Source organism: Tachypleus tridentatus, chromosome 7 (genome assembly GCF_004210375.1).
Source record: "Tachypleus tridentatus isolate NWPU-2018 chromosome 7, ASM421037v1, whole genome shotgun sequence".
Classification (NCBI taxonomy): Eukaryota; Metazoa; Arthropoda; class Merostomata; order Xiphosura; family Limulidae; genus Tachypleus; species Tachypleus tridentatus.
The window spans coordinates 139,422,193-139,487,587 of record NC_134831.1 but is presented as its reverse complement, the minus strand read 5'-3'; the positions used below and the strand labels follow the sequence as shown (position 1 = coordinate 139,487,587).

General features: G+C 33.8%; 1 long non-coding RNA gene across 1 annotated transcript; it reads right to left on the bottom strand.

Annotated features, from left to right (window-relative positions):
* Positions 1–25,234: 25,234 nt before the first annotated feature.
* On the bottom strand, positions 25,235–42,313 carry LOC143256723 (uncharacterized). The gene is made up of 3 exons (XR_013031456.1): positions 42,252–42,313; positions 38,001–38,069; positions 25,235–25,634 (listed from the first exon to the last, which is right to left on the bottom strand). It is a non-coding gene; the product is annotated as an uncharacterized LOC143256723 (long non-coding RNA).
* Between the last annotated feature and the right edge of the window lie 23,082 nt (positions 42,314–65,395).

The following is a 65,395-nucleotide window of genomic DNA, read 5'->3' as shown; positions in this document are numbered from 1 at the left end:
AAGCTCTACAAGTTCACTAAGCTATAGGCCTAATTCACAAATAAAACTACATAGTTGCTTACTTAATTGATTTACTCATAAATCTTGTGGTACTTAATTAATAGAAGTAATATATAATGTAAGTCACACCTGTTTATTATTTGGAAAACAAAATATTGTTTTTGGATGTTTCGGTCACATTTGTTTTACTATTATCAAACAGAATAAAAACAGACGAATATGTTATATGCTAGCAATAAAAATTATTTTAAAATTGTTGGGACGTAGAAACTATAAAGCATTTGCGATGGAAGAAAAAATCTACATTTCTTTTCTCTGTTAAAACACTCAGAGTCAGGTGGATGTCAGATATAAAAGACTGTTTGGTGTAGGAAGTATTATTAATTTATTTTATGTTTGTAATTCATTGATGCCAAGGCTATGTAAATTTCTAGAAAGTCTAAGTGATAGACGTATAAATAACAGCGACCAAACAAGTGGTAACAGACAAAAATAAAGTTACACGAAAGAGAAGATCAGTCAAAGAAAAGAAAATGTAAAGTTAATCGTCGTAGGCGTTTAGTAATTGATATTTTAGAGTACGATTAACGATTTTGAAAGAGATAAAGATAATAAGTTGTTTCAACAATGTGTGTTCTAAAGTAACTGAGCCTGTCTCAGTAGATTATGACAAAAGGCAAGTGACTATTGAAAATACGAAAACAGACAATTATTGGAAGTATGGGATACAACCACTCTAACTCGACTTCAACGTGCGTGAACCATACACGAAAGCTACTGCGATAAAAATAGAAAGAAAAACAGACTTGTCAAGTGAATTCTAAAGCAATTGAATTGGCCTAAGTGGAATTTTGCCAATAAGAAGAGAACTGTATAGTGTTTAAGATACGCATATGATCTCCACAGTGTAAATAATTTTGTATATACGTTTAACTTGTTTTGGATATATAAATATATATATATATATATAATTTTAAAAACAAGTGGAGTGTGTGCTGTTCGTTTATTGTCGAGTTTATCTCAATCAAGTCACAGGCACCTAGTGCAGAAGAACCTTTAACCCAACACACCCATATAATATATTTGTTATTAAAAAGTAAGTTTCTGACGAATGAAATCCAGGAAAGAGTAGTACAGATCCCAAATGTTCTTTAGTTTTTAATCTGTTTCCGTCCCAACATTCCAGCAATTTTAGAATAAACTTGTTTGCTGCTAGTTTCTGGACTTTTTTTTTGTTTTTTTTACCATTAACATCATGGTTGGTCCTTTTTGTTAACTGATATGCATACTGAGCATTATCAAACAATCTGTATCATTGCGTATATTTTGGGCTGTAACTAACCTATCGTGGATCACCTGGGGCTCTAGGTTGAAAAGACACATCCTAGAGAACAGTAAAGTATTTTAGTGTACAAGTTGGATGTAGGCACATTGTGGTTTATGAGTTACAGCTGACAAAATGGAAGAAAAAAAAACGAGAACATGGGCATCGTTACTGCGCTGTCTGATATCACATTACAAAGATTTTCGAACAACATCTCAGTTCTGGTTTAATGTTTGATTTTAATGAAACAACACCAGTAAATACATATGCTTAAATAAACATATATTCAATATAAATATAAAACAATATACAAAATATTTTGTTAATAAATAGACATATAAAAATATGTACATATTTACATAAGGTTCATCTAGGCACAGCTGGAAGATTGAAGTTCCTGAACTTTCGTCTTGACTTAAAGAAAAACTTGTGTGTAACTATTTCCAGCGATTCTCTTACATTCATTCCACTGTTATTAACAAATTAAATTTATCTCATCCTATATGATACAATGTTTATAGTTAACAGCACGTTCTGCTGAACACAATAAATAAAATATTTGTTTTTTGTGGAATTTTGCACCAAGATACACGAAGGCTATCTGCACTAGCCGTCCCTAATTTAGCAGTGTAAGACTAGAGGGAAGGTAGTTAGCCATCACCCTCTCACCGCCAGCTTTTGGGCTACTCTTCTAATAACAATTATTTATTTTATGATTAATCGCACATTAAAAGGCCTCAACGGCTGAAAGGGCAAGATAGTTTTTTGCGAGGGGGATTCAAACTCACGACTTTTAGATTACGAGGCGAGCGCCCTAACCACCTGGCCATTCCGGGCCATTTTTGTTTGTACTACAGAATTGCATTCATTTGTACAACATTCATTTTACAAACTGTGTGACTTATATAGACATTATTTAAAAAAAAATGTTATATGTTATATATTTTGTTCAAATTAACACTTTTAACAACAGCGATATTAATAAGCCATTAAGGGGAATACAAAATAAATTATGGTTTCTCGCTTCTGACTCTTGAGGTGGTTAGTACGCTGATGTATATGTATATAAACCTGAATAAATAAGTCAAAAGGAAATGCCAATGTTCATCTATTTAGAAAAATACACTTCGTTTAATATTAAAATATCAGCATTATTACTCACATAGTCTATTGAGCACTGAGCCATATGTTATAGTTTTCCTATCTCCATCCTCACATCAATCCAGATGTTCATCGATGGCTTTACCAGAACATCATTAAAGTGTTAAGCTATAGCTGTGTACAATTATAATGTGGAATCTTCAGAACAAAATTTTTGTAATAATAACAATTGTAAGAGATGTGTAATTTATCACACTCTTTGAAATACACAATTGAAGAAATATTGTTAGAGCATTTTAGATAACATTAATAACTAATTTTACGCAAAATAAGGAACTTAACTGTAATCAGTTTTAAAACTGCACATTTAGCCAAAACAATTATTTATTTTATGGCTAAGCACAAAGTCACACAACGGGTTATCCATGCTCTTCTCACTGCGGATATAGAAACCCGATTTTTATCGTTAAAAACCTTTTGACCTATCGTATTGCCATCTGTGAGCAACAAATAACACTAACTAGTAATTTATAAAATTTATATAAATCAAAAGATAAGAACGGCAGAAATACTGTGACACAAGTGTTCCTAAACAATACCGACCTGAAGCTGATTAAATGAAAAGAATAAACAGTGAATTCTAGAGCAAAAAATCTTACAATAAGATTTAAAATAATTCTTCCGAATAATCGATGACTTAATTAGTGCCATATATAATTTATTTGCAGGAGTACAAATAAAAGATATTTAAGGGGAGCAGCGAATTAAGGTTCAGAATAAAAGAAGCCCAGAAATAAAAAATTCGATTTCGCTTTTACAGTGGTATTTATATACACCTTAAAAGTAGAAAGTGATAGTTACGAATTAACCTTTTCTGCTCTTCCAGTCAGTAATTAAGAAAAAAAATTCTATACGTATTTTCAAAGCTGTCTTTAATTTGTAATTGTCAAAAACCACCTGAAATGACATTCAATACCAATGACAAAGAGGATGTTTTTAATAAAAGACGTGGATCATACGGATGTCAGCAAATGAAACCCTTTATTCTAAGATGTGTAGAAAATGTCTATAAAAATCAACAAATGCTTTATTTAAAGGCGAAATACCGCGTTGTTTGACAGGTTTAATGAAGTGTTTTGCAGATGGGCTGGTATAAAAGCATGACGTTTAGTGTCATATTACTTTCAAATGCAGTTTTTGTATTATATTCATTTTTACTACTTACTAAAGTAACTTGTTAACACTTAAAACTGGTTTACAGTAAAAAACTGAATTTTTAACCTGTTATTTTCATTTTACTGTCAGTATTTTGGTATTGCTGTCTTGTAGCTACACAATGCTCCTTTTTGTGTAAATTATATTGCCTCAGGGTTCAAAACCTTCTCTAGACAATAAAAGACACGTTACGCTCTTTTCATATATTTATGAAAACTAATTTTTATTTAAATTATTCACTAAACTGATTTTTCACTGTAAAAATATAAACTGAAAACGGCAAAACTTCTTTATAAGTATACAAGCTACAATTTGATCATAATAGCTTTGTTAATGTATTCGGCCGTTATAGTATGTGACATTACAGCAGTCAAGTAAACAAGAACATAAAACTAATAGACCTATTGTTTGTGAGAAAAATCATGTGATATTTCTACTTTGTTCTCTTGTTTTTAAAAGAAACCTCTGTTATTGTTGATGTTTTTTAGCTTGTATGTTTGTACTATGCCTACTGAGGACCTTGAACATTCTTACATGCAGAGTGTACTGACACTATGATACTATTTGCTCTGATAATTCTCTAACTTCTAAATGACATTTTAACTATTTCGTGATTCTAAATGATTCAAGTTACATTGCTATTTAGCCTAATTCATAACCCTCCTTTATTATGGCATCAATGGATTGGTAATAACTCAACAAATCCACTCTTTCTCGTAAATCATTCACTTAAAATAATTGGACAAACCTTTAATAATCTTGCTAATGTATTTCTCTATTTCTTCAATCTCATTTTTCTAATTCTTCTACATATCTCCAATAATTTCATTAATTTTATTTTTAATTATTATTGAAATATCGTGTTTCTTTCTTTTAATTCTTGTGTTAAATTTTTGTCTTTTACATCTTGAGCTTCTTTTAGCTTACTGTTATTTTTTGCTCTCTCTTTAGTTTTGTTATTTCTTTGTCTTATTTTAGTTTAATTTTTTCTTTTAATTTTCTGTGTCTTTCTTCTCAATCTTTTAATTTTGTCACTTTCTTTTTATTCTTTCTAATGTTTCTTCATCTCAAGCAAATTGTCATTCCCGTTTTATGCTCGTGTCGTTGTCTTAAAGTTTAGTCAAAGTTCTAATTTACTTTCACAAAAATAACCTAACTTCTGACATCAGTATTATAGTGTGTTCTATCATTGAATAGGTTCTTTTGAATTATTTGTCAAAAGCATTGCGAAGATCAGTCCGCGTAATAATAGCGAATTAATTTCTTTAATAAAATTTTCTATATGCCACGTTCGCCAGTAGACTCAACTTCATAAACAATTTTAACAGTGATTCTGTAGCTGTTGTATGCCTGACTAATTTGAAAGACCTTGCTAAAATAATATACATTTAACTTACTTCCAAGAATTCCTTACAAACTGATCGATAACAAACGCATTGTTTGGCTCACTGTCTAGTTCGATAACTATCATCAAATTGATTATCCAAGTTTAATTCAGTCGGTCTAGCGTTTTTCTAATATTCACTAGTTTTCTGCTACTACAGGTGAACCATCATGACAAACTCCTTCTAGCGATGAATATTTTAACTGAAATATTTAAAATATACTGTACATCAGTACATTACGCCTAAAGTGTACTCTACTTGGAAATAAACTTTATTTTAAAAGTTCCAGCTTCTACTAAAATGTATAAATATTTTAGGTTTTTTTTTTTTGCATGGATTATTTTCACCAGTATTTTAAGTGAGCAATCATTACATATAATATATTTTAAATCCAATTAGATATCTATATATGCTGAGGTAGTAAAGTGCTGAATTATTTTAATATTCGTGAAAAGGTGAAACCGCCATGTACACTATAATCATTTTAGTGGTAAAAGGGTTAAAATAAAATACGCAGATGTATAAAAGATATGTATACATCATTATGTGGATGTAGCGTTTAGTAGTGTAGCACTAAAAAGAATAATTGAACATGGTCTAACTTGGAAAAGCAACATCTTGTTTGTTTTTCAATTTCGCGTAAAGCTACACGAGGGTTTTCTGCGCTAGTTGTCCCTAATTTAGCAGTGTGAGACTAGAGGAAAAACCCTAAAATATTTATGTATTTTAGTAGAAGCTGGAACTTTTAAAATAAAGTTTATTTCCAAATAGAATACACTTCAGGCGTCATCACCAACCTCCACCAACTCTTGAGTTACTCTTTTACCAACGAATAGTGGGATTGACCGTCATATTTTAACGCTCCCACGGTTGAAAGGGCGAGCATGTTTGGTGCGACGGGGATTCGAACCCGTGACTCTCGGATTATGAGTCGAGTACCTTAAGTACCTGGCCATGCAGGGCTCCAGCAGCATCTTTGCGGACTTACGATACTAACATACGAGGTTCGATTTCCTGCAAAGGATAAACCACGCAGCCAATGTGACCTTTCTCTACAACAAACGAGGAAACAATTGAACACATATTACATATTGTAAACAGTATAAAACTTGTGAAGTGTTATTTATAGTGAAACGTATTTGTTCCATTACATTACAAGTTCCTGGTATGAGTTTCCAGATCGTTTCCAAGATGGTGACCAAGAGGTTGTTGCTTGTGCTTCCTTGTTGTTTCACGTGTTTGACATTTGCGATCAAACACATTGAAATAGTGCTTGGATATTTATAAATTTTGATACACGAATAGAACTAACACTATCTTTTCCGAATCGATTCTCATCGGATATGTTGTCATAGTCTATGAATCTCAAATACTTCAAATGATCTTACAGGTTATTTGTGATTTTTATGTTTACGAAGTACCTCTTTAAGATTAACCTGTGTACTGTAAGGCTTATAAAATAATGAATTGGAAACTAAACATCCTAATAACATCCAATCAGTCTAATGGCAGACTGAAAATGTAAAGCAGTATTCATTTGAATAAATCATAAATTTTAGTTTGTAATATTTGTTGAAATTATTCTAACAAGCATTGCCTGTTTTAAAACATAAAGCTCAGGGTAAATCATAAAAAGAGCAAATATTAGATTGATGACTCTGTTTATTGTAAAGATAAATATTTAATGATAAAACTTTTTTCATTAGTAAAAGTGAACTGTGCAGTTATACTATTCTCTATCTCACGGTTTGGTGGTCCTGGAAATAATCATAAACTTAATTAAATGATTAGTCCAAATCTATTTTTTTGGATGAAGAATACACGCTTGAAATATAATATGTTTCTATAGAACACCGAAAATCGAGTGTAGTAATATCCACAGAATTGATTGACACGTTTAATCACAAAAGTCTTTATAAATGCGCATAAAATGCTCGCTAAAGTGACGAGAACGAAGATGATAACCAAACTATATTTCGTTTTGGAAGTCTGAAGAACATAACACAACAAATAGAAATTAGTTATATTTATTACATATATTGTGATTGGATAAATGCAAAACACCTTCACTTTCCGTATTCAATGAATGATATGTAGTGTATGGTAATTATTAAATAACAATATGTAACACAAATTTTACTTTTTTCTTGTTCCTGGGCAGAAAGTGTTATTTCTCAATTGCTTATACCTAAAATAAATGGAATTTTCAAGAACCTCTTAGAATTTTCCGAACTTTCCATAATAATATATATATACAGGGCATCACTACTCACCATTTCAGTTTAGTTCTCGCTGCCTAAGTGAACACATAGACCTATCTGATTTTATCAGAGATGGCATCTTCTCTGCGTCTTCAGACACATTCTGCTATGCATGTGGCCACTTTATCAAAACAAGGGGGCGAAAAAGCACTCAGTGACAGCATCTGCTAAAATGTGTGAAGCCTACAAGGTATATTTCAGTATATTTGTCGGGGATCAAGACAAACCCTCATTTTACTTGTGAACACTGCAGAAAACTCTAGAAGGTAAGATGGACAATTTTTTGCTTGCTTGAATGTTAAGATTTTATATTATACAAATTTTAGACTTTTAAAATTTAAATATCTTCTTTTTTTTTTAATTTCCAGTAGTATAAAAAAATCACATATAAAATATTTTGCATGAATCTCTTACATATTAGGCTTTACCAAGTTTCCCTGTTATTTTTGCCTTTGGGACAGAAGGGACACCGCAGCGCACTAAAACAGGAAGCACCGGCCACAACGGACCAAGTTCTCTGTGGGGAGGCACAATGTCAAGTGTGAACCACTAGTGGACCTCCAGAAGATTTTCTTCCCACCATTGCACATAAAATTGGGTCTTATGAAACAATTTGTCACAGGTCTTGATAAGAAGTCTGCAGCCTTCAAGTACCTTCGAGACTCCTTCCATAAGCTGTCTGAGGCAGAGGTCAAAGCTGGTGTCTTCGTTGGACCACAAATAAAGAAGATCCTGGAGTGCACAGGAAGGGAAAAGAAGCTTGGAGCAGCTTTGTCGCAGTGGTTCGGGGCTTCTTGGGCAATCACAAGGCCGAAATTCATGTGGAACTGGTTAAGACTCTGGTGAAGAACTACGGCAAAATGGGCTGCAGGATGTCCCTGAAAGTCCATATCCTTGACGCTCATCTTAATACATTCAAGGAGAACACGGGAACATATTCAGAGGAGCAGAGCGAGCGCTTCCACCAAGATATACTGGACTTTGAACGCCGCTACCAAAGAACGTATAACGAAAACATGACAAGAGACTACGTGAAAGTGATTTATATTACAGTCGCAAATCTCGGAAAACTACTCACTTCTAAACATTGTTGTTCATTTTTGTATAACTTTAGAGTAAATACATGTAAATCTTGATTCATGTGTTGTTTTATTCAGAGCTTATGTAAATGAAAATGTGCAAATTTGCCCCTTTTTATGTAGAAAACAGATTAATTTCTAAATTTCATTATCCAGGTCACAAAAGCAAAGTTTGGAGGGAATAATGACCATTTTCTGTACTTCTACAACATAAGCAATTAATAAATAACACATACTATTCAGGAACAAAATTTGTGTTACATAGTGCAATTGAACGACCTTGTTAATAAGTTACTTTTTGTATAATAAACGATCAAACTGAGCTTATCATAAATAGTATTTTCTGTATATTCTTAGCACAAAATTAATTAAATACACGACCTCACGACCAATATGATTCTCCGCTTGGAATTCTACAGATACATATTTCGTTATAATTTAAGATGAAACTGCAGATTTCGTAAGATACTGATATTATGATCATCTGATTGTATAATACGGCTGTTATTTTACCCGCGACCATCGGATCATGAGTCGAACGCCCTAACTACTTGAGTAAAATAATAATAATACTAGAATTACACCGAGCAACTGCTTTCATGTAACATTGTAATAGGTACGTTATTTATTACAGCCCGGCATGGCTAGGTGGTTAAGGCACTTGACTGTAATCGGAAGGTCATGGGTTCGAATTCCCGTCACTCTAAACATGTTCGCCCTTTCAACCGTAGGGGCATTATAATGTGAAGGCCAATCCTACTATTCGTTGGTAAAAGAGTACTCCAAGAGGTGATGGTGGGTGATGATGACTAGCTGCCATTCCTCTTGTCTTACACTGATAAATTAGGGACGGCTAGCGTAGATAGCCCTCGTGTAGCTTTGCGCAAAATTCAAAACAAACGTTATTTATTTTAACATAATAAACAAGTCAAACATAAACTATTTGAATATTAAGAATATTTAACGTTTTTAATTTTGTTGAAATTAAAAAAACAGGCATAATTTTAATTTACTGTTACAACTTTTCTCAAATGACATTCTAAATCATAGGTTTTGTAAAGAATGGAATTGATCGTCATGGTCTTCTCAAATGACATTCTAAAACTTAGGTTTTGTAAAGAATGGAATTGATCGTCATGGTCTTCTCAAATGACATTCTAAATCATAGGTTTTGTAAAGAATGGAATTGATCGTCATGGTCTTCTCAAATGACATTCTAAAACTTAGGTTTTGTGAAGAATGGGATTGATCGTCATGGTCTTCTCAAATGACATTCTAAAACATAGGTTTTGTAAAGAATGGGAATGCTCGTCATGGTCTTCTCAAATGACATTCTAAATCATAGGTTTTGTAAAGAATGGAATTGATCGTCATGGTCTTCTCAAATGACATTCTAAAACTTAGGTTTTGTGAAGAATGGAATTGATCGTCATGGTCTTCGCAAATGACATTCTAAATCATAGGTTTTGTAAAGAATGGGATTGATCGTCATGGTCGAAAGAGAGAGCATGTTTAGTGGGATGGGGATTTGGACACGTTTCCTTTAGAGTGGAAGTCAAACGCCTTATACCCGTGGCCTTTTACCTTTATATTCTTTCAGTGTCACTATACCTGGATTAATCTTTGCATTAATTAATTCTGATTTGCATAGTGTTGATTGGAATGATATTAAACGGATTAAATATGTTAATAAGAAATATGAGCTAAACGTAATGGACTCATTCGGAAGAGATGCGGGTGCAGAAGCTGTATAAATTCATTTTTGGGAATCCATTTTTTAAATGATAGACGGAAGGTGGCAGCACTATGTATGGCAAATGATTGGTCAATATATTTGTATCAGCAAGATATTGTTTGTTGATTTGCTGTTGATTTGTATTTAAATACAAAGTTACATAATAGGCACTCTGTGCTCTGCCCACGACAGCTATTAAAACCCCGTCTATAGCTTTGTAAATCTGCAGACTTGTTGTCGTGAATTGGGAGACTAGGAAGATATAAATTTTTTTCTTTCTTTCTGATGGCAGTGGACCTGAGATTCACCAAAACATGTAAAGTACTGGTAAAGCCTTCAAGAGTTTATATTATACCATGTGACTTAAACGTTGTTGTAAGAGACATGTTTCTATTGATTATTTCCTACTTGAATAGCCAACGTTTCATCGCTTTCCCCGATTCATTCAGTGGTCAGCTTGAAGGCTTATAACGCAAAATATATGATTTCAATATTCGTGCTTGGCACAGCACAGATAATCTGTTGTGTAGCTTTATTCTTCACAATAAACAAACCAATATCATCCAATCACAGTGAAGATATCATAAAATACATTTCCACTAATAACATGATAGAAGCACTGTATTCTGTATTATAGGATAAACTTACTATTGCAGTTTGCTGCAATAAGTTGATAAGACTGACTTCTTCCTCTATTACGATAGTTTAGAAAGTTGGAATTTAATTTTCAACAACTGTTTCGTGTATTATAAGTATTTTATGTCAAATTTAGTGTTACGATATATATATATGTATTAGCCGATTACCCGTGACACCAGTGCTCATTTGAGGTGCCAGTACTTGGTAGGGATGATAGTGCACGGTGGATATGAGCAAGTTGCAGCCTTCTATAGTAATCTCTGTTGATATTTTGTCTTGTCTAAAGATAAAAACACGCCAAATTCTCCGTAAACGTCAAATCTGTGTGTGACCTTCTTACCTTCGTTTTTCTCCATTACGCGCAGCAAATTCAGCTGTACAATTTTTTTTCTGTACATTCGAATGGAGAAAAATAGAGTTCTCCGTGATGGAAATCGTGACCATTCTTGCAAATCTACATGCACACAGGATACAAATTTCGCGAAGTTGGGGGTTGCACATCGCGTAATAAAAAAGTCTTTCCTATCTAATAATCACTTTCATTATTGTATGGTGTATATCTCGTGCGTTAAAGTTTTGAATATACCATGAATATTAAGTGAAGTAATATATACATATATATATATGATAATATTTCAATTTTGTTTCTTTCATATAAATTCATCACACTTTCCAAAGATAATTCAAAGTTCATGACGGACGATACCTTTGGCAGTAGTACACAAAAGAAAAGTTGCAGACGCTGATGACAAAGATAGTCACCAATCACGGAAATCCAATTAAGGAAACGGAGTTGAATGCTTATACCCACAACGTCTCAACTTCTACTGTCTCTCACTGTCTGCAGCTAGTTGTTGGAAGGCAGTTATTCCTAAATAGATGTATTGATGTCAGAAGTAGAAATCAAATGAAGCCAACTCAAAAATACTTCTTCTAAACACAACCTACATCCTCCGTCCTTAAAAGTTCTAAAAAATTTCCAAAGTAGAATAATAACCATCATATAAATTATAAAACAAACTACTTCCAACCATCACTGCATGTATAAAGTGTTTACCCATCACAGAATAAGTTTCTCGCACGTATTCTGTTGGTATGAGATTTCCAAACATTAGATTGAGAAATCTGTTTCATGGCATGCATGCATTCAGTCGTAAAGTTGGTCCGACATGGTTAAGCTTGCTCAAATTTCTTCAAATAAACGGTCCCGGCATGGCCAGATGGTTAAGGCACTCGGCTCGTAATCCGAGGGTTGCGGATTCGAATCTCTGTCACACCAAACATGCTCGCCCTTTCAAACGTGGGGACGTTATAATGTTACGATCAATCCCACTATTCGTTGACAAAAGAGTAGCCCAAGAGTTAGCGGTGGGTGGTGATGACTAGTTGCCTTTCCTTTAGTTTTACACTAGAAAATTAGGGACGGCTAGCTCAGATAGCCCTCGTGTAGCTTTGTGCGAAATTCAAAACAAATCAAATAAACGTTAGGAGCTACTTTTTTTATCAACATTATGCCTAAACATAGTTTTTCAGCATATCTAACTCTACATTTTAATGGTGAAGTAAAGCAAAATGACTTTTTTTAATGTCATCGTGATAGCACTGAAGTGAGATTGAAGGCTTATAACGCTAAAAATTGGGAGCCTGTAAGTCTGTACAATGGTTTATATACACTGTGACGAAGATACAATGCAAGTAAAGTGACATATAATATTTTAGTTTCCTGCACTGCTCACCTTCAGTTAGTAGCCAACTATTTGTAACCCCTTGATTGTTAGCTATATTTCATAATCTTAATTAGCCTATTCAGCGCTGGGGTAGTGGAAATTCTACCGATTTATAACTCTAAAATCAGTGGCTCGATTCTCCTCTGTGGACAGTGCAGATAGCCCGATGTGTTTTGTTATAAGAAAAAAAACAAAATATCCTCAGTTAGTAATGTTATGAATTTCATTCACATGTTTTCTTTAGAGATGTTACCCGTTTATGTTACATGTTTGATCAAACCATTTTACTCTTTGAAGTCCAACGGTGGATGAGCGGTAGGCTTATAGACAACGTAAAAATCCGGGGTTCGGTTATTTCTCAGATGAAAGGATGTAGATAACCCACTGTACAGGTTTGTACTAAGAAAACGACAACGACACTTGAAGTGTTTCATCTTTACACATAAGCAATTAATTTTCAACTCGAGACACCAAAAATGACCATAAGTACTGTGTATCTTTGAAATTTACGTGTCTACCCTTTGTCTAGTCGTTTTTGAAGTTTTTTGAGAAACAAACGCATGACACAAAACGTTAAATTTTACTTTGTAAGTGTGATGCTGCAAAACATTTAAGTTAATTTTCCTTTTTTTTAAATCGGGACATCCTTTGTATACTCTTACAATGGTATTCTGTTTTTCTTTGTCCTAAGCATTCGCGCGCATTTTGCTATATAAATGCGCACTTTATTAAAAAGGTCTGATGTAAATATACTTTAGCAGACATCTTTGTACAACAACATATTAAAAGCTTGCCGAAGGTCTTAAAAAGGTCTAACGTTAGATCGTAGAATAACGTTATAAGTTTATTCATTGATTATATTATGTATGGTAAAATTTTGCCCTAACTAAACTACAGCAAAAAACGTAGACAAGTTATAATGTTAGTTTATATCCTTATCGAAAAATAGGCCATACTTAATAAAAGTGTAACTAATGTTAGGCTTAATACAAGAGAAATCACAGATTTTGATGCTATTCTTGAAATATTGTATTTAAATAAATACTGTTGAACTAAAAATACTAATCTGACTGTAGATGTTACACGGATCTCTGCTAGTACATGTACATTCTTCCAAGTTTTGGTTCAGTGTGATATAAAAAGGAATTTTCTCCCACATGGTGGCCAAAAAACGTTTGGTTACGGAGGTCTTTAAAAAGAAAGTTTATATATAGAATTTACTTTCGCCTGAACGTCGACTAACTCCTCGTTCGTATAGTGTTTCAAGATGCCACATACTAAGCATTCAAACATGTGATATTTACGTTTTTCTAATACCTAGTGTTTGCAAAGGTAAGTGATTATTAATTTGTAGTTGATTATCTGTGAAGTTAGTGGGAAAGAGCAATGTTGCGCACCTTATTTTAAACAACCAGTTATTTGTTCTTACCAACTTTTATGTAAGGCTTGCAACCTATCCTGAAAGCCCTGAAAACTTTTTTATTCTCATATGGGGTCGAAACTGCAAAATTATCCAAACCCTAAAAGTAGATTTTTTGAGTGACTATTTACATTTGATCACAAGGAACCCACTTTTTAGAAACTAAACTTTGGAGATGGCTTGAATGGGCAGTGAAAGAAAGTTTACTACAAATGCACAACGTTTTGACGAGCTTATGTTGTTATGCCAAAATTAAGATGGCGGCAGGTATCCTTAGTAACTTTGCCAGAAGTACAAAAAATACAGAAGTTGAAGCTTTACCATAAAATTTAAATATTTAAATGTTAAATTAGTTTATGTCGTTTAGACATAAACTGACTAAAAGATTGAACATTTGTGATAAAGTTTCCTTCTCTATCCATTCAAGTTGATTCCATATCATTTACATGGTCGTGGCAGTTTTCATATTAATCCGTGTAGTCAATCTTTAGAGCTTCAAATATCCTATTCATTCCTCAATTAAAAAGGGACCCATCCGTATGAACATTTAGCGAATACAATTCTTGGAATTTATTTTGGATGTTTATTTTACATACCTCTCTCAGTTTTCATATAAATCTCCAAAATTCTTTGACTCCAATATGTGGAATCCATATCGAAATAATTTCATATTCAAATCATTGTTTTCATTGATATCGTTAATAGAAAAAATCGATTCACTGGAACCCGAGAGCTTCCTTTAAAAACACTAATTTTCCATTGTTGAGGCTTTCCTTACATTTCTTTCAAAATTGTATTCGTCTTTTATACTTAATGGGGGTTGAGAATCTTTTTTTTTTCTTATAGCAAAGCCACATCGGGCTATTTGCTGTGCTCACAGAGGGGAATCGAACCCCTGATTTTAGCGTTGTAAATCCGTAGACTTGGATACAAGATAATAGATACAATTGAGAATTACTACATATATGGTACTAAGTAAGGTATGAATCTATATATGTATATGCAGTAAATAGTCACACTGCTGGTTTTTGACTTTTTTCTGAATCAATGCAATAAATGTTCGCAGAGGTGGTATGAAGTTTGATCTAACAGAAAAAGCCTAAATTGATATCCAAATCTGTCTGGTACAAACTCTGCACATACATTTCAGAATCTGCAACAATAGGAAATTCTCTTACAGGTGTGTTTCAATATTCACATTCTACAGGGTCTCTAAACTTAACATTGTTATAGTAGAATGTTTAAGCAGATTCCAAAATCTGCTTTAAATTTGGAATTTACACTACTCTTTTGAATAACTTACCTTAAGAGAAAATGAGATGCTTGCATTTGTGTTGAAGCTTTGCTTTGTAGTTGGAGAATAGTGATCGAATCCTTGCGATACAGCAAAAAATACCCCGAACTTTAAGCTCTCTTATCTTGGTTAGTGGGTGGTAGAGTTCTGTTGACAGGCTGTCTATCGTTTGGTCAATAGTGAAAATTAAAGGTGGAGGCAGATATTTTTAGCAGCTTTGCGATAAGTACAAACTTTATAGAAGTTGAAGCTTTGACAGAAAGTTTAAATATTTATGTTTTAATTTTGTTTTGGAATTTCGCACAAAGCTACTCGAGGGCTATCTGTGCTAGCCGTCCCTAATTTAGCAGTGTAAGACTAGAGGGAAGGCAGCTAGTCATCACCACCCACCGCCAACTCTTGGGCTACTCTTTTGTCAACGAAAAGTGGGATTGACCGTAACATTATAACGCCCCCACGGCTGGGAGGGCAAGCATGTTTGGCGCGACTCGGGAGCGAACCCGTGACCCTCAGATTACGAGTAGCACGCCTTAACGCGCTAGGCCATGCGAGGCCCTTTTATGTTTTAAATTAGTTTCATTAATTTTTTTTATATTTAGACCGAATTTGTGTTATTAAGAAGTTTCCTTATAGACGTTCAAATATGTCTTAACATCAAATATTTATGTCAGTCTCTTAACTTACTAGCAAGCACTAAATTTGTTTTTATTTAATTATTTTTTTTTGGAATTTTTTTCGGTAATATTTCAAAACACATTTATACAATTATACTGAGCTGTAAGTAGTACTATTAAAAGTCTAAGACATTCAGAGTTTGAGGCTAGTTAAAAACAGTCTTTCCTGATATCGGTTTCTCAACAGTAAAATTCTGTAAAACCTTTGTAAAATAATTTATTACAAATTCTTTATAAAATTATACTTATGTGGATACTTGGCTAACGACTGCTTTTTGTACTTAAGCACAATTGACTATCTGTACTATACCTGCCACAGGTAGCGAAACCCGGTTTTTAACGTTTAAGTGCACAAACTTACTGCTGTATCACTGGGGCTTGTTAGTCAGGTAATATTCATAAAATAATGTAAAACAAACAGGACTGTTCACACTTCACTTGGCCCGCCATGACCAGGTGGGTAAGACGCTCGACTTATAATCTGAAGGTCGCGGGTTCGAATCCTCCTCACACCAAAGATGGTCGTCCTTTCACCCGTGGGGTGTTATAATATTACGGTGAATCCAACTATTCGTTGGTAAAAAAGTATCCCACTAGTGGTTAGCGGGTGGAGATGACTATCTCCCTTACCTCTAGTCTTGCACTGCTAAATTAAGGGGATGGCTAGCACAGATAGCGCTCGTGTAGCTTTGTGCGAAATTCAAAAACAAACAAACAAACAAAACTTTTCTGTGTTATGGTTTTTTTAACTCCTCGTGGTTGTGGCGAGTCTTTATTTTCAAATTTGTATTAAATAGAAATATGGGAATATTTTTGTAAAAAGCTATTTTTCAGGAAAAGCATTCATGTTCTTACATAAGGACTATTTTTCTGCACACAGTTAATAGCATATTTTAATTTTTGATTGATTTATATTTTATTGCATAATTTTATTTATTTTGTTGGTGTTAAACAGCGATAACGTATTTCTCCAAACTGGCGAATCATGAAGATCTCTTATCCTGTAGTTAAACTAGTCTGTAACTTGTGCTTACCACCAAAACAAACAAACAAACTAACAAACACACACAAAATGACATCTTAAACCAAGACTTTTCAGCTATTTTTTAGAGAGGTCGGATTGGAAACTAGTTAGGAAAAGCGTAGGCCCGGCATTGCCAGGTGGTTAAGGCACTCGACTCGTACTTGGAGGGTTTCGGGTTCGAATTCCCATCACACCAAACATGTTCGTCCTTTTAGCCGTGGGGGCGTTATAATGTAATGATCAATCCCATTATTCGTTGGTACAAGAGTAGCCCAAGAGTTGGCGGTGGGTGACAATAACTAGCTGCCTTCCCTCTAACCTTATACTGCTAAATTAGGGACGGGTAGTGCAGATAGCGGTCGTGTAGCTTTGCGCGAAATTAAAAAAAAACAAAGAGTTTGTTTGTTTGTTTTCGAAATTCGCACAAAGTTACTCGAGGGCTATCTGTGCTAGCCGTCCCTAATTTAGTAATGTAAGACTAGAGGGAAGGCAGCTAGTCATCACCACCCACAGCCAACTCTTGGGCTACTCTTTTACCAACGAAAAGTGGGATTGACCGTCACATTATAACGCCCCCACGGCTGGGAGGACGAGCATGTTTAGCGCAACTCGGATGCGAACCCGCGACCCTCAGATTACGAGCGCATCCCTTATCGCGCTCGGCAATGCCAGGCCAAAAACAAAGAGTATAGTGTACAAAGTGAAATGTTCCGTGGAAGGAAAGGTGTCTGCGTAGAAACAACTCGTACAGTGCCGACGAAGCAGCTATATTGGTTTTTACACGTGACAGTGTGTATTGTACGCACACAGACATAGACTCAGGTCAAGGTCTGTACTTGGAGAACATCCACTATGCTTTAAAATCGATACGTATAAGTAAAGTTTTTATCGTACTGGGAAAACACTCCTGTAGCTTTTCTTCAAAGATATCATTTTCCTAAAACTATTATTCATACACTCGTATATTTGTATGCAGCGAAAAAAAGATATAACAAGAGACAAGAAGTTTTATTGACGTGAATCGATACCTTCAGGACTTAAAACTTTGAGGGTTGCTTCGCAGAAATGGGATCGAAAACCAACAAGAAGAAAACAACAACTTGTAAATGTAGTAAAAGATTCTGTGGAAACTTACTGAAAACACAACAACATAACTGAATGAATTTGCATTCTGAAAAGTTATGTATCAGAATTGTTAAATCGTTTCTGGGAAACAAATAATTTAAATAATTCAGCTATGACAGTTCACGTTCTTATGATTAAATAATTCAGCTATGACAGTTCACGTTCTTATGATTAAATAATTCAGCTATGACAGTTCACGTTCTTATGATTAAATAATTCAGCTATGACAGTTCACGTTCTTATGATTAAATAATTCAGCTATGACAGTTCACGTTCTTATGATTAAATAATTCAGCTATGACAGTTCACGTTCTTATGATTAAATAATTCAGCTATGACAGTTCACGTTCTTATGATTAAATAATTCAGCTATGACAGTTCACGTTCTTATGATTAAATAATTCAGCTATGACAGTTCACGTTCTTATGATTAAATAATTCAACCCCTTTCTTTTGCCCGAAACCTTTTTCATCAAATTTGTATTATTCTTGATGACGAGAAACCTGCTTGAAATAAAATTGTATCTCAGAACAGCTGGTATGGGTCGCTTTTAATTAATGATGAGCAGAGAACAAAGTTTCGACCTCCTTAGGCCATCTTAAGGATGATGATGATCTGAAGATGACCTAGAAGATGATTTGGGAAGGTCGAAACGTTGTTCTCTGGTAATCAATAAAAGTGTTAATACCCTCACTAGCCTTTCTGAGATACAAACTTGTGTCATTTTCATTAATCCAATAAGTCTTAACCACAAATTGCTAAAAGAAATTGTTTGAGGTATGAAAAGCTACTTTAACTTTAGGCTATTTCAAAATAGAAACATGTTCATCATTTCGACTTCTAAAGGTCTGCAAAAGAGGTTTAAGTATTTAAATATGTTTCTTATGTCATAGGTTGTTGTTTTTAGTATTTTTTCCATTTATTCAATAACCATATACTTGTATACAACAAAAAAAAAACAGATCTTAGAGAGAGAAAAGAAACACCTGTTTAATGGTGTGTCATTCTTTTCCGGATGTTTAATGGACTAGATCCTCAGATAACTGTTTAACGTGTTATAATATGTTATACGACGCAATTTAAAATATGTAGTATGTATCAAAGATGAAACATATAACATATTATTTTCAAGGTTCGAACGTTTCGGATTAACTTATTACATCTTCAGCGAATCTGAAAATTGCGTTACAAGAATGATAATTTTTAAACTTACATTACAATAATCTTCAGGTTTTGACTTCTGTATTAAAGAAAGTCTCATCATAGCGAAAGACTGCCTAGCCTTTAACGATATACAAAGTTTTCTTCATATTTAAAATGTTCACACTGTAATGTATATATAAACATCGTTTTATCCCTTCAGCTGTTGTGTAATGTATATATAAACACCGTTTTATCCCTTCAGCTGTTGTGTAATGTATATATAAACATCGTTTTATCCGTTCAGCTGTTGTGTAATGTATATATAAACATCGTTTTATCCCTTCAGCTGTTGTGTAATGTATATATAAACATTGCTTTATCCGTTCATATATTGCTTTTCTTAATAACTAAGTAAATTAATTATTGTATTATAATTTTAATAATAATCATCTTTGTAACATGATTTTCAGATTTCACTGATGATTGAATAAGTTTTTCCGAACGTTCGAACTTTGTAAAGAAAATGTTTTATGTTTTAGCAACCGTATTCATTTTCATTATTAAACTTCAGTTTCACCATCATGAATTTGTTGCTAATGTAATCCGTATAATTAAAATAAAATAATTTATGTTCTTTATTAGTTGTCGGGCAACATGGGGACGAATTATAACTTCAGTGACTTTCAAAAATTATGGGAGCCAGTTAATAGGAACTTTGATGACTCAAACTGCACAACTTTGTAAGAGGGAAAATATTAAATATTATTAAAGCATGGCAATTATTCCACACGATTCATCACGTAAATGGAACATAGGTTGAAAAATAACTAAGAATTAACGTGCTGTGTGTGTCAAGTTGTCTTTCCGAGAAACGAAGCTTAACTGCCAGCATGCCTTGCCTTTTAGAAAATAACAGAATTAAAGCGTTTCCAAAAGGAAAAAGTTGAACTATACGTTGCTAAGCTACTTCTATTGATTTTTGTTTTCATTTTTATTCAACTACTGTATGTGGGCTTTTTAGGAGCTCATAGATTTGTTCTGGATTCACTGAATAATTTCCTTTATGACCTTGTATTCTTAAAAGAAAAAGAAAAGAAAAGAAAACTGAATACATTAATTATGTATAGATTAAAATACAGCTACAAAAGTATATATTATGGTGGTTATTTAAAAACGAACCAAGATAACTGGACCTCTGAATTTAACAAATGTGTATAAATACACGCAATAATGGTCAAGAAAAAATAAACATTGTGATGAAAATACGCAGCCAGAGAAAGTTGAGTGAAATAAGGTGCAACAGCTTTTAACGGTTAATATTGATCCATAAGTCTAACCAAGCACAACGTTCCTGGTAATATTATCGCAGAAACATGTTAGGGCTTATTTGTGTACTTTACGGGGACATCTTTAATTTACAGATTGTGTTAAATAAATTATCACATTACATTATTCAGAATTAATCGAATTATATATCCCAGAATATCTAAAACTTATGGACAGCTTAGTTTGTTTCTTTGTTGTTAAGCACAATGGGCTATTTTTGCTTTGCCAGCCAGGGGTGTCAAAACCCTGTTTCTTGCGTTGTAAGTGTGCAGACGCACTGCTGTGTTACTGGGGGTAGCTAGTGTAAAAAATAAATCTCTCGTAGATTTGATACTATTTAAAACTATTCTCGTTTACATTAAGTTTTCTATCTGCACTTACATTTGCTAAATTCACTTAACTGAGCAATTAGGCAAAGTAGAAAACAAATATAATTATTAATTTTTCTGATCAAAATTAAATTAACTATATAAGTTAAAAGTAATATTAAAATGTAACTTAGTTACCTATAAGTTAATGAAGATAGTTGTTATAAATAAATAATTGAGAAAGATAAACCTTATTCTAAATAGAAGGCCTTGAATCACTCCTGCTGTCCACGATAGTTTCGTCCACAATTCCAATAATATCTTCTGATGGTCTGTAAGCTCCGGAAGTTAGAGTTAGGACTAAATCCTAAAACTAAGTTAGCAGTGCTAATTTTTTTTGTAAATGCAATATTAATTTTGTTAGTATTTTGAAAATAATTGAAACAAGTTGGTGAGAGTGTTTTCATGAAGGTGACTTTAAAGTAAGCTAGAATATATATTAGTTATAAAAATTAGAGTAGCTTTATATGAATGTCTAGCGATTCCCAATACACGTAAATTGGATATCCGTTTTAGCGTACATGCATCTGCAGTATTATATGAACAACTTCATGAGTTAGTGGACATTTCAAAAAGCAACAAAATTCCACAGTTCTGAGAATTGTGTCTGTAAGCTGTTTGTTGAATACTTAAATAGCAGGACACCAGTGTACAATTATCCATAACAATAACGAATGACTTATAATTATTGATCTCCCGAAACAGACCTTTTAACTTCAATTTGCTTAACAACAAAAATAAATAACTTCCAGCTTGCGTTATTGTACGATGAATAGAGTTGGTTAGGTGAAAACAAGCGTCAATACTTTCAACATGGCAACAAAATATTGGTTTACTAAATTATAAAATATTATAACAATAAGACATTGGTTGATTAAGTTTTAAAATTTCAAAGCAGCAAAGTATTAATTTAATAAAGTGTAAACTATCGCAAATAAAGTTAATCAAAGTAATCTAACACACAGTATCGCAGGTCTTAGTGTCAATAGCAGTAGCGTTTACAAGCAGGTTACTAGACATTTAAATCACATTTCTCATTCACATAGAGCTGGTCTTGTCTGTTTGTTTTTCAAGCTCACGCAAAGCTACACGAAAGCCACCTGTGCTGTCTACAATTTAACAGTGTAATACTAGAGGGAAGGCAGCTAGTCATCACCGCCCACCGCTAACTTTTAAATTAGTCTTTTAGCAACGAATAATGAGATTGACCGTTACGTTATGACGTCCCACGACTGAAAGGGCGAACAAGCTTGGTGGGACTGGGACTCGAAACCGCGACCCTCAGACTGCGAGTGAAGTGCCCTAACTACCATGCCGCGCCATAGGTCTAGTCTGGTGGTTGGCATGTTAACAGTGTGAATCTAAAGGTTCATGGATCACGCCTCATTTTTGTATTAAAAACTCGTTTTACACTTTGAGGCTGTAAATGCGGCTATAAGAGTGTCCGCCAAAGCACATTTTTTAGAAGCACAATAAAGGCTTAACTCTGAGTGGAGTAATAATTCGGATCCACAATCTCCACTTAATCTGTGATATTGCTACGGTTGTCACAAATGTTGGAATGTTGTCATTCTTAGCTCAATATTTGTTATTGAAACTCGAACTAACAGCAACGTTTTTTGTTTTTTTTGTTCAGCCTACCAACTTTTACATTATATTTTTACCGAGACTGCCATTTTTATATAAATTTAATTAATTTTTTATACAGCTAAATATTTTATTCTCACTAGGTTGTTTTAGTACAGATTCGGTCAATCAAGAGTAGCCCACAAGGTGGCAGTGGGTACTGTCGACCAGTTGCCTTCCCTGTAGTTTATCAGACAGTTATGTGCTGATCGTTCTTCCGTATGAAACTATCACACATAAAATATTATGTCGATATACAGTATGTAATTCACCAAAAAATCCCATTGCGGTAAAATTTATCATTTTAGTCGCAGGTTGATTAGTGACCAAATAATGCTTAAAATAATGTATAACTACATATTTAACAAGTTTAAGAGGCATTCTTTGAAAGGAATCTTCTTTGTTTCTTGTACTATGAATTTTAGCCCCTACGACATACATAAAACATAGTCAGGTGTGTCTTATGGAATAATTTATAAACTGCTCAAAAAATTAGAGGAACAAGTACGTTTTCTTCAGTGATGTCGAGAAAACCCACTTTTGGATTAAAATATAAATGTAAAAACGGCTCGTTTGGGTTGAGAAATTTTTTTTACGTAGAGGAGCGAACAACGTTTCGGCATATATAAGTTCGTTTTCTTATATAATTTTTCTCAGTGTTTCAAATGTGATAATATTTTTATTTTTTTTAGGTAATTTGCCTCATTTCAGTTCCATCTGTATCCATTTCTTAATGTATGATGAACGGTAAAACATGGAGAAATAAAAATTTAAAATGACCAGTATCACCAAAACTGATATTCCATACTTTAAACAGTTTACATGGGTTTATTCAAGAAATGTTTGATTTATCACACTTCGAATCAGCCTTTTGATGTTATCTTGGGGTATGGTAGCCCACTCATCTACCAGGGCTTGTCGGAGTTCATGTACATTCTGAGGAGGGTGCTGGCGTTCACTAACACGCCTTGACAACATATCCCAACATCGGATTTAAATCTGGAGATCTGGCAGGCCACTCAAAGTCTCTATTCCTTCCTCGTCAAGGATCTCCATACACAGCCAAGCCATGTGGGCTCGCGCGTTAACCTGCATGAGAATGAACTCATCACCGACAGCACAGGCAAAAAGGTTTCATAATGGGTTCCAGAAATTCGTCTCTATTTCGTCGTGCATTTAGGGCACCCTGTTGAGTATGATTAAGTACATGCGGCCACTTAAGCATGTGCCTGCCCAGACCATTACAGAACCTTCACCATAAGTATCGGCTTGCACAATGTTACAAGCGTAAAACTGCTCTCCTTAGCGTCTCCACACTCTCGCACGTCCATCATCACGAGCCACAGTGAATCTGCTCTTGTCTGTCTACAGCACGGTGGCCCATTGACGAAGCTTCCAGTACGGGTGTTGAAAAGCAAGTTCTAACCTGGCTGCACGGTGTTGCGCTGTCAGAATAACGCCTCTTGTAGGCCGCCTGGTCCAATGAAGTTCTTCGTGCAGACTTTTTCAAACTGTTTGGGTCGACTTACGGGTTCCAGTGGAATGCTAAAAGTCATTTTGCAGTGATCAAGCCGTAGCTAACCTATCCCACAGAGCGGTAGTCACGATGTAGCGGTCCTCTCTGGCTGTTGTACAGCGATGATGGCAATGACCTGGTCTCCTGCCATAAGAGTTTGTCTCCTAGTAGTGTCGCCAAAGTCGATTGATGACGTGTGGGTGACACACTGACGCGCTGTGCCACCTTTCTTTGGGTCTGGTCATCCTCCAGCATCTGCACCGCCTTCTCCACTTCATTCTCTGTCAGATGGCGCCTGACTGCTTGGGTATATAATATGAAGGTACACACTGACAAAACGAGCCGCGAAAAATTCATGTTGGTGTTTGTTTCGAAAATTAATGAGGAATGCATAGTTTCACGCAACAGCCTTATATAGGGTACCTTGAGTTGTATTCTCCTTGAGTGAGGTGAGTTTCGTTTGAGTTGCTTCAAACTTCACTCGCATTCTTAAACAATACACTTGTAGACGAATGGATATGCTTTTCATACATAATTTAGTTATGACAAAAATATACTGAAACATGTACTTCATTCTTTTTGAGCAGTATATGCTTGAAGACATTTAGCTAAGAATTAATTCTATTTCAATAAGAACTAGTTATTCTGTTGATACCATTTGTTACTCGGAAAGAAATATAAGCCCATGTATTCAGCTAATAAAATATATTTCATGTAGACGGTTTTAATATTTGCTTATATTTGCTAAGTGCAGTGTTATAGAAATCGTGTGTTCAAAACTGAAAAAAAACAACAGTGATTTATTTATTAATTAATCTCGTTTTTGAAGATTGTCAGATACTGTATTACGGAGAAGTAACTAGATTTTTGGCTGAGTCTTTAGAGAAACGATAGGAACAAGACACAGGCTGTAGCCAATCAAATTCGAGCTCAAGTTAAATTAAACATTTGAAAATACGTGTCTGTGCGTATGGCAACTAGATAAAAAAAAGAGAGTTAGATTTATTCGTGGGCTTTCATAAAAGTACTTCTAGCTCTATTAGACTGCAGTTAAAAGTTGTGTTACACATAATCTATGTATTTGAAGAAAATAGTATCTTACGAAAAGAATCTATAAAGAAATTCTCAATAAAGTTTTAGCCGCTAAATATGGCAACCTATATTTTCAAAAGCAGTCTCTGTGGCATCTCACAAAACCCTAGTAAATCTGGCAAATAAAGGATTGGTTTGGTTTGTTTTGAACTTCGAGCAAAACTAAACGAGGGTTATCTGCGCTAGCCGTCTCTAATTTTAGAGTGTCAGACAAGAGGAAAAGCAGTTAGTCATCGCCACACGCAGCCAACTATTGGGCTACTATTTTACCAATGAATAGTAAGAATGACCGCACATTATAACGCCGACACGGCTGAAAGGGTTAGCATTTTTGGTGTGACGGGGATTCGAACCCTCGCCCCTCAGATTACGAATCGAGTGCCTTAACTACCTGGCCATGCCGAGCACAAATATAGGAAAGGTAACAATATATTTATATATATAAAGTTCTCTCTCTCTCAGGTGCGTGCGCTATCCACGTGGTTGACAGCCACTCGCATTTCAACAAGGGATGGAATATACCCAAAATAATTCCAGGAAATTAATGACTTAAGTAGACCTGTGAATAATCAAGAGAAGAGAAAGTTAGGTTGTCTTTATTAATGTTCAAAACTGAAAGACATCAAACATCTGAAATATCCTGTAGCTGCTAATGAAATAGCAAACTCGTTATATACCCATTATATACCAGCGTATCTTAAAATCTGCGGAAAGCTTCAAGTAGTTAGTTTTGAATAATCTCTAGACACTGCTGTTACAGTAGATATATGGGAACAACTCAAGTTGAACGTTGATCGATAACGTGCGTGACTTGTATAAACGTCACGTTATTGTAGATATATGTTCGTGTTTATATTGACGTTCAATAAATGATACAAACCCTTTTCTATGCATTTTATAGCTTAGAAAAAAATCCCTTCACATAATGCCTTAAAATATGGCGGAAAGACAGAGATAAATTTAGTAACTTTTTCAGTAGCGACTTAAAAGAATCAAACTCCTCTAATTTTCTATTAAGTTTTGAACGTTGAACCAGCACTCAAAACAAAATTATTAAGAACTCCTTAATTCTTATTTGAATCAACCTGAAAGGAGCGTTACACTGCTAAACGCTAATATAAATAATTTTAATTATTCGTGAGTATCTTAAAATATTAAATTAATAGTCGAAGTTTGTTTGTTCGTTTTTTTTAAATTTCGCACAAAGTTACTCGAGGGCTATCTGTGCTACCCGTCCCTAAGTTATCAATGTAAAACTAGAGAGAAGGCAGCTAGTCATCACCACTCACCGCCAACTCTTGGGCTACTCTTTTACCAACGAATAGTGGGATTAATCGTCACATTATAATGCCCCCACAGCTAAAAGAGCTGTTTGGCACGAAGGGGATGCGAATCCGCGACCCTCAGATTACGAGTCGCACGCCTTAACACGCTTGGCTATGCCGGGCCTGATATTCGAAATACCAATAAGTTGATTATAAGCTAACTTTATGGAACACTGTATTCAACGATTTATTATAAGCAGTACAACAAAAATAAAGAGTTTCATATGCATGATAAACAGAGTGACAAATGTTTATGAAGTTGTTTATTGAACTTTGTACAAACTCAGAAAGATAGCCGTCCCTAATTTAACAGTGGAAGACAAGTAACGGCAGCTTGTCATCACCACTCACTGCCAACACTTTTACCAAGGAATAGTGGGGTTCATCGTTGTGTTATAACGTCCTTGAGGCTGAAAGGGCAAGCATATTAAGTAGGACGGGGGATTCGAACCCACGACCCTCAGATTCGAAATCAAGCTCCCTAGCTACCTGGTCACGTATAAAGTAATGAATCATTGAGGTATTGGATTTGCTTATATTAAGTATTTTAGGATAGACGTGCCGTATCATTCACTAAACATTACGTATAGAGTATGTATCTTATAGTTTTAAAAATAACAATTTGTTTAACAAGGCAGAAGAGATTTTTAAATAAACATTCTCTTCAGATTCATATGTTTTTCTAAATTGGTTTGTAGGAAACATATTTATGTTATGTTATATAGAAATTCAGAGTTAGATTTAAATTTTTCGAATGAATGGTATATTATTTCTTAAGTAAAGAGACCCAGCATAACTAGGAGGTTAGGGCGCTCGACTCGTAATTTGAGGGTTGCGGGTTCTAATCCTCATCACAATAAACATGCTCGCCATTTCAGCCTCGAGGGCATTATAATGTGACGGACAATTCCTCTATTCATTGGTAAAAGAGTTGCCCAAGAGTTGACGGTGGGTAGTGATGACTAACTGCTTTGCCTCTAGTCTTAAACTGCTAAATTAGGGACAACTAGCGCAGATCGCCCTAGTGTAGCTTTGCGCAAAATTCTAAAACAAACAAACAGTCATAAGTAAAGACGGCTAGTACAGGTAGTTCTCGTGTAGCTTTGAGCAAAACAATCTATTAATTATATGTTGTGGAAAATAACTACGTTATCATATGTTAATTATATGCGTATTCAGCTTTTATACAAACAGATTAGTTTAATGCAAGCAAATTGCGTTTATTTTGACTTAACCGATTTTTAAAAAACTGCTACAGAAACATGACCAAGTTCAAAATATTTTATTTCCTGTTGTTCTGTTACTTGTACTTGTAGTTGTAATTTTCCAAACATGAATTACCCCTGAAGATGAATATTTGAGGGGAGTAAGAACAATCAAGTCAGATAGTTAATGGAACCTCATAAGAACAATCAAGTCAAAGAGCTAATGGCACCTGATAAGAACAATCAGTCAGAGGTTTAAAGGTGCTTCATAAGAACAATCAAATCAGCGGGATAATGGAACCTCATAAGAACAATCAAGTAATAAGGTTAATGGCACTGTTTAAAAATCGATCAAATCCTATTATTCAGTTAGAAGAAAATAATAAAAGGGGGCGGAGGTAGGTGTGTTTATTAATTTACAAGCAAACAAAAAAACTTAATTAAGTGTTCTTTAGTAGATGTAATTTGTAGAAACGCTTGGTTAGTCGAATGGCCTTATTACGTTGTCATAGTTCAAAAGTAAGAAATGGTAATTATTAGTAACACATTCCAGGAACCTCGCTACACTATAAACGTTTTGAGTTATATTAATGTTTTGAGAGTATACTTTGATTTTATATATACAAATAATGAAATCTTAAAATGTTGGATAAGTTGGTTTGATTTTCTAAGATTTCATGTAGAATGTTGTTGTGCAAACATACTGTATATACTTATTGTTTACACTAACATACTCTATATACTTACATACTGTATATACTTACATACTGTATATACTTATAAACTGTATATTCTCACATACTGTATATACTTATCTACTGTATATACTTACATGCTGTATATACTTACGTACTGTATATACTTATCTACTGTATATACTTACATGCTGTATATACTTACGTACTGTATATACTTACATGCTGTATATACTTACATACTGTATATACTTACATACTGTATATACTTATGGTTTAAAACTTTATTCATGTTTCTTGCTTTTTTATACAAAGTTAAAGTTTATTTTTAACATAAGCTGAGAGTACCTGTGAAGGAGACACATATTGTATAAAGTACCTGTGAAGGAGGCACATATTGTATAAAGTACCTGTGAAGGAGGCACATATTGTATAAAGTACCTGTAAAGGAGACACATATTGTATAAAGTACCTGTGAAGGAAACACATATTGTATAAAGTACCTGTGAAGGAGACACATATTGTATAAAGTACCTGTGAAGGAGACACATATTGTATAAAGTACCTGTGAAGGAGACACATATTGTATAAAGTACCTGTGAAGGAGGCACATATTGTATAAAGGATAATATTACATAATGATCTCTTTCTTTATTTATTAAAATTCCTAATGGCTTCAGTATATGCTACTTGCATATCTTGGTTTCCGGAAGATAATGTATGTCTCATCAAAAAAATTGAAATGTCTCGATTACCGTGATTTTTGGTCCAATGGTGTACGATAGAAATTTTGCTCAAGGACCAAAAATGATGGTAATCAAGATAGCCAGCTATGGATGTTGGAAGCCATTCTTCTATAAAAAGAAAAGCAAAATTGTATTCAATTTCAGAATAATTTTTTATTCTTTTCGGGTAAAAATCCTAAAACAAGATAGCTTATGTTGGCTGTCGGACAATTTCCAGTTACTGTGCCAAACATTCCGTTAATAAAGCCAGTCAACTCTAGGTAATACATGCTAAAACACACATTGTTTAATTATTTCTAGCAGCAGAGTGATAACACGTTAGTAAAATGTTTGATTTTGATTCGCTTATTTTCAAGAGTCCTACAAAATATGAACATGTACACAACCAATGTTTTATAGAAATACTTCGTCTACATAAAGATGACAAACAGAAGATATTAAGTTGCCTTTTTATAGATGTTCAGAAATGTATTCATAATGAACGTCCCACAGGTAACGACTTAATGTTTCTGGGCGACACTTACAGAGACGATATTGGAAGACTATAAAAATTGAAAAGGGTAACACAAGTGAGGTGTGTGTGACACTCAATGTTTTGATGAAGGTTTTGTTTGTCCAGAGTGTTAAGAAATTATTAAGTTTACCGTCACCATTCTCGCGATATTAGAGAATTAAAACACTAACAAAATAGATTAAAATAGGTTGCATCCATAGATTCAATAGGAAATAGTTTGTGGCAAAGGTTAATAGATTGAATGTCATATTATTTGCAGAGGGACTGGTAGAACCAATGACAGAGAATTTACAGTGTCTGTTGGGGGAGAGAGAAAATCACGCTTTCATTGATCAGGCATCTAACAATTTTATCCATTAGTACCCAAGGTGTGAGCTAAATCTGAAAACAAAAAACAGTTCCATTAGCTTATAGGAAAATAATTAAAGTTAAAATTATTAATACCGAGTGCAGTCGTTAAGTCTGGATTTATCGCTTGTAAAGGGAGCACATAATGACAAGTGGATCCTTCATGACATAAGCCTAGAGTGCAAGGGGATTGTTTAGTATTCATGTGAGATAAGCTGATTGGCTGGAACAATGTTTGAGTTGTTAATTAATGGTAGTATTAAACTACTGAGTTCTGTTTTTAAGTTTCTATTTCATAAAGGGTTCAGCGTTTTTGATATAAAAAATGTTTTTTTCTTCCTTCAAGAATTTGTCTAGAGCGACAAGACAGTAATCGTCTCAGTCTGTTGAGGTTATGTTTTCCACAGTGCGGAATCACGTAATTTTACCAGTATATTTCAGTCTTCTCGTCCCAAAACGTCTTTCATTTTTTTTTTATTTCTAACGTAAATCTGTTTAGTAGAACATGTTTCAATTTTTTTTCTGTATGTTTATTTTAACGTGTTCTTTGTTAAGTATTGACTAGGATGGGACGTCAACATTAAACATTTTGGCAAGTTATCTGATGTGTTCCCTAGTTTATCCGCGTAAGACAGGCGTAAGGGAGAAACAAGTTGTTATTGATGTAGCTATTTGTTTCCTTATCTATTCTGCTGAATTTTCAGTCACAAAAATGTTCTTGGATTGTTTGTGGACGTTCTCAGAAGGACAAGTCATAAAACTGAACGATAATAATGTGTCATTTTGGTGTCGCTATGACATTATTCTGATGCAAAAAACATTGATTGTTAGCAATGTAAACAAAATAACTAAAAATCAAATATTATTCATATTTGAATAAGACCTAAAACAGTCTTAATTTGCATTGCATTGTTAGTAAAAACAATAAATTCTGAAGATACTATTATTCAAACATTAAACTTATAAATATCAATAGCAAGAACTGTAAGACATTCATTTTGAAACGTAATTAATCACAGAGAGGTCATTACAATGTGACGGTGAATCCCATTATTCGTTGGCAAAAAACTAGCTCAGGAGTTGACGGTGTGTGGTGATGACTACTTGCCTTCCCTCTAGACTTACACTGCTAAATTAAGGACGACTAGAGCAGATATCCTCGTGTAGCTTTGAACAAATTAAAAAAAACAACAACAAACAATTATTAAAATCTGATAGTAGTTTATAAAAACTGAAACTATATCGTTATGTGAGAAGAATCTCAAACTTGCTATTGTTATAGCTTAGTAACGACTGTCTTTTCAAAATCTGAAGCCCGAATGCTTACTGAAGTGAAAGGTTAAATAATCTCATTTTCTGAGCATTAAGGCTAAAGTTTACCAAAGTAACCTTTGTCCCTAATTAGATTACAATCACTATTTAATTCTTAGTGATTATAACTCATTACGTCATAAAAGAAGTTTTATTTTAATAACTTCGGTAAAATAACTTAGAGGTACATATGTAAGGTATTTACACTAACTGAAGCGTAATACATGTGTTTAGGATTAAATCAAAGTTAACGATATTGCTTACATTTTAACTAGAATTCTTGTAGTGTTATTGATAAAGCGTAAAACATTAACTTCAATAAATAACTGTTACACGAGATAGTTTGTTGGAAATGTTAACATAAAAAGTATGTTTGAAGTTCAAAAAATTAATTACAAGTTTTGAAGTGGCTTTATAATATGTTATGCATAATTTTAAATGAACAAGTGCATGTGGGTAAAGTATTTATATGATGTACTAAACGATCTATGAGAATCCTTAAAATTAGTTTAATCAGGATAATTTATTAACTGAAAAAGTTAGTTTTAATGTACTATAGCAGTAGATTTTAGCTCAGATTGTAGACTTGATGAATGGTGAAAAACATGTAGATGTGAAAGAATATAAGAAAGATCAGTTATTATCTTTTACATCGAAGGTCCATTATACAGATCCACTGTAAAATACGGATCAGCTTGACGTGTGAAGTAAATTACTCCTATCTATCTGTATTGTTAGACAGCAGAATAGTTTTGTTTGTTTGTTTGTTTTGGTATTTCGCACAAAGCTACTCGAGGGCTATCTGTGCTAGCCGTCCCTAATTTAGCAGTGTAAGACTAGAGGGAAGGCAGCTAGTCATCACCACCCACCGCCAACTCTTGGGCTACTCTTTTACCAACGAATAGTGGGATTGACCGTCACGTTATAACGCCCCCACGGCTGGGAGGGCGAGCATGTTTGGTGCGACCGGGATTCGAAACCGCGACCCTCGTATTAAGAGTTGAACGCCTTAACACACTTGGCCAGGCAAAAACTGATAAGTACAATATGATTGAAACATTTGAAGGAAATTCAAATTACAGTTTTCTCTTCATGTTAAATGTTAATTTAACCCGCGACCCTCGGATTACGAGTCGCACGCCTTACGCGCTTGGCCATGCCGGGCCTTTACTGGAGAAAATTGAGTTAAGGTTTCTAGGGTGTTTAACGTTATAAAATGTAGATAAAAAATTTACATGTTGACTAAGCACTTGTTTTCATTTTATAAGTTTTAAAAAAATATTTCGTCAACACAAAACTTTCATTCTTTTGATTCTTTTTCCTGTTTATATTGTCGTAAGTACACAAATAAAATAAGGCAGTTTCATATTTTTGTTTCACAGTGTTATTTCGTGCACATAGTAAGAGGATCTCGAAAGGAATGTTCTATCTCTACTGTTTATCTTCTCTGGGATCGAACCGTCCACCCACACATGAAGGGGAGGAGAGGATCTTAGTGTTTCGATGTGTTTCTGAGACGCTACAACATATAACTTTCACCTTTGATTACTATAAAGAGTGACCATAGGATACTACCATGGTCCATCGGCTAATTTTATGTGGCTTGAGTCTAAAGCACATCCATATTGGTCGTTTTCATTAGATGTCTGATGCTGGTGTTTCTGTACAGCATTCACGAAACCTTGGCATAGTTCCACTGTCCTATTTTGATAGTTGGTCCAAATTTAGGACTTTATTGTGCATGGAGGTACTGAATTTTTTTTTCTCATGAATATTCCAAATACAAACTACCAAGGACGGACGACACAGTCACCTTCTTACTTTACTGCTTTGGCTTGTTTATTATCACGTTATATATTATCATGATAATATTACATTCTCTGTCAGAAACTACTCTTTCTAAAATACTTCCTTTTTTTCTTCTTTATTCAAAAAGAATAAAGTCATCTTCGGTCATCGAAGAAGGTCGAAACGTTGTTCGTTCTTCTATGTAAAATATTTTCTCAACCCAAACGAGCCGTTTTTGCATATAAATTTCTCAACAAGTGGATTTTTCGACATCACAGACCGGAAGCATGTCAGCTTTCGAGTTGAAGTGTAGGCTGTATTTGCCATGTTTCAAAAATATTGGAATGTACATTTTTTAAACTGGTATTTCTTATTTTATTTTAATTTTGAAGTTTAGAGAACTTAGTTTGTGTGATAATTTTATAATAAATAATTTGACGCTGTAAGAAAAGTTGTGTTGAACACCAAGGTACCACTTCTAGTATTATGATATTTAAAAAGTTGCAAAAGTTCAGTTTGCTAGGACTTGGTAGCAGTTGTTATTGAAGAAAAGTAACACATCGCCAAGCCTAACATCATATATTAGGCCTAAATTAATGGTTAATTTAAGGTTTAGCTCCAAGAAGTTCTAGCACTAACATAACGATAGATATATACATCTTATTTTCTTTTTGAAGAATAAGAGTTGATGTTGAAGGTTAGCAGTTAGACCAAGAAAATTATCCGGGTAGATAAAAGGCTTTTGTTTCGTTTTGCTATGTTAAAAATCTAAGGTAGCATTATGACGAGAGAATAGTTTTGAATTTAAGATTTAGAGAACTTAAAATGATGGGATCAGGCACCAGATACTGAGATAGGCAATTTAATTTTTAAGGTAATTATCATGTGTAATGAGTTGATATTGATAGTTCAGAGCAGCACTTTACAGTTACAAAAGTTTAATGCTAACAGGAGAGTTATGTTTTGCTAAAAAAAATAGAGGGTGGTTTGAAAAGTCAGTTTTTATCATTTTCAAGCCAGGATCGTATGTGTGCAAGAATAGCTTTCCAAAGGAATCTTTACTGCAAAAATAGTTGAGTAGATAGTCACTGTATGCATTGAACATAAGACAGTTATGCTGAAGATTAAACCATATGTTCCTGATTTTTTAGTGTCATTATTAAAATTAAGAGTAAGTTTCAATATTATGTTAAAATGCTTAGTAAAGCAACTGTTCTGTATTAAATAATACATTGTATGATTTCATTGCAAACCTAAAGATAATTATTGTGCTCTCATCTTGGCACAGTCTAAAGTTTCATGTTATGTAGGGTTAATGTAAAAATTCCATCTTGGTGTCTTATATTTATAGTGATCATCTTTGTTCTGTTCATACTGGCAAAGCATGTAACCTGTAACCACATTTTAGATTAAAATGAGTATTTAATAGTCATGCATATTGTGAGAGAAAATATTTAAATGATTTAGCTTTTTCCTTGATGTAATATCAAATGCCTTGTTAAACCTTAGAAAACCAGGTTTTTAAATGTTTAGTAAATATTTGTACTAAAAATGCAAAATAATTAAATCTCATTACTGTTATTCATTGGACATTTTCAACTTAATGGCAGTTACTTCATTGGAAGATAAAAGTGCTTATTCTAAGGTGTTTATATTTTGGTTTTTTGTCCATGATGCCAATGTGGCAAATGTGAATATGAGAAATACTTTGGCAGGAATTTATATCAATAATCAGGTGTATGGTTGGCTTTCTTCAAAAAAAATTTCAATAGAAGATAATAGAGCCTGTTGAGATCAACAAAAAAAAGTTTTTCAAAGTACTACATTGTAACATAATCATTTTTCATGTAACAAATGTTTCCACATACACAAAGGAAACTATTTTCAAATTTCTATACCCAGAATGTATTGCTTATATTTCCAAAGGAGAACAAAGAGTGGTTTGGCTAATTTATGTTATCTGAAATTCTTCTGTTGGCTATTCAAAATTAGATACAGAACCCTACTTTTTTTTAGTATTTGGCTCCAATTTATAAAATACTCATTCAGTCTCATCCTAACTCTTTCAGTGTTGTAGATTCTACAGTAAACAATTTCATAGTGCAACTTCTTTACAAAGTATAAAATCCACCAGCTATCAACAGGAATTTTGTTTGTGTGAATTTTCAGTATCATAAACTTGCATCTTCTGGTCTTACTGTCTTCAGTTTATAAAAAATTTTACCTGGATTTATAATTCCAAACAGTCAACTGTCAACTGCTAGCTCTATTGAACTGACTCCAGTTACTTGATAACTCTCTTCCTTAGAAAGATGACATAAACACACTTTCAATTTTCACAAATTAGCTAACTGAACAAAACTGTGTGGAAAGAAGAAAAACTACTTTGGACCAATGGTAAAACCCTTTTGTTTCTCAAATAAACATTGAAGTCTTAATATGAATTTGAGACCCATATACAAGAATTATAATTTCTAAGTTAGTTGATATTAATAAAATAATGGTTTACATCAATTATTTGGAAAATGGACTTGAATAATTTGTTCAGTAAGCATGTCAAGAAATTTTATCCTATCTCTTTATGACAATTCAAACCTAAGATAATCTGCTAGCTTTATTGAACTCTCTCCAGTAACTTGATAATAACTCTCTTCCTTAGAAAGATGACAAAAACACACTTTCAATTTTCACGAATTAGCTTACTGGACAAAATAATTCAAGTCCATTTTCCAAATAATTAATTTAAACCATTATTTTATTAATATCAGCTAAGTTAGAAATTGTAATTTTGTATATGGGTCTAAAATTCATATTAAGACTTCAAGGTTTGAAAACAAAGGGTTTTACCATTGGTCCAAAGTAGGTTTTTTTTTCTGTCCACATAATTTGTTCATTTGTCAGAAAAAAAATACTGGATATAATACAAGGGAGCCATGAAAATTTAAAATTCTGAACTGCAGCAGTCTTACATAAGGAAATGCATGTCTTTGAATCTCAGATGAACACTTTACATAAATTTAAATATCCTTTGATTTCACCAATCTTCAGTAACACATAACAAATATTCAAAGTTTGACTGCTAGCTGTAGGAAGAATGTTTAACATAATAAAAGTTGCTTAACCTGTTATATTTATGTCTTTAGTTTGAGGCTACAGTAATATAAGTTATGGGCTCTGTTAGTTCATGTGTGGAGTATTCTGTGCTGCATTGCAGAAACCGTCATGACCAAATGTTAAAAATCATGAAATGCGTGAATGAATGTGTATATGTGTGTGTATATATATATGTTCAACTTATTTACAAAATAGTTACAGGTTTTGTCCTGAAATAAATAATTTTGGAAGAAAAAAGTTTATTTTAATTAGAACTTCATGTAATTATTTTTTTAACTCAAATTACCTACTTGTTTCAAAATATATTTACCAAAGTTAATTTAGATCATTTCTTTGCATATTTTAAATCATGTGACCATGCATTACAATTTGTTCTTGCAAAATGGCACTGAAAGTGATGTTTGTACCAATCTTTCTCACATTTATTCAGAATTGTGTATCATAACACTGGAGCAAAGCATTCCCATTCTTGACTTTTGTAATGGCCTAAATGCACTGCTACTACAACCAGGGTCACACAAAAACAATTCATTAAAATATAACAAAAATTTAAAATAAAAACTTTCAAACAACTATAATGGTAATATTATCACAAAAAATAATTTAACCCATGTTAAATTGGACAAGTACAGCAAAAAGGAAAAACACTTAGGCCAGTATTCCTGACACGCATTAACCATCTTTTGGGCACAATACAGCATTGCATGAAAATAAGCTGTATTCACATTAGTTCTGAGACAAAACACAGCTTCTTAAGTGACTTGTACACCATTTCAGTTAAAGCAATTCCATAACATTTTCAAAACTTATTGGGCTGATACAACAATCAATCACATAAACATGGTGTACCATGTAAAAATGATTAGTTTATTTACAAATAACCTAAAATAATTTTTATCCAGTATTTATTATGATTATTATCTCACTGCCTACACGAGTCTTAAATCAATGGACAGCCGATACTGCCAATGCAAAAATATCACAAGCTATACATCTGGTACAATATCAGTTTGATAAATCTTCTGCGATCCATTCTTTGTTCTTTAAATCTACAAATCATTCTTGATTGAAATGAAACTTACTCAGTTTTGCACAAATGGTTGAGATTTTTCTCACTGAATTGCACTACAAAACATGTACATTTTCTTCATCACACAACATTATTCCTTAACCTATGCACTCTCCAAAATTCTAATTACTACTGATTATGAATAACAGCTACAAAGAAATTACAAACAATCAGTATCAGGGACATGATTTTCATAAACAATGGCTTAGTTCGCTTATAATTAAGTTTTGATAAAGCTTGCATGAAACTTCACACACTTAGAGAATATATTTTATATATGGGAAATTAAAACAATGGTATTTTAAACTGTTCAATTTTAATTTACAATTAGTCTTGTAAGAGTTCAATCTTTATAACACTCAGCACATGCATCAACTGAATTTTAACGTGCCCATCATCTGAACTCACTCATTTTGTTAAGATCAGTTTTTATTAATAATTGAATTGGAGTAAATGCATTTTTGGATAGCCAATAATATTAATAGTTATATATCAGTCAATAACAGATGTATAGTACAAAAAAGGTGCCACTTTGAACTATAACCTTTAGTAGACTTGCTGTATGGTATCAAAAGTATTCTCCTTTAGCTTTCTTATACTCACAACAATCAGAAATAATAATTGATTTTCAAAATTAATGCGGTAAGAATTACTTTCCACAACTTTTCCAAAATTAAGGATTTCCAAGCCCAGATTTAAAATTATGTATTTTCCCTGACTTTTCAGGACTCTATGCAACCTTGCATACAGAACTATCAAACTAGCAGATACAACCACAAAAATTAGTTAAGTACATGTATTTTAACCTACCTGAGGCTCCATGTTTTTATTCCACACATTCACAGATACTCAGATGACTTGTAATTATACTGCTAAGCCCTGTAAGAAATACAATAATAATTTTGTTCACACCTAGCTTCATGTCAAGAAAATACAAACAATATACAAATTTGAATGAAGAACAAGATTTTCACACTAATATATAATTAAAGGATTTCAAATGAATGACAGTATTATCCAATCTTATTTTATTGCTATCTCATTTAAATTTGGCATGTTAAAATATTTGTACCTGAATGTTTTAAATAATATTGTCTTGTAAATAGTTTAACTAGTGAAGAAGATGGAGATCAAGACTGAAAACCTTATGATTTTAAAAAAAACTTTGGCTTAATACATAACTTCAACTTTATTCTTGTGTCCACTTCATGTTTTAATGAATCTGCAACTAAGTTAGATTCAATTTATTTTTTTATCATTTAATGTTCAAAATCTGATAAATAAAAAGTTATTTATTGAAAGAGTGAAATTTACAGTCCCACTTTTTGGGCTTTTGTAAATTTATTTTAATTAGACATACAAATTAACAGGTTTATGAGACATAAAACTAGTTAACTGAAATTAACCTATTATTAACAGAAGGAACTGACAGATTTTAAATGCTTTAAAAAATTCTGAAAGATGACTGACACACCAAAATATTTTGAATATTTTAGCTTCTGATTATTTCTTGTTACATCATCAGCTACAGCTTCCTGGAAAACAAGATTATCAGGAACTATACAGCCAAAAGACATTACATTTTAATAAATGAGTTTTCCATGTTCTTTACTAAATCTGAGAACACACAGCCAAGAGTTTAGGACAGGAAAAAGCTCTTAAACCACACTTAAGTCTATATGGTGTAAGTGCTTATTAAGAAAGTGGATACTACAATAAGGAGAGCCTTTTGAACCAAACAGCCATTGTGATAAAGTTAGGCATATCTCATGAAGTTACTAACAAGATGAAAAACAAGAATTTGGTACTAATAAAGGTTCAGGAGAACAGATTTTACACCATTCTGACAACATTTCAAAATCAATAACTATTTTCATTAGAAGAATGTCTACAAATACTAGATTTACAGCCATTACATTCAAACATACAGAGTGTACTTGTCAAGTCCCGCAATACAGATTCAATAGGTTTCTGTGACTTTGTTTTTGTTTAAATGCAGTCTTCAAAGAAAACACTCAAAATAGAGTGGAGAATTTAGTACAAATATCAGACCTTATCCTTTGCAACAGCTTATTGCAATACAAATTGCAAGTTTGGATACACTGTTTGATCACAGCTATCAGACAACAAGTTTTCTCACAGACACATGTTTTCAAAAGTGTTTTTAATCCCTACATACTTTTAACAGACTCGTATTTCATTTTTACTTTCTCTTGATCAAAGACTGAAAAGCTTGTGATTATAAAGGTTCAGAGTCAATTATTACTCTACACAGAGTATATCTAAAAATCTTTTTTCAAAATTAAATGTCAAAACAAACCAAATTAATTGTTTACTGTATACTGTTTATACATTGTATGTGAATAACAAAAGCTTGAAGTTTCTAAAATAAATTACTATAACTGATCAAATCAAATTAAATAAAAATAAGATTACAGATAATATCACTAAGACATGACAAGGATTAAAGAAACCCTCCTATATACATGATGCACTTAGCTTTCCAAAGTTTTGGTGAAAAACATGATATATTATCTGTTTTTACATATGTAGCACTTACTTTTAAAAGTTTTAACTTTGTTCAATATAGTTGTGCAGGCAGGAATGAATCTTTTAGTAGCACTACTATCTCTAAATTCTATAATTCACTTTTTCATTTAATCTTTGTATGCAATAAACAATTTTTTTTAAATAATGGCTTGATTTTTCCTTAGTTGGATATGTCATACAGTGTATTTTTTTACCTAACATGTGAATCTTCTCTGTAAAGTACTGCTTTCCTGAAATTGTAAACTACCAAAACAGGAACATCACAAAGTATGAAGGACACTTCAACTTTTACCTATCACGAAACCAATAAATAGTCACATTGCTTAACTTACAAATATGTCTTGCTCATGCCATATGTAATGTAACTGTTGAGAACCTTCTAAGTATGTTTAGTTTAGCATCCAAATCTACCAGGTGCAGCAACTGCTCCATAACTTGAGCAATTTGTTGCTATATGCTTCCAAAAAAGTTAGTCTGCACAATGGATACATTAACATCTACTGTTCAAAGTCCCAGAAATTAGGACATCCAGTTCAAGACAAATCTGTTTTTGATGCAAGTTCAGTTACCTGGACAACATCAGAACAAATGCTGTGGTCCATTCTGAAGATATTCTTCCATAATAAAACTGTCTTAATACATAAGTGAGGATAATGCAAGTATCCTAAGGTAAAAAAAATGAAAAATTTAAAGTATTTGTACTAATTTAACATTTGTGATGAAATCACAAGATTACTCATCTTTCAAGTTAAGCCATAGTCATCTATTTCACCTTTATGCAATTCAACTTCACAGAAAATCAAAAATTGTGTTGTTTAATGCTAGCAAGATACAGTGAAATAGTCCTAATAATTTTGTTTTCACACACTGATATTCCCCACTCTTCAAATAACATAAACTGAACTTATCTTTATTTTTTACTCTTTACAGGGTAGTGTCTAAAATATGTCAAAGTACTACAAGTTTTCAAGTGATGTACTTAACTGGTTTCTAATTCTATAACATGCAATAACCAAATTGCATGTTTATCACACTACACGTGGTTTGACTGAGTACATGGCAGTTATAGTTTTAAAATCACATTGGAATTAAAATAAGTTTTATTAATTAAACTAATAAAGAGTAAAAGCTACTAGAGAGGAAAATATTAATCTTTTTGAAAAATTAGTACATTCATCAAAGATAACAGCAGTTTACACTTAGCCACTTTAAACTATCTGGATAGGTATGTCTGTTCTTTCAACACCACAATAAAAACTTGTACAAGTTTGACATTCTTAGATAATACTATTGTTCAAAAATATCACACTTTGAGAAAGGTTAGAAATCTTGTATATACTAAGACTCCTGGCCTGATTTATTTAAACATTTGAAAGTCATTGGGAGGAGGTTGTAACTGAAAACTTCCAATGTTCCAAGTTTTTAGAAAAAAGTAAAAATCCAGGAAATGATAGATTAATAAGCATGACATTTATTCTTGTTTATCCTACTGCATTCCTTTTTGGAGATAATGAGAAAAAACTCTTTGAAGGTTGTTAAAATGTTTCAAATCTTTATCGAGACTTTAAAATATGGTTTTATTGTCTCACTGATTAATAGGCTTTTGGCTTGTTTCAATGAAGGGTACTCTTGATAGTCTGCATTGTCTTCTAGACAGCTAATATAAAGTTTTTTACAATAGGTTGATTATTAAATCAGAATCTTAAAACTTGGAGAGTAGTTCAAAATGTGAATTAAAAATTGGCTTAATGTGAAAAATGTAACCCTTCAAAAGTATAGCTCACTGAGTTTGACTACGTGTGTATTATGAAACTGACACAAGCTTTCCCTAATGGTGACATACAAACATTACTGTTGTGAAAGACTGTGTACATTTGTGGTAATAGCTAATCGTAAGATGTAACCTCTTAGTCTAACTAGAAAATAAAAACCCTTTCTTGATCTTGAAAACAAGTCAGTTCATAAGATATAGTTAAAACAATTTGTTGTTAATTATTGATTGATATTGAGATGTAGTTTAATTTTCAAACAAAGTGTTATTCTCCAGTACTTTTACCTAATTTCTTTGACATTTATTTAAATTAGTCACATTTAGATTTATGTTGCATTATTAAAGTTTGCACCTAGTCTTGGCCAGGCACAGGTTAAATTGTTCGTAAGAAATTGAGCAATACAAAAAAAAAGTCAGACAAGAATACAAAAGTTAAGTGAAACATAAAAGTGACTCGAAAGCAAAACTGGATATTTCTCTGAAATATCTCAAATTATTCAACAAACAAACGCACGGACAGTCATATAGAGATGGCAGAAAGAAAGACTAGAATACAAGCTACACTGTAGAAAATTGATAAATATATGAGGTATATATTGTTTAATGTATTCGATTTATATTTCAAATTTTAATTAAGGATCTCTAAAATTCACTATTTAAAACACACTGAGAAATTATACTTGTATTTAATGACAATGGGAGTTGAACCTAAATTGGATGTTAAAGGTAGATTACTTTACCTGGTAAATAAACCTTATCTATTGATGTGAGCACCCGTCCGCCATGACACTACATGTCCAGAAAATAAGTAAGTAGTGTATCAGAGTAACACAATCAGTGAATAACAAGAAAAATACTTACAAAGTAAACTAACGATTGAGAAGAACTCTTTTGTAATATTAGCATTTAGGATAAATGCCTGTATTATAACAGGAGTATTTAGGATGGATGTCTGTATTATAACAATATTATTTAGGGTGTATTCTGTATTATAATAGGATTGATCAGGATAGATGTTTGTATTATAATAGGATTGTTTAGGATGAATGTCTGTGTATTATAACAGGAGTATTTAGGATGGATGTCTGTATTATAACAATATTAGGGTGGATTCTGTATTATAATAGGATTGTTTAGGATGAATGTCTATTATAACAGGATTATTTAGGATGGATGTCTGCATTATAATAGGAGTATTTAGGATGGATGTCTGTATTATAATAGGAGTATTTAGGATGAGTGTCTCTATTATAATAGGAGTATTTAGGATGGATGTCTGTATTATAATAGGAGTATTTAGGATGAGTGTCTCTATTATAATAGGAGTATTTAGAATGAATGCCTGTATCATAATAAAGAGTTTTCTTAGGATGGATGTCTGTATTAGAATAGAAGTATTGAGACTGGATACATAATGGATACAAGTAATACCACTTGTCTGTATTACTTTATAGCTGCTTATTTATGAAATACACAGAGGTTCAGTTCGCTATATAAAAACGAGTTTGAAACCTCGCCACGTCGTTACACTCCATGTTATTTCATGCCTTATTTGATGACTGTGCATCTTTAAAATGGTCTCTGAATCGTAATTTACATTGCAAGAGTTCGTATCTTAAAGTTGTTTGTTCCAAATCACACTTCCATGCATGTTTTTCATGCTTTCTATAGTTTATAGGATCAAATATTTCCAAGCCCCTACTTCAATAACACAAACTCACAGATATCTATGTGCATAGTGTCCAGCGATTTGACCGGCATATTTTCGTATGGAGTAACATAAATATCCATTTCATTCTGTAGCTGTTTGAGGTATACGACAATTGAACGGAAGACATGACTGGAATTCTTATTTGGTGAACCCATACTTTGTTGGCTTCGTTTTCAGAGAGAGATATTTCTTTATTATGTTGCAAACTTCTTACATATCTTTTTCTGGACAGTCCTAATGCTTCAAAATGATCCACTTTCCTTTGTTTTCAAATGCATTAAGTACAAGGATTGTATTAATTAATTTATTTGAACTACCACCACGTTTTTTTTTGTTTTTAAATTAATGTATAAGCATTTGGCTAAATAAGCTAAAACTTCTACACATATGAAATGTTAGATTTTGTTATTTATTAAACGTCTCGCACCTGTAGAAGGTTTAAATAATTCATCCAAAACTTGTGCATTAATTTTAAAAAAAGTACTGTAAACGTGGTGGAAGTTCAAATATTAATACAAATATGCGTACTCACGTTAAAAGACTGAAATGTTTCATTTTCCTTGCAGGAATTTCCAGTCTCTGATCTGATTACGTTTTAACGGTCTAAGTGTATAAATATTTGGCACTGAAAAGAGCTGATACTTACTCTTCCAAAAAAAGGATCACCAAATAATGTTAAAATGTAGACCTGATACATGGCATTCACTATGACTTTATTTTGGCCGTATTTTTTACAAGACTTATTGATTTATGTTTTCAAAGCCGTTTTAAAATAGCGCACTCAACTATGTGTCAACAGGTACACAGTGATGGTTATAAACGTTAAAACCATTGCGATGTTACTAAACACAGGACATACAACGAAAAAAAAGTACTGTAAACGTGGTGGAAGTTCAAATATTAATACAAATATGCGTACTCACGTTAAAAGACTGAAATGTTTCATTTTCCTTGCAGGAATTTCCAGTCTCTGATCTGATTACGTTTTAACGGTCTAAGTGTATAAATATTTGGCACTGAAAAGAGCTGATACTTACTCTTCCAAAAAATGGATCACCAAATAATGTTAAAATGTAGACCTGATACATGGCATTCACTATGACTTTATTTTGGCCGTATTTTTTACAAGACTTATTGATTTATGTTTTCAAAGCCGTTTTAAAATAGCGCACTCAACTGTGTGTCAACAGGTAGACAGTGATGGTTATAAACGTTAAAACCATTGCGATGTTACTAAACACAGGATATACAACGAAGTTGGACTGACTGGGCACGTGAAATCCAGAAATTAATGACGTTATCTTTCTTTTCTTTTCTTAAATTCCATTTATTTTATTTCAGCTCCCAACATACAAATCAATAGGGAAATAAAGTTCAACGATTAACATTTTTTCCCCCTCGCACGTACGCAGATGTAACACGGAGTAACTCCAGAAGTCGATATTCCAGCCACATTAACTTCGTGACGTTCCTTTACAGTGGAGGAAGTGAGAATTACAACATAACAGCTAACACCCAGTTCTATACTAAGCACCTGGTTATTGTCTTAGTAAGTAAAAACAAATCATTTTTATGTATATAAGCTTTAAGTAGGCGAATTTTGTCATTCCTTACGAGTAATTCGTTTTCTTTTTATGTAATTTTAAGTTAGAAATATTGTTATTTATAAGATCAATGTGTCAGTCTTATTAAACAAACATTTAATGTTCTTTTCTTGCATCTACGGATTTATTAGTTAATAATTTTTCTATTCTTTTTTTCTCCTATAACATCTACAAAATATTAAAATATCGGTTTCGTCAAAGTTACGTCAAATAACAGTTTTTGCTGTAGTTGAAAGATATGGTTTCGTTAGTTACATCTTTAAGGTATAAGTAAGGTAAATAGACCCACCACTTGAAGAAGCAAACCCTTAAATAGTCGTAAGAAACACAATTCTTATTGTACATAATAATAATAAAATAGTGGCTGATAAAGTTTCCGTTATGTTATTTTGAAGCCCGCCATCTATGGATAATTTAATCGATATATTATTTTATTTATATCTGCATTGCTTACTTTGAAAATCTACGTGTTATTTGAAGGCTGTAGTCCTACAGGCTGAAAATAACACTATTTATTTACAGAACAGGACCACGTAAACACTTAGCTTAGAACTGTTTTAAGAATCTAGTTTTAACCATAATACTGCTTTATTTTCGGTTTAAATTATCACGAATTCTCCCTATTGCCCTGAAGGTATTTATCTGGATTTAAACTGCAAGAAACCGGGTTTCGTTTCCGTGATGAGCAGGTAATAAAAAGGTCGCCCTTTTTGTAGAATTACGTTTAATAACAAATATCGACCTTCTGAGTTCATGAGACTGGCACAACGACTAAGTTCTACAGGTCGGTTGCATAGAACACTCTAAAAAACTATTTTCTTTGTTCAAACTACCTAGAAAACAGAATACAATATTATTCTATTCCTTCATCACATCAGTGCTCTCGTATTCTCTTTATTTGAATAAAAACAAACAATTACTATTTACAAAATTGTGCCGTGGAACTTTACGAACACTTTATTAAAGCTGCATTTGAACTGAGAAAAAAACGTTAACAAGAAAACTTCAGTAGGCTTCTCATGATACTTTTATACGAGTCTCATTAGCTACTTATATTTTCACGAACCAGTATAAAAACTCTTATTAATTTTATACTAGCCAATAGAATTAAGCTGTAGTTCTATACTGTCTTCATACGAAAGAAACACAGAACTCGTAACTGTAGCGTGTCGTAGAAAGATCTAGAATTATTCACTGACTTATTGCTTTTAATTCACTTAGGCCAATAAAGTAGCTTAACTTTCAACAGTCGACCATGTTGACGATTAAATATGAATATTAATAACAACAGTTGTGTCAGTAAGAACTAATGTATTGTATATTAAAATAAACTATTTCATAATCAGAGTAAGACTATTAGCTATACCACTAAACCAAAAGGAACACTTACTACTTGAGCTATCTTATACTTATCTAAGAAAAGGGCTATGGTGTTAACATGTTATTATAAGTTCCTCTGTTATACACACCTATCTGGAAAACAGTCGTGTCTCAGTTACATAAGAGTATAATTTGGTTTTCTTGTGTGGAATATTTAAATTGTATATTAGTGGTATTATTACTGCTCTACCCATTGTTTCATCGACACAACAATTCTAACATACAATGTCGCTATTCTTCAAGGCCTAATCAACATTATGACCATTGTCAGCTATTGTGTGAATATAAATTACTTACATAAGCCTAAAATTAGTGCTTGTTTGAATTTCTACGTCAGTCGTCTCTACGTTTTGAATAATAGACAAAACGGAAGGAAGTTAGTCAACATCACCCGCCGCCAAATTTTGGACCTCTCTTTTTACCATGCTTGCTCTTTTAGCTATGGTGGCAATATAACGTTATGATCAATCCTACTGTTCGGTGAAGGATTCGAATTCGCGACTACCAGAAGTTGTCATGCTGCCATAACACTTGCTGGTTGTTGTGATGAACGCGGAGTTCGCACAAATCCCGCTAGATGGTAATCAACATGTCGTAACAAGACATCAACGTTTTAGTAACAATGGAAGTCTTAAAATTATTAATTCAACTGAGCTGCATATTGTACATTTTACGATCATCAGTAATAAATAAGTTTTATCTCTATCACAATTACAATTTAGTTTTATAAATAAACCTCATATTAATTCTGCTATCTAATAGCGTCAACTTGATGGTTTTGCTTATACATTTAATTGTATTACATATATTTTACAAAGACAGGTTATGTTTCTATTAGTGGACAGTGTTACGAGACTTTCATAGGATTGCATATAGATTTCAACTTATCTCAACTTGTGTTTTTAATTTTTATTTATTTATACATAACTGTTTTTAAAGGATTTTACAATGGCAAACTGTTTTTCCAAAGGCCGATAGTGTTACTAACACATTTAACATACTGGTTATGTTGTTTTTTTTTATATTTAATTTGAAAGGCTTTCGTTTTTGCATTTTCTGATGTTTTATATCCAAAACATTTATTGCTAATTCATTTAATATTATTTTTATAATAAATATAATGTATAACATATTTTTATATATATTCGCCCTAAAAAGGGCGTTTATTTAAATATAAATATCTAAATAATGTACAATGATTTTATGTTTAGCTTTATAAGTAATCTATATATCTGTTCCACTAAGATTTAGTTTTAAAGGATCTATGTAAATAAAACATGTTTAACCATTTCTGTTGTAGAAAAATATTGTTCTTACCTTTTTGCAGATACTTTCATGTTTAACATTAAATGAACTACAACATATATGAGGTTTTTTTATTGCTACTGAGGGTCATCAACATTTAACACAAGCAACAAAGTGGTGAATACACACAATCGAATATTTAGTACAATTCATAAACTGTAATGCAGAGTATATTGTTACAGGAGTGACGAAAATACATATGACAATACACGGGGATAATCATGTTAACCAAACAATGACACAAGCCAGTAACCATAAATTCCTTCACCGACCGAAGTGCCACGATGCCCATGCTATCCAAAACCATACTATGGAGGACAGCTTGTATATCCATGATGCCAACACGAGATTGGTTATGGCCAGGTGGGTTTCAACGGTCATTGACATATGCTGCACACTGGACATTTTTCTGATGACATATGATGACCCTATATGCCTCTTCAAGCCCAGGATCACGAGAAAAATGTCTCTTCCTGCTAAGCTCTTAATTGAACCAGTCCAGGCATTCCGTCCTTTTTTTAGAGATCATTCAGTCTTTGCAGCCTATAACTGTTCTATAGTGTTGTCATGGTGTTTTCACTTCTTATCAACACACAAGTGTGCTGAAGCAGCAAACATGGAGAATAGGTAGTTTGAGCCACAAACACAAGAGCGCTAACGAAAGCATCCACCACAAGCACTGCAATTGAAGCTATTATTGTTTCCATTATTGGGAATTATTTTTGCTCAGTAGCACAGCTACTTAAACACATCTACTGGAATGATACCCTATTTTATCATGGTGCAATGGCAAGGCGTACATAAAGGACTTCCATTCCTACATCATAGCCAGAAAGGTACAGCCTTTGAAGATCATTTTACCCCATGGCAAGACCATTAACTACAGCAAAATGGTAGGTCACATTGACCAGCATTTTACCATCACTGCTTGTTGTTCACATGATTGCTACTGTATATAGAAAAGATCTAGACTAACCTTCAAATGCTGCTCTGAAGGAGAATTTGGGTGTTATTCCACAGTCAGTCAGCCATCATTCGTTTAGAATACATTGCATTATATCCCAAATTAACCACTTCATGAAATGAGCCATAGGGTTCCTGCAATTCCTAGGCTGCCAAACGTATATGGGGTTCATCGTGAATTTTACAGAGTTGTGTCAGCTGTGGTGTTTGCAGTGATCGTCGTAGCCGTGTCTAGTTCTAAAATCAGAGCTGTCTTTGCTTCATGGAGCTCTGGCAATAATCGTTCTGTTTTGGCCTTCATGCTGCAGCACTTTTTAGACCTGTCTCCACCTACTTAAGATCTTTTGTCTGGATTGATTAAGCCACTGTCACCTTCTTTAGTTCTTCCAGTTTCAGCATTGTCTGATATTCATGGGCATGCATGGTCGAGGCTGTAGTTAGAGGCGCCAAGACCATTCCATAATGGTGTTACAGCTCATAGGTGCTTGCCCGACAAATGGGTCAACATCGAGGTTGTGAGCAAACTCTGGCTAATCTTTTGGCAAGATGTGAAGGATAGCACTGACTACCTCCATATAAGGCTGAAGAGCAGTTGCCACCAAAGTCTTGGTTATAGCTGCTTCGAGTTTTTCTATTTCTTTGTCAGAAATAACTTCGACCTAATTTGTTGTAATGACCCGACACAGGTATTGTTTGACTTGTCCTCCAGCAACCAAAGCTGCTAGCTGCTGATGGTTTTACATTGCATCCTACTTCTTACCTGGCTAGAGGCCTATTGTTTTTACTTGGGAATACAGGTGCAATTTGTTCTTCTGGCACACCCATCAAGTGGTCGATACATTTGTCACAGTTTATCTACTTTCACAACTATGATATGCAATGCACCCCTGCCTCTGAATTCTAATATATTTGTAAAATCTCCAAACTTAGAATAAGTATGATTGTTTCCTACGTGTTTGGCTTAAGCAAGTACTTTATAAGCCACCAGCTGATCACTGTTTGCATTCTTTATTTTTGTCAGTAGCATCTGCATTTCAAGCTGTTCATCTTTTGGGGATGACATCATCCCCATGGACACAGTTCTCAAACGAGTCAAAATCTTTACAGTGGAAGAGAGAAACCCAGCACACCTGTTCCGGGAGGTATTTTAAGACCATGTTATTCTTATGTGTAACTATCCACATGCTGTGCATGGCGGTCACTGGAGGCCAACTCGGAAAGCATATCATTTTTCTTCATTAGGGCCTTTGTTGCACTGCAGTTGTTAATAATGTATAGCATTGACTCTCTGACAGAATGCCCACAGATAATCAGTCATTAAGTCACTCTCTTGGGTCGAATATGTAGGCTTAGGAGTCATTTCAGGTCAAGAGTCGGATTTTGTACGTCTTGTTGTATCGAAAGGTGAAGAGAAAGAATGATGATGAGCTGAAAATGTCATGGTAGAGGCATTCCTGAAAGTTTAGAAGAAAAGTTTTTCTGCAACCTGATGAGATCATAAGCTGGTCCCAGTCCACTGGTCTTGTTTCAGATACGATTAGTAACTTCTCTGACCCATAAGACCTCCAGAAAGCTGCCACCAAAAACTATGTGGGCAACCACGATGTACTTTGTGTCTTTAAAGCTGGCGACAGCATGTCGAAATATCTTGACATGAGTATAAACTGTATCACGAACTTTTATGCTACAATGACACGCAAGACATAGGAAGAAAGGCTTATGATTTTAACTCAAGGAGCAGTAGCTCTAGTATAAAGCGGGATGCTGTCCCAAGACGACACTACTCAAACCTCGTCAAACATCAGTTGGAACAATTACAAAATAATTAACCTAGGATGCAGCTACAAAAGCTTATGTGGACTCCCGCAAGCTGTTTATCACAGTCTGCACAAAAGAAAATGGTGGTCTGTATAAGTGATCCTTTGACATTGGTGTTCTGTATAAGTGATCCTTTGACATTGGTGTAGATGGTCCAAAACCATTGTAGATGGCTAAACCATGATGGCACCAGGATGGATGCTTTACATCAAGCAATCTGCAAGCACAAATGTGATTGCAATAGTAACTTTCATTGTTAACACTGCTGAAAACACGTTGTGAAATGTTATCAATCCCAGTGGTCAGTTTGTTGGCACCACTAAATTTAACTCAAGGGAACAAAGATAACTCCTGGTCAGCAGCATCATCACCAGCCCCAGCATTGTCTGTGCAGTTGTGTCGCTCCGAATTAAACTTGTTCTAGTTATTCACTCTACCATGAATCAATTAACACAACCACCATCTGCCTTTCCTCCAGATATTCTTTTGGAACATCCTATGATGTATCCTTAGCTGCCTGTGGAGCAGCCAGTGGAGGCAATACATATATAAATAGGCTGTATAAGATAAGTCTTTTCTAGTGGTAACTCAAAGAAGAGAAAGAGAAGAATGCTACCCTGGGCAAAAATACCACTATGACATTAATGCTTTAGATGGCATGGACACTGGCCTACTGAAGGCCAGTATGGCAACAGGTATCGGTGGCATTGATCTCCTCTCCACTATTATTGCTGCCTCAATGGTTCTGGGCCTAGAAGTGACAGCTCTAGTTTATTAGCTACTCGATGTGGTTGCCCAGCATATTAGGTGTTGCCAGGCTGTTAAGTTCAAACAAGCATGAATAGATTCCGGTGCTGGCCAAGGCAAAAATTAACACAATCTCAAACCACGTGTCTACTGCTCCAGTTGACAGTGAAATCTCGGATTATTAGCTCAGACTGATCCTTGAAGAGGTATAAAATAAAGAAGTATAGTTGTGTTTGACACTTATCGGTATTTTACACGTACATTTGACCCGTGTTTGTTTTAAAGTGTTACTCTCTTTGAAAATGCAAAATATCCCAATAACATATGCCTGTTGTCAAAGTGTTATCGATATAATGAAATTTGTGCAGTGTAATAACATTACTTCATATCATATTATGTTGCTTAAAAATACTCCAGGTCCATCTACTCCTAACTAGTTTCCAATCCGACCTCTCTAAAAAAATAGCTGAAAATTTTTGCTTTAAGATGTCATTTTGTTGTGTGTTTGTTTGTTTGTTTTGGTGGTAAGCACAAGTTACAGACTAGTCTAACTACAGGATAAGAGATCTTCATGATTCGCCAGTTTGGAGAAATACGTTATCGCTGTTTAACACCAACAAAATAAATAAAATTATGCAATAAAATATAAATCAATCAAAAATTAAAATGTGCTATTAACTGTGTGCAGAAAAATAGTCCTTATGTAAGAACATGAATGCTTTTCCTGAAAAATAGCTTTTTACAAAAATATTCCAATATTTCTACTTAATACAAATTTGAAAATAAAGACTCGCCACAACCACGAGGAGTGAAAAAAAAACCATAACACAGGAATGTTTTTTTTTGTTGTTTTTTTTAATTTCGCACAAAGCTACTCGAGGATTATCTGTGCTAGCCGTCCCTAATTGAGCAGTGTAAGACTATAGGGAAGGCAGCTAGTCATCACTACCCACCGTCGACTCTTGAGATACTCTTTTACTAACGAATAGTGGGATTAAACGTAACATAATAACGTCACCAGGGTTAAAAGGGCGAGCATGTTTGGCGCGACGGGTATGCGAACCCGCGACCCTCAGATTACGAGTCGCACGCCTAAACACGCTTGACCATGCCGGGCCTACACAGAAAAGCGTAGCCCCGGCATCGCCAGGTGGTTAAGGCACTTGACTCGTACTTGGAGGGTTTCGGGTTCGAATCCCCATCACACCAAACACGTTCGTCCTTTTAGCCGTGGGGGCGTTCTACCATTATTCGTTGGTAGAAGAGTAGCCCAAGATTTGGCGGTGGGTGACGATAACTAGCTGCCTTCCCTCTAACCTTATATTGCTAAATTAGGGACGGGAAGTGCAGATAGCCGTCGTATAGCTTTGCGCTAAATTAAAAAAAAACAAAGAGAATAGTGTACAAAGTGAAATGTTCCGTGGAAGGAAAGGTGTCTGCGTAGAAACAACTCGTACAGTGCCGACGAAGCAGCTATATTGGTTTTTACACGTGACAGTGTGTATTGTACGCACACAGACATAGACTCAGGTCAAGGTCTGTACTTGAAGAACATCCACCATGCTTTAAAATCGATACGTATAAGTAAAGTTTTTATTGTACTCATGTAGCTTTTTGTCAAAGATATCATTTTCCTAAAACTATTATTCATACACTCGTATATGTGTATGCAGCGAAAGAAAGATATATATATATAGACATGAAGTTTTATTGACGTGAATCGATACCTTCAGGACTTAAAACTTTGAGGGTTGCTTCGCAGAAATGGGATCGAAAACCAACAACAAGAAGAAAACAACAACTTGTAAATGTAGTAAAAGATTCTGTGGAAACTTACTGAAAACACAACAACATAACTGAATGAATGTACATCCTGAAAAGTTATATATCAGAATTGTTAAATCGTTTCTGGGAAACAAATAATTTAAATAATTCAGCTATGACAGTTCACGTTCTTATGATTAAATAATTCAGCTATGACAGTTCACTTTCTTATGATTAAATAATTCAGCTATGACAGTTCACGTTCTTATGATTAAATAATTCAGCTATGACAGTTCACGTTCTTATGATTAAATAATTCAGCTATGACAGTTCACGTTCTTATGATTAAATAATTCAGCTATGACAGTTCACGTTCTTATGATTAAATAATTCAGCTATGACAGTTCACGTTCTTATGATTAAATAATTCAACCCCTTTCTTTTGCCCGAAACCTTTTTCATCAAATTTGTATTATTCTTGATGACGAGAAACCTGCTTGAAATAAAATTGTATCTCAGAACAGCTGGTATGGGTCGCTTTTAATTAATGATGAGCAGAGAACCAAGTTTCGACCTCCTTAGGCCATCTTAAGGATGATGATGATCTGAAGATGACCTAGAAGACGATTTAGGAAGGTCGAAACGTTGTTCTCTGGTAATCAATAAAAGTGTTAATACCCTCACTAGCCGTTCTGAGATACAAACTTGTGTCATTTTCATTAATCCAATAAGTCTTAACCACAAATTGCTAAAAGAAATTTTTTGAGGTATGAAAAGCTACTTTAACTTTAGGCTATTTCAAAATAGAAACATGTTCATCATTTCGACTTCTAAAGGTCTGCAAAAGAGGTTTAAGTATTTAAATATGTTTCTTATGTCATAGGTTGTTGTTTTTAGTATTTTTTCCATTTATTCAATAACCATATACTTGTATACAACAACAAAAAACAGATCTTAGAGAGAGAAAAGAAACACCTGTTTAATGGTGTGTCATTCTTTTCCGGATGGTTAATGGACTAGATCCTCAGATAACTGTTTAACGTGTTATAATATGTTATACGACGCAGTTTAAAATATGTAGTATGTATCAAAGATGAAACATATAACATATTATTTTCAAGGTTCGAACGTTTCGGATTAACTTATTACATCTTCAGCGAATCTGAAAATTGCGTTACAAGAATGATAATTTTTAAACTTACATTACAATAATCTTCAGGTTTTGACTTCTGTATTAAAGAAAGTCTCATCATAGCGAAAGACTGCCTAGCCTTTAACGATATACAAAGTTTTCTCCATATTTAAAATGTTCACACTGTAATGTATATATAAACATTGTTTTATCCCTTCAGCTGTTGTGTAATGTATATATAAACATCGTTTTATCCCTTCAGCTGTTGTGTAATGTATATATAAACATCGCTTTATCCCTTCAGCTGTTGTGTAATGTATATATAAACATTGCTTTATCCCTTCAGCTGTTGTGTAATGTATATATAAACATTGCTTTATCCGTTCATTTACTGCTTTTCTTAATAACTAAGTAAATTAATTATTGTATTATAATTTTAATAATAATCATCTTTGTAACATGATTTTCAGATTTCACTGATGATTGAATAAGTTTTTCCGAACGTTCGAACTTTGTAAAGAAAATGTTTTATGTTTTAGCAACCTTATTCATTTTCATTATTAAACTTCAGTTTCACCATCATGAATTTGTTGCTAATGTAATCCGTATAATTAAAATAAAATAATTTATGTTCTTTATTAGTTGTCGGGCAACATGGGGACGAATTATAACTTCAGTGACTTTCAAAAATTATGGGAGCCAGTTAATAGGAACTTTGATGACTCAAACTGCACAACTTTGTAAGAGGGAAAATATTAAATATTATTAAAGCATGGCAATTATTCCACACGATTCATCACGTAAATGGAACATAGGTTGAAAAATAACTAAGAATTAACGTGCTGTGTGTGTCAAGTTGTCTTTCCGAGAAACGAAGCTTAACTGCCAGCATGCCTTGCCTTTTAGAAAATAACAGAATTAAAGCGTTTCCAAAAGGAAAAGTTGAACTATACGTTGCTAAGCTACTTCTATTGATTTTGTTTTCATTTTTATCCAACTACTGTATGTGGGCTTTTTAGGAGCTCATAGATTTGTTCTGGATTCACTGAATAATTTCCTTTATGACCTTGTATTCTTAAAAGAAAAAGAAAAGAAAAGAAAACTGAATACATTAATTATGTATAGATTAAAATACAGCTACAAAAGTATATATTATGGTGGTTATTTAAAAAACGAACCAAGATAACTGGACCTCTGAATTTAACAAATGTGTATAAATACACGCAATAATGGTCAAGAAAAAATAAACATTGTGATGAAAATACGCAGCCAGAGAAAGTTGAGTGAAATAAGGTGCAACAGCTTTTAACGGTTAATATTGATCCATAAGTCTAACCAAGCACAACGTTCCTGGTAATATTATCGCAGAAACATGTTAGGGCTTATTTGTGTACTTTACGGGGACATCTTTAATTTACAGATTGTGTTAAATAAATTATCACATTACATTATTCAGAATTAATCGAATTATATATCCCAGAATATCTAAAACTTATGGACAGCTTAGTTTGTTTCTTTGTTGTTAAGCACAATGGGCTATTTTTGCTTTGCCAGCCAGGGGGTGTCAAAACCCTGTTTCTTGCGTTGTAAGTGTGCAGACGCACTGCTGTGTTACTGGGGGTAGCTAGTGTAAAAAATAAATCTCTCGTAGATTTGATACTATTTAAAACTATTCTCGTTTACATTAAGTTTTCTATCTGCACTTACATTTGCTAAATTCACTTAACTGAGCAATTAGGCAAAGTAGAAAACAAATATAATTATTAATTTTTCTGATCAAAATTAAATTAACTATATAAGTTAAAAGTAATATTAAAATGTAACTTAGTTACCTATAAGTTAATGAAGATAGTTGTTATAAATAAATAATTGAGAAAGATAAACCTTATTCTAAATAGAAGGCCTTGAATCACTCCTGCTGTCCACGATAGTTTCGTCCACAATTCCAATAATATCTTCTGATGGTCTGTAAGCTCCGGAAGTTAGAGTTAGGACTAAATCCTAAAACTAAGTTAGCAGTGCTAATTTTTTTTGTAAATGCAATATTAATTTTGTTAGTATTTTGAAAATAATTGAAACAAGTTGGTGAGAGTGTTTTCATGAAGGTGACTTTAAAGTAAGCTAGAATATATATTAGTTATAAAAATTAGAGTAGCTTTATATGAATGTCTAGCGATTCCCAATACACGTAAATTGGATATCCGTTTTAGCGTACATGCATCTGCAGTATTATATGAACAACTTCATGAGTTAGTGGACATTTCAAAAAGCAACAAAATTCCACAGTTCTGAGAATTGTGTCTGTAAGCTGTTTGTTGAATACTTAAATAGCAGGACACCAGTGTACAATTATCCATAACAATAACGAATGACTTATAATTATTGATCTCCGAAACAGACCTTTTAACTTCAATTTGCTTAACAACAAAAATAAATAACTTCCAGCTTGCGTTATTGTACGATGAATAGAGTTGGTTAGGTGAAAACAAGCGTCAATACTTTCAACATGGCAACAAAATATTGGTTTACTAAATTATAAAATATTATAACAATAAGACATTGGTTGATTAAGTTTTAAAATTTCAAAGCAGCAAAGTATTAATTTAATAAAGTGTAAACTATCGCAAATAAAGTTAATCAAAGTAATCTAACACACAGTATCGCAGGTCTTAGTGTCAATAGCAGTAGCGTTTACAAGCAGGTTACTAGACATTTAAATCACATTTCTCATTCACATAGAGCTGGTCTTGTCTGTTTGTTTTTCAAGCTCACGCAAAGCTACACGAAAGCCACCTGTGCTGTCTACAATTTAACAGTGTAATACTAGAGGGAAGGCAGCTAGTCATCACCGCCCACCGCTAACTTTTAAATTAGTCTTTTAGCAACGAATAATGAGATTGACCGTTACGTTATGACGTCCCACGACTGAAAGGGCGAACAAGCTTGGTGGGACTGGGACTCGAAACCGCGACCCTCAGACTGCGAGTGAAGTGCCCTAACTACCATGCCGCGCCATAGGTCTAGTCTGGTGGTTGGCATGTTAACAGTGTGAATCTAAAGGTTCATGGATCACGCCTCATTTTTGTATTAAAAACTCGTTTTACACTTTGAGGCTGTAAATGCGGCTATAAGAGTGTCCGCCAAAGCACATTTTTTAGAAGCACAATAAAGGCTTAACTCTGAGTGGAGTAATAATTCGGATCCACAATCTCCACTTAATCTGTGATATTGCTACGGTTGTCACAAATGTTGGAATGTTGTCATTCTTAGCTCAATATTTGTTATTGAAACTCGAACTAACAGCAACGTTTTTTGTTTTTTTTGTTCAGCCTACCAACTTTTACATTATATTTTTACCGAGACTGCCATTTTTATATAAATTTAATTAATTTTTTATACAGCTAAATATTTTATTCTCACTAGGTTGTTTTAGTACAGATTCGGTCAATCAAGAGTAGCCCACAAGGTGGCAGTGGGTACTGTCGACCAGTTGCCTTCCCTGTAGTTTATCAGACAGTTATGTGCTGATCGTTCTTCCGTATGAAACTATCACACATAAAATATTATGTCGATATACAGTATGTAATTCACCAAAAAATCCCATTGCGGTAAAATTTATCATTTTAGTCGCAGGTTGATTAGTGACCAAATAATGCTTAAAATAATGTATAACTACATATTTAACAAGTTTAAGAGGCATTCTTTGAAAGGAATCTTCTTTGTTTCTTGTACTATGAATTTTAGCCCCTACGACATACATAAAACATAGTCAGGTGTGTCTTATGGAATAATTTATAAACTGCTCAAAAAATTAGAGGAACAAGTACGTTTTCTTCAGTGATGTCGAGAAAACCCACTTTTGGATTAAAATATAAATGTAAAAACGGCTCGTTTGGGTTGAGAAATTTTTTTTACGTAGAGGAGCGAACAACGTTTCGGCATATATAAGTTCGTTTTCTTATATAATTTTTCTCAGTGTTTCAAATGTGATAATATTTTTATTTTTTTTAGGTAATTTGCCTCATTTCAGTTCCATCTGTATCCATTTCTTAATGTATGATGAACGGTAAAACATGGAGAAATAAAAAATTTAAAAATGACCAGTATCACCAAAACTGATATTCCATACTTTAAACAGTTTACATGGGTTTATTCAAGAAATGTTTGATTTATCACACTTCGAATCAGCCTTTTGATGTTATCTTGGGGTATGGTAGCCCACTCATCTACCAGGGCTTGTCGGAGTTCATGTACATTCTGAGGAGGGTGCTGGCGTTCACTAACACGCCTTGACAACATATCCCAACATCGGATTTAAATCTGGAGATCTGGCAGGCCACTCAAAAGTCTCTATTCCTTCCTCGTCAAGGATCTCCATACACAGCCAAGCCATGTGGGCTCGCGCGTTAACCTGCATGAGAATGAACTCATCACCGACAGCACAGGCAAAAAAGGTTTCATAATGGGTTCCAGAAATTCGTCTCTATTTCGTCGTGCATTTAGGGCACCCCTGTTGAGTATGATTAAGTACATGCGGCCACTTAAGCATGTGCCTGCCCAGACCATTACAGAACCTTCACCATAAGTATCGGCTTGCACAATGTTACAAGCGTAAAACTGCTCTCCTTAGCGTCTCCACACTCTCGCACGTCCATCATCACGAGCCACAGTGAATCTGCTCTTGTCTGTCTACAGCACGGTGGCCCATTGACGAAGCTTCCAGTACGGGTGTTGAAAAGCAAGTTCTAACCTGGCTGCACGGTGTTGCGCTGTCAGAATAACGCCTCTTGTAGGCCGCCTGGTCCAATGAAGTTCTTCGTGCAGACTTTTTCAAACTGTTTGGGTCGACTTACGGGTTCCAGTGGAATGCTAAAAGTCATTTTGCAGTGATCAAGCCGTAGCTAACCTATCCCACAGAGCGGTAGTCACGATGTAGCGGTCCTCTCTGGCTGTTGTACAGCGATGATGGCAATGACCTGGTCTCCTGCCATAAGAGTTTGTCTCCTAGTAGTGTCGCCAAAGTCGATTGATGACGTGTGGGTGACACACTGACGCGCTGTGCCACCTTTCTTTGGGTCTGGTCATCCTCCAGCATCTGCACCGCCCTCTCCACTTCATTCTCTGTCAGATGGCGCCTGACTGCTTGGGTATATAATATGAAGGTACACACTGACAAAACGAGCCGCGAAAAATTCATGTTGGTGTTTGTTTCGAAAATTAATGAGGAATGCATAGTTTCACGCAACAGCCTTATATAGGGTACCTTGAGTTGTATTCTCCTTGAGTGAGGTGAGTTTCGTTTGAGTTGCTTCAAACTTCACTCGCAATCTTAAACAATACACTTGTAGACGAATGGATATGCTTTTCATACATAATTTAGTTATGACAAAAATATACTGAAACATGTACTTCATTCTTTTTGAGCAGTATATGCTTGAAGACATTTAGCTAAGAATTAATTCTATTTCAATAAGAACTAGTTATTCTGTTGATACCATTTGTTACTCGGAAAGAAATATAAGCCCATGTATTCAGCTAATAAAATATATTTCATGTAGACGGTTTTAATATTTGCTTATATTTGCTAAGTGCAGTGTTATAGAAATCGTGTGTTCAAAACTGAAAAAAACAACAGTGATTTATTTATTAATTAATCTCGTTTTTGAAGATTGTCAGATACTGTATTACGGAGAAGTAACTAGATTTTTGGCTGAGTCTTTAGAGAAACGATAGGAACAAGACACAGGCTGTAGCCAATCAAATTCGAGCTCAAGTTAAATTAAACATTTGAAAATACGTGTCTGTGCGTATGGCAACTAGATAAAAAAAAGAGAGTTAGATTTATTCGTGGGCTTTCATAAAAGTACTTCTAGCTCTATTAGACTGCAGTTAAAAGTTGTGTTACACATAATCTATGTATTTGAAGAAAATAGTATCTTACGAAAAGAATCTATAAAGAAATTCTCAATAAAGTTTTAGCCGCTAAATATGGCAACCTATATTTTCAAAAGCAGTCTCTGTGGCATCTCACAAAACCCTAGTAAATCTGGCAAATAAAGGATTGGTTTGGTTTGTTTTGAACTTCGAGCAAAACTAAACGAGGGTTATCTGCGCTAGCCGTCTCTAATTTTAGAGTGTCAGACAAGAGGAAAAGCAGTTAGTCATCGCCACACGCAGCCAACTATTGGGCTACTATTTTACCAATGAATAGTAAGAATGACCGCACATTATAACGCCGACACGGCTGAAAGGGTTAGCATTTTGGTGTGACGGGATTCGAACCCTCGCCCCTCAGATTACGAATCGAGTGCCTTAACTACCTGGCCATGCCGAGCACAAATATAGGAAAGGTAACAATATATTTATATATATAAAGTTCTCTCTCTCTCAGGTGCGTGCGCTATCCACGTGGTTGACAGCCACTCGCATTTCAACAAGGGATGGAATATACCCAAAATAATTCCAGGAAATTAATGACTTAAGTAGACCTGTGAATAATCAAGAGAAGAGAAAGTTAGGTTGTCTTTATTAATGTTCAAAACTGAAAGACATCAAACATCTGAAATATCCTGTAGCTGCTAATGAAATAGCAAACTCGTTATATACCCATTATATACCAGCGTATCTTAAAATCTGCGGAAAGCTTCAAGTAGTTAGTTTTGAATAATCTCTAGACACTGCTGTTACAGTAGATATATGGGAACAACTCAAGTTGAACGTTGATCGATAACGTGCGTGACTTGTATAAACGTCACGTTATTGTAGATATATGTTCGTGTTTATATTGACGTTCAATAAATGTTACAAACTCTTTTCTATGCATTTTATAGCTTAGAAAAAAATCCCTTCACATAATGCCTTAAAATATGTCGGAAAGACAGAGATAAATTTAGTAACTTTTTCAGTAGCGACTTAAAAGAATCAAACTCCTCTAATTTTCTATTAAGTTTTGAACGTTGAACCAGCACTCAAAACAAAATTATTAAGAACTCCTTAATTCTTATTTGAATCAACCTGAAAGGAGCGTTACACTGCTAAACGCTAATATAAATAATTTTAATTATTCGTGAGTATCTTAAAATATTAAATTAATAGTCGAAGTTTGTTTGTTCGTTTTTTTTTAAAATTTCGCACAAAGTTACTCGAGGGCTATCTGTGCTACCCGTCCCTAAGTTATCAATGTAAAACTAGAGAGAAGGCAGCTAGTCATCACCACTCACCGCCAACTCTTGGGCTACTCTTTTACCAACGAATAGTGGGATTGATCGTCACATTATAATGCCCCCACAGCTAAAAGAGCTGTTTGGCACGAAGGGGATGCGAATCCGCGACCCTCAGATTAGGAGTCGCACGCCTTAACACGCTTGGCTATGCCGGGCCTGATATTCGAAATACCAATAAGTTGATTATAAGCTAACTTTATGGAACACTGTATTCAACGATTTATTATAAGCAGTACAACAAAAATAAAGAGTTTCATATGCATGATAAACAGAGTGACAAATGTCTATGAAGTTGTTTATTGAACTTTGTACAAACTCAGAAAGATAGCCGTCCCTAATTTAACAGTGGAAGACAAGTAACGGCAGCTTGTCGTCACCACTCACTGCCAACACTTTTACCAAGGAATAGTGGGGTTCATCGTGGTGTTATAACGTCCTTGAGGCTGAAAGGGCAAGCATATTAAGTAGGACGGGGGATTCGAACCCACGACCCTCAGATTCGAAATCAAGCTCCCTAGCTACCTGGTCACGTATAAAGTAATGAATCATTGAGGTATTGGATTTGCTTATATTAAGTATTTTAGGATAGACGTGCCGTATCATTCACTAAACATTACGTATAGAGTATGTATCTTATAGTTTTAAAAATAACAATTTGTTTAACAAGGCAGAAGAGATTTTTAAATAAACATTCTCTTCAGATTCATATGTTTTTCTAAATTGGTTTGTAGGAAACATATTTATGTTATGTTATATAGAAATTCAGAGTTAGATTTAAATTTTTCGAATGAATGGTATATTATTTCTTAAGTAAAGAGACCCAGCATAACTAGGAGGTTAGGGCGCTCGACTCGTAATTTGAGGATAGCGGGTTCTAATCCTCATCACAATAAACATGCTCGCCATTTCAGCCTCGAGGGCATTATAATGTGACGGACAATTCCTCTATTCATTGGTAAAGAGTTGCCCAAGAGTTGACGGTGGGTAGTGATGACTAACTGCTTTGCCTCTAGTCTTAAACTGCTAAATTAGGGACAACTAGCGCAGATCGCCCTAGTGTAGCTTTGCGCAAAATTCTAAAACAAACAAACAGTCATAAGTAAAGACGGCTAGTATAGGTAGTTCTCGTGTAGCTTTGAGCAAAACAATCTATTAATTATATGTTGTGGAAAATAACTACGTTATCATATGTTAATTATATGCGTATTCAGCTTTTATACAAACAGATTAGTTTAATGCAAGCAAATTGCGTTTATTTTGACTTAACCGATTTTTAAAAAACTGCTACAGAAACATGACCAAGTTCAAAATATTTTATTTCCTGTTGTTCTGTTACTTGTACTTGTAGTTGTAATTTTCCAAACATGAATTACCCCTGAAGATGAATATTTGAGGGGAGTAAGAACAATCAAGTCAGATAGTTAATGGAACCTCATAAGAACAATCAAGTCAAAGAGCTAATGGCACCTGATAAGAACAATCAGTCAGAGGTTTAAAGGTGCTTCATAAGAACAATCAAATCAGCGAGATAATGGAACCTCATAAGAACAATCAAGTAATAAGGTTAATGGCACTGTTTAAAAATCGATCAAATCCTATTATTCAGTTAGAAGAAAATAATAAAAGGGGCGGAGGTAGGTTTGTTTTTTAATTTACAAGCAAACAAAAAAACTTAATTAAGTGTTCTTTAGTAGATGTAATTTGTAGAAACGCTTGGTTAGTCGAATGGCCTTATTACGTTGTCATAGTTCAAAAGTAAGAAATGGTAATTATTAGTAACACATTCCAGGAACCTCGCTACACTATAAACGTTTTGAGTTATATTAATGTTTTGAGAGTATACTTTGATTTTATATATACAAATAATGAAATCTTAAAATGTTGGATAAGTTGGTTTGATTTTCTAAGATTTCATGTAGAATGTTGTTGTGCAAACATACTGTATATACTTATTGTTTACACTAACATACTCTATATACTTACATACTGTATATACTTACATACTGTATATACTTATAAACTGTATATTCTCACATACTGTATATACTTATCTACTGTATATACTTACATGCTGTATATACTTACGTACTGTATATACTTATCTACTGTATATACTTATCTACTGTATATACTTACATGCTGTATATACTTACGTACTGTATATACTTACATGCTGTATATACTTACATACTGTATATACTTACATACTGTATATACTTATGGTTTAAAACTTTATTCATGTTTCTTGCTTTTTTATACAAAGTTAAAGTTTATTTTTAACATAAGCTGAGAGTACCTGTGAAGGAGACACATATTGTATAAAGTACCTGTGAAGGAGGCACATATTGTATAAAGTACCTGTGAAGGAGGCACATATTGTATAAAGTACCTGTGAAGGAGACACATATTGTATAAAGTACCTGTGAAGGAAACACATATTGTATAAAGTACCTGTGAAGGAGACACATATTGTATAAAGTACCTGTGAAGGAGGCACATATTGTATAAAGTACTTGTGAAGGAAACACATATTGTATAAAGTACCTGTGAAGGAGACACATATTGTATAAAGTACCTGTGAAGGAGACACATATTGTATAAAGTACCTGTGAAGGAGGCACATATTGTATAAAGGATAATATTACATAATGATCTCTTTCTTTATTTATTAAAATTCCTAATGGCTTCAGTATATGCTACTTGCATATCTTGGTTTCCGGAAGATAATGTATGTCTCATCAAAAAAATTGAAATGTCTCGATTACCGTGATTTTTGGTCCAATGGTGTACGATAGAAATTTTGCTCAAGGACCAAAAATGATGGTAATCAAGATAGCCAGCTATGGATGTTGGAAGCCATTCTTCTATAAAAAGAAAAGCAAAATTGTATTCAATTTCAGAATAATATTTTATTCTTTTCGGGTAAAAATCCTAAAACAAGATAGCTTATGTTGGCTGTCGGACAATTTCCAGTTACTGTACCAAACATTCCGTTAATAAAGCCGGTCAACTCTAGGTAATACATGCTAAAACACACATTGTTTAATTATTTCTAGCAGCAGAGTGATAACACGTTAGTAAAATGTTTGATTTTGATTCGCTTATTTTCAAGAGTCCTACAAAATATGAACATGTACACAACCAATGTTTTATAGAAATACTTCGTCTACATAAAGATGACAAACAGAAGATATTAAGTTGCCTTTTTATAGATGTTCAGAAATGTATTCATAATGAACGTCCCACAGGTGGTTTTGGTAACGACTTAATGTTTCTGGGCGACACTTACAGAGACGATATTGGAAGACTATAAAAATTGAAAAGGGTAACACAAGTGAGGTGTGTGTGACACTCAATGTTTTGATGAAGTTTTTGTTTGTCCAGAGTGTTAGGAAATTATTAAGTTTATCGTCACCATTCTCGCGATATTAGAGAGTTACAACACTAACAAAATAGTTTAAAATAGGTTGCATCCATAGATTCAATAGGAAATAGTTTGTGGCAAAGGTTAATAGATTGAATGTCATATTATTTGCAGAGGGACTGGTAGAACCAATGACAGAGAATTTACAGTGTCTGTTGGGGGGGGGGGAGAGAAAATCACGCTTTCATTGATCAGGCATCTAACAATTTTATCCATTAGTACCCAAGGTGTGAGCTAAATCTGAAAACAAAAAACAGTTCCATTAGCTTATAGGAAAATAATTAAAGTTAAAATTATTAATACCGAGTGCAGTCGTTAAGTCTGGATTTATCGCTTGTAAAGGGAGCACATAATGACAAGTGGATCCTTCATGACATAAGCCTAGAGTGCAAGGGGATTGTTTAGTATTCATGTGAGATAAGCTGATTGGCTGGAACAATGTTTGAGTTGTTAATTAATGGTAGTATTAAACTACTGAGTTCTGTTTTTAAGTTTCTATTTCATAAAGGGTTCAGCGTTTTTGATATAAAAAATGTTTTTTTCTTCCTTCAAGAATTTGTCTAGAGCGACAAGACAGTAATCGTCTCAGTCTGTTGAGGTTATGTTTTCCACAGTGCGGAATCACGTAATTTTACCAGTATATTTCAGTCTTCTCGTCCCAAAACGTCTTTCATTTTTTTTATTTCTAACGTAAATCTGTTTAGTAGAACATGTTTCAATTTTTTTTCTGTATGTTTATTTTAACGTGTTCTTTGTTAAGTATTGACTAGGATGGGACGTCAACATTAAACATTTTGGCAAGTTATCTGATGT